The 70181-nt window shown below is 40.0% G+C and overlaps 2 protein-coding genes across 2 annotated transcripts; one reads left to right on the top strand and one right to left on the bottom strand.

Annotated features, from left to right (window-relative positions):
- Positions 1-13330: 13330 nt before the first annotated feature.
- On the bottom strand, positions 13331-14957 carry LOC141613310 (uncharacterized). Its single transcript, XM_074432043.1, has 3 exons — positions 14304-14957; positions 13551-14124; positions 13331-13443 (listed from the first exon to the last, which is right to left on the bottom strand). The coding sequence occupies exons 1-3, from the start codon at positions 14955-14957 to the stop codon at positions 13331-13333; spliced, it is 1341 nt and encodes a 446-aa protein (XP_074288144.1).
- Positions 14958-48361: 33404 nt separating this feature from the next.
- On the top strand, positions 48362-50013 carry LOC141614826 (putative acetyltransferase At3g50280). The gene has a single exon (XM_074433552.1). It carries the CDS (start codon positions 48449-48451, stop codon positions 49838-49840), a length of 1392 nt encoding a protein of 463 aa, XP_074289653.1. The 5' UTR covers positions 48362-48448; the 3' UTR covers positions 49841-50013.
- The last annotated feature ends 20168 nt before the right edge of the window (positions 50014-70181 follow it).

A 70181-nucleotide genomic window follows, 5' to 3' on the forward strand; every position in this document is an offset into this window, starting at 1 on the left:
GTAATTAACTTAACAATAGAAAATATTAGTTATTAACATAAAAATCAATCGCTAATAACTAAACACGGATAAATTCTCAGCACATAAAAATAACTAAACAAATTAATAACAGTTAGCAAGTAATTCATACAACCTCGAATAATAATAGAATTATTAGGATCGGTAGAATCGTGTTACCTTAAAAATAGCGGAAACAACCTCGAGTAATGCAAAAACGTACTCCAGAGTAAAAAGACAGATTAATTAATGGTGGATAGACACAAGATTAACATGATGATAATGATGGTACGACAACCTTAACATAAGTTGGAGAGTATCTATCTTATGAATAAAGACGATGATGCATGGTATATTGATAAATTGGTGACATGGAAGAATCTGGTGCTTTGTAATTTTGCAGGATCTCAAAGATGACAAAGGAAAAATTGGCTTAGGCGGCAGACCTAATCATGAAATAAGAAGGGAAAGCTAGGGTGATACACACATCGGCTTTATGGTATACATACAATACTGATGGACTTAAATAGTTAGTATTATTATGAACTCTAAGAATTTTAATGTAATATGAGATTTAGATAAAAATAGGCTTATAATTCCAAAATCATAAAGTTTGGTCCAATAAAAGATAAGTACTCATAGAAAGGTAGTTATTAATCAAAACATATACTATTAAAATAAGGTGAATATAAGCTTAAAAAGACTAGAAAGTATTTTAAGACCAAAATATTTAGGGTATTACAAGTGGGCTCCGTGGGAGGTTACCGATATCCTGCTAGGGAATTTCGGTGTTTATATTGGATGTTTGGGGCGCGAAAAGAGATAGGCATGAGACTGACTCCTCCGGTCGGCGATGATTACGAATTGCGAAGAGAGGTAACGGTTTTTACTGCCATTGTTCGGTGTTTGTAGAAATAGCGGATGTGAATTCCGCCATTCGATGTTTGTTTGAGAGATAACGATTTTAATTCCGTCTCCTTATGATTTGAAATTTGTGAGAAGTAGTGAATTTGAATTTCACTATTTTGTTCGAAGGGGGTGACGGTTTTTAATGCCGTCGTTTGAAATTGTGGGAAAATAACGAATTTTGAATTTCGCTATTCTGTTTGTTTTTTGGTTTTTTTTAAAAGTGATGGTTTTTAATTCCGTCGCTTGAAATTTGTGAAAATAGCGAATTTGAATTTCACTATTTTGTTTTTTTGATTTGAAAATCACGGTTTTTAATTCTGTCGTAGAAAATTTGTGAAAATAGCGAATTTGAAGTTCACTATTTTGTATTTGTTTGAAAAATGACGATTTTTAATTTCGTCGTTTGAATAGGGAATTTGTGTGGAAATTGGGCCAAAACCCAAAATTTCAATCAACAAGGAGGGAACACCCCCAAAGAGGCGCGAGCTATCCTGCGATACAAGGGGCCTCCCCTTTTTTCTGTAAAAAGACGCGAGGGGGCTTTGCTTCTCATTATCTTCATCTTCCCGACAAAACTCGCAAAAAATCCAACAAAATCGTCATTTTCGACCTTGTTTTCTCGCTTGCATTTGTGCCATATTCATCTTGTCGTCTCAAGGTATGTATATCTTATTGATTTCACTTGAATTTATTTGCCTTTTTGTTGATTGAATTAGGGCGAAACCCCTAACCTCTTGAAAACCGATTTGGGCGTTTTTGCTTGGCCCACTTTCGAGTGAAATTGATGCTTGCATTAGGTTAGAAACCAGTTTAGGAGTATATGGGTGCTATTAGTTTGCATTTTGGTCCCCATTCCCGCTCTCTAGGAGCAAAAAACGAGAGTCGATAAGAGATCATCACATTTTACAATGTTGTGTTTGTTTGCTTGAGTTGTGTGCCCCACTAGGTTGCATTGTAGTCGGGGAAGACCGTCTTTGCCATGTTGGACCTTCGTTGGGTGTTAGAGGCAAAATTTTGAATTTTTACCTTTGTCAGACGGTCTTATGCTGACGAAATAAGCGCCTGTTTGGGTTCAAACTAAGCCGTTTTGCTTTGAAATGGACCTTAACGGTAGTTTAGGTCACTCTAGGACGTGATTAAATCACGTTGTTTTGTTGTGGTCGCAATTTGAATTTTTGGCCTGTTCGTGCCCGGATTGGCGCAAAATTGCCTTTTTTGAGCTTTGTAAATTGCCCAATTGTGTCGAGAATTTTGCTGCATATTTTGATGGACCTTGTGTGGGTCCGAGGTGTTGGCTGGTTTTGTAATTTGTCGTTGTTTTGACACGTCTTTTGCTTGAGAAGGGTGAGTCGTTTTTTTTTTGTGCGTTCTTTTTTCTGAAATGTTTTGCTTGATGGGTTTGGGCGGGTTTACCCTTGTTTTCTTTTGCATTTACAGGTGATTTTGTTGTTTTTGGATTTTGTCCATTTTGTGCCGTCGTAATGCCGAAATTTCGGTTGACGTTGTTTTTGTTTTGTCTGGACTGCAGGTGAGTATTCTGGGACTTCTGGGCCCACTGGGTCCGTGGCCGAGGCCATAGAGGAGGAGGATGATCCAGGGGGAGGAGAGATGATTGTTGTCTTGTCCTTGTCGAGTTATGTTTCTCCCTGGTGGCCTTTGTCCAGCCTTTGATCACGTGTTGATCATTGGTTGTTGTCTGCATAAATTTGGTTGTCTGATGGTTGGGGGATAATATCAGTGCGTCGTTCTATGTTGCCGTCTTCGATCGTCGTTGAATTCTGATGATTGGGGGTCAACATCGGGGTGGCACCCTATGTCGTGGCTCCTTCTTGTCGCCGAATTTCGATGATTGGGGGTTAACGTCAGGGCGATGCACTGTGTCACAATTTCAGGCATCTTTTCCTTTTTTTGTCATGGAGTAGGAAAGAGGGATTACCGTCATGGTAACCACCTCTGCTTACGTTGTTGCTCCTTTCTTTTCCATGTTGTTCCCTTTCTTTTCTGGTTAGAAGGATAAGGAGTGCTCAGTTCGGTAGGTGGCGGATAGGTCCCAGTTCATTGTTTTAGGCCAGTGTCTGTATGATAAAGGCTTGTACCGGATCCTGTTTGTACGGTCAGTTGTTTGTATCAAACGTGTGTTGATGTATTTTCCGTGAGGCGGTTTGTATACATGTGTTTTTGGTTTGTAGTTCATTTGTGTTTTGCTTTTTTTGTGTTGTGTTTCGGAGAAGCACGGTCAGCAGTTGACTCCCCATTTGCTTCGACATTTGTTCCTGCATCGTTAGTGTAGAAAATGGGCAACAGGTAGCACATACGAATACACATAAACACGCAAAACTATTTGATGAAAACAAAAATAACCACGATGACTCGAAGTTAAAATTGAAATTATTTGTTGAATTTTTTTTTTTGAAAATTCCGCGACAAGTCGTTATGTTTAATTCGTGTTTGAATTAATTTGCATCGAATTTTGCCGAAATTGATTTGCAACTCGAAAACTAAAACTCAAACAGTCATGGATGACTTTCAAAAGACATTTTGCGAGTTGTTGATTTTGATTTCTTGCGAGGTCAAAAACTCGGGTTTGCGAGAGTTTGAATTTTTGAAGAAAAATTGACATTATGTTATCTGGAAAATGTGAAAAATCGAAAATTTTTCGAAATTTTCGACTGACATGGGAACGATCCGTCGCGGATTGGGGCGATTAGCCCTTCCCCCTAAAAAAAGAAGAGAAAAATTTGTATGTTTAAAGCTACGTCATGGAAACCGTATCGGATTTCGTAAAACGTGAAAACAAGGAGATGTGAATGTGAAAAACACAAAAATTTCCGGATAGGCCTGAAGAAGCGCGGGCCATAAGGCGAGAAAATCTATGTGTCAGGAAGAAACACAACTTGATAGGGACAAATCAAGGTGCGTATCATGAGAATCAGCACAAAGAGGCGCGAGCCCCTGGGCGATGCAAGGGAGCTTCCCCTTTTTTCGTAAAAAAAAGCGCTGATTAGTTTGTATAAATAGGGACGTTTGTGCTTCATTGTTTCATCATCCGAAACACGAAAAACAACTCTACGAAAATCTTTCTTCTTCTTCCACAAAAGTACTTCATTGATACTTTTGAAAATAGGTTGCGACATTGGTGTCGGGATTTGTCGCCTCCCGAGAAGTATCAACTCGTTGTAATGGGACTTGGTCATTTTTGGTGCTTCATCAAGTTAAGTTGCAATCCTCGTTCCTTGAAGCATGCTCTCGGTTTTGGGATTCGAAACATCATGTTTTCGTTTTCCCGAAAGGTAATATTTGCCTTCTTGCCGAAGAAGTGGGCGCCATTGGAGGGTGGCCGGGTTGTACTCCGTTGCTTCCTCCAACTCGGTTGTGCTACAAAGAGAAGTTTCGTTCAATATTGGGCTTGTTGATGAGCCAACTGAACTTTCTACTTGCTCCCCATGATGTGGATATGTTGGCTCTTATCAATATCTTCTCAAACCGGTTGGATGTTAATGCCTCAGAGGTGGCTAGGAGAAGGGCTCTTGCCTTTTACCTGGTACGTGCTTACCTCCTTGTCGATGTCTTTAAAAAGGAGGGGTCAAGATGGCGTGGTAGCATGACTCTTGTGCATGTGGTTGGGAAAATGGAGCACGGGTGGGATCCATCGTGGTTGGTGCTTGGCGAGATCATCCAAGCTTTGGACAAGAAGGGCTCCTGTGGAGAAACTCCTTCGTTTGGATCTCCAAGGATCTTCCAAGTGTGGTTCATGGAGAGGCTAAGGTATGTAGAGCCTCCGGTCGATTCTTATTCTTACTCCTTCCGTCACCTTACTATGAGGAAGAAGTTGTATTCGAATAGCTTTGCGTCCACCGAGGCCAATTGGACCTCGAAATTGGTGGCACTTGAGGTCCTTCATGGGGTTGCCCGCTTCAGCCGTTAGTTCTTGCTCCTTGATGGTGGTGGGCTTTGAGGTTGCTTCCTTCATTTGTTCCAAAAGGCTTATGAGGTAAATGGGCCGCCAACAAAAGGTGCCCGCTCAAGATACTCTCGTCCAAGAGAGCGTTTTTCAAAACTTCGAGTTTGTGGAGATTTTCGAGAGGTGGTGGGCCACTCGGCCAATTTGGAAAATACCAATTTTCGTTGCCACGACATGGGTGACTCCCGCTTATGTCAAGTGGTCAAGAGCTCAAACCTTGGAAGAAAGGTCCAAGTCCCGTAAGGTCGAGGTCGTTGACATGAAGTATAGGGAAGTTGGCAAGGCCAACCTTGCCTTCTTTGACGACTTTGCCGATGATGTTAGCCCAGATGTAGTGAGGCCACCGAAGAGGAGGAGCTCGGGTCCCAAAGAGATGGTGGGCTGTGTATGCGCTCGGCTATGATCGAGTATAGGGTCGTGCAAGAGACTGGAGGTCGTCGCCGTTGTAGATCCGTTGAGGATCCATTCCGAAGAGAAAGTCCATGCTAGGCGAGCCAACAAGAAGAATAAGGGTAAGATGTACCCTAAGGGAAAAGGCAAGGGTAGAATGGAAGAATGAAGACCTCCATTACCCGTTTTACTATTATGTTGTAATAGTGTTGTGTGTTTTTATTATGTTGTACTAGCTAGGTATTGTGTATTTTTGTGCTAGTTTTACTATGTGAGATGTCTTAGTCGACACTCTAGTTTGGACAAGTTATAGACTTGCTTAGCTTTATTTGTTGTCAAGTTTGTAATCCTTCTCATTATTAATTAAATAAGAGGTTTGCCTTTGTTAAAAAAGTTGTGAACGCTTTGTTGTTTCTTCCATCCACATTGTAAAGGTAATTTGGTTTGGATTATCCTAAATATTGCACTTGTGAAAGGGATTTTTGTGGGAAGGGAGAAAGACTTCTTTTTTTTGTGGAAAAGGGGATGTTTCCCTCCCTCTTTTTGTTTTAAAGTTGGTATGGGTGATTATTTTTTTTTTGTGCGGGGATGGTTGTATTCTTCTTGTGTATGAAAGGATTACCTAATAAGTATCCAACTGAAGAGGTGAAATCAAACCATGATCGTAGTTCGGATGTTTTGTTTATTTTGTTTGCGTGTTGTGGTTGTATCCTTCTTGTGTAAGAGAAGACTGCCTCGTATCCACCTAAAGAGGTGAAATCAAACCATGCTCGTAGTTCAGGTGTTTTAGTTAAGTGCAAATGGATGTTTCCTTTGACAGATCAAATGTTATTTGAAACATGGCAAGGTGACATAACTTAGACTCGATAAAACATACAATTTCCAATCAGAACTCTTTGAGGAATTGACTTGAAAGGCATAATGTGGTCACTAGTTGTTAAACTAGGGTAAGGTTTGTGGTTACTAGGTTTTAAGGGTAGTACTTCTTGAGTTGGTCTAGGTTGGTCAGATTTGTGAAATCCTCCCCGTCTAGGTCACTCAATCTCACTGCGCCCCCGAAAGTATTTTCTTGACCTGGTATGGCCTGACCCAATTAGGTTTGAATTTTCCCCTCGGATCGACTGGTAATGGTGCTCGAACCGACTTGAGGACCAAGTCGCCTTCTTTGATGTTTCTGGGTTTGACTTTTTGTTAAATGCCCGTTGTATACGTTGTTGGTATAGTTGGACGTTATGCAACGCGTTGAGTCGCCACTCGTCAAGGAGTGTGAGTTGTTCGAACCTTCGACGGGTCCATTCCGCCTTAGGAACTTGACTCTCCAGTAGGATGCGTAGATATGGAACCTCCAACTATATTGGTTGAACTGCCTCCAAACCGTATGCTTGGTAGAAGGGTGTTGCTCCTGTTGGTGTTCGAATGGAGGTTCGGTATCCCCAAAGTGCGAATGGGAGTTTGCTCGGAATTGTCTTACATCGTTTTGATGATGGTGACAAGAGTTTTGTTTGCTGCCTCTACCGCTCCGTTGGTTTGGGGACGATAAGGGGATGATCGATGCCGTTTGATTTTCTATTTGTCAAGCAAGGCTAGTGTTTCCGCCCGGAAGTGAGAGCCTTGGTCGCTGATGATTTCATGAGGTACCCCATATGTGCAGATGATGTCGTCCTGGATGAATTTAGCCACTTGTTTGGCCGTCAAGGCTGTATAGGACTGTGTTTCCATCCATTTGGTGAAGTCGTCGATTGCGTCAAGTACGAAGCAGTGCTATTTGGTGCCTATCAGGTTGACTTTTTCGATGATGTCGATGCCCCGGGTCGAGAAAGGCCAGGGTGATGTCATGGTGTATAAAAGGTATGGTGGTATGTGTTGTATATTAAGATTCGGCAATTATGGCAATGTTTGACGTAGTTTCTGCAATCGGCTTCCATGGTGGTCCAATAAGAGCCTAACCGCATGATTTTTCGGGTTAGCATCATTGCGCTCATATGAGGGTTTCATTCTCCGTCATTGACCTCTCCCATGACTTTTTTGGATTTGTGGTGATCAATGCAAAAGGAGAAGGATCTCCTGGTGTGTTCTTTTGTATAGTTGTTCTTGGTTTATCACGAATTGTGATGCTAGTAAGTGGATGGCTCTTTGTCCTCTTGTATCAGATTTAGGAGGGAATTCGTTTTTGGTTTTGTAGTTGAAGATGGCTGGGTACCAAGGTTCGACATGGCTCTCCTCGTCGTTGTTGATGGCGTAGATGTGATTTGGCTCGCTCCTTCTCTCGACACGTAGGGGCATCGATGTCATGTCGTCAGGTATGTTGACGAGCGCGGCAAGTTTTGCCAGGGCATCAGCAAATTGATTTTCTTCTCGTGGCACGTGGAAGTGGTCAATTTGGTCGAAGAATTCGGCCTCTTGATTACTTTTTGCTTGGTAGGGTTCTAAGCTGTCGCTTCGGATTTTCGATGATCCGGACACCTGATTGATGATGAGTGAGGAATCGTCGTGGATCCTCAATTTCTTGATGGAAAGTGTTATGGCTGCTTGTAGGTCGATGTGGCATGCTTCGTATTCGGCGGCATTGTTGGTGACGGCGAAGTCTAGCTTGACTGAGATCGGAACATGTTCTCCCTCTGGTGATATTAGAAGGACTCCTACCCCAAAGCCTCTCAGGTTTGATGCACCGTCGAAGTATAGGTCCCATGCGTCGGAGTTGGCACAAAGGATGTCTTCGTCAGGAAGCGACCATGTATCGGTCGTTGGATCCTCGTTGACAGGGTTTTCTAATAGGAAATCGGCGACTGCTCTTCCCTTAATAACCTTGAGGGGTATGAATTTGAGGTCAAATTCGGATAGCATGAGTGTCCACGTAGACAACCTTCCGTTTAGCATGGGCTTTCGAAGATGTATTTGACCGGGTCAATTTTGGAGTAGACGTGAACCGTGTAGCTGAGTATGTAATGTCGCGGCTTCTTTGTTGACCAAACCAGGGCAAGGTATGTCTTTTATAGTTAGGTGTATCTCGTTTCGTATTCGATGAACTTTTTGCTGATGTAGTAGATGGCTCGTTCTTCGCTGTCGACTGTTTGTGCTAGCATTGCTCCCATGGCTATGTCGGTGACAGTCAGGTATAGGGATAAGGGAATTCCCTGCTGAGGTAGCATGAGGACCGATGTGACTTTTAATTGCGCACATTTAGTCCCCTAATTGAACCTATTTTGCATACTATTATAGCATTTTATGGCCATTTTATCCGTCAAATCCTATCTATTTTGCTTTTCTAGTGCATTTTATATGTCTTATAGGAAATGAGATAATGAGGCGGAATTCTTGTCTCCCGCGCATATTCGGAAGCTTGTTGACGAACTTGGATGGACTAGTATGAATAGGAGACAAGAATGACGACCAATAGAAATAAAGAGTATAAAGAAAGGCCTAGAAGCAAGGAAATTGAACACTGCTCCAGGATCTGTGCATCCTTGGCACGGGACGAGCGGATTGCATAGCTATGATGCGAGCGGCTCCTGCACGGGACGAGCGGATCTCCTTATAGACCAGCCGTGCACCAGTTGAGATCGAGCAGATCGTCTCGGGACTTGCAAGGCTCTACTCAACACTTAAGCATTGTTATTTACTAACCTATCCTTGCCTAACCTAATGAGGCACTACTATAAATACTCTATTTGGAATAATCAAGAAAAGAGAGACCTCTTAGTGGAGGCAAACCTTGCTTATATTAGAGTAGGAGTAGATTAGAATGGATTCATCTCAATCATTACATATTAATCTTTCCTTAATTATTGTTCAAAGTTTATTATTGGGTAATTAAAAATTATTGGGTTGTTATTGGAGAATTGACAACTCTTCATCAATCAATCAAGTTTTCTTCTATTATTCTTTCTTTTCCAATTATTCATCCTAACTTTGGTACAATCTCTTTACCCTTTACTCTTTATTGTTTATGTCCTCACTCTCTTATCATGTTTATACTTGTTGTGATGATTGACATCATTGATAACATGTTTCCCATGATAATAAGTGAGTAGTTACTTAACTAGGATTAATGGGGGATTAGGGGAGTTAATCATGGGATAAATCTATCCTTAATGAGTTCATATGAATGCTTGCTTGTTGTTCTTCAACTTATGCACATGTTATGTTTGACGAAATGCTAGACTATGAAACCTTGCATTTTTTGACCATCTCTTATCTTTTCAATGAGGCTTGTAAGACATAAACCAACTCGAGCCTCATTAGACCATGCATACAGTTCAATAGGGAAAACCCAAGTCGACTTGTAGGTGTTGTAAAGTCTTAACCGACTCGGCTCCGAGATGTAAGTTTTCCTAGAATTTGGTTCATCATGTATGTAGTTTAATAGGAAAAATTAAGTCGACTTGTAGGTGTTGTACAATCACAAATGACTCGGCTCTGGGACCCAAACCTTCTTATGAACTATATGACATGAACTAACTCAATTCCAACAATAATAAATTGCTTGCATCTATATAACTCATTTATGCTACTCTACCATGATTCCCTTATGATCCCATGACATCCTAGTATCCTCTATTACTTGTTTACATCTTTTTTTGCTTTATTGCTTGTTTTACTTTATTGCTTTCATTAGTTTAGAACACAACTACAAACCCAAATCAATTGTGACACTAGCATAAATTGAGATAGATAGACTTAGAACCCAAAGCACACCATCCCGTCGATCGACCTCGACTTAACCACTAACTAGTTGTTTGTTGAGAAATATAAATGTGTTTGATTGGGCGTGTGACGACCGCGACCACATCAAAATGGCGCCGTTGCCGGGGACGGTGTTATGTGATTAAGTTCTTGTTTGCTTGTCTATTTTAATTGTGCTTTAACCTTGAGGGACTTGTTCCTCAAGGTTCGTTCTTATCGTTTTATTGTAGTTTCCATGCTTGTAGTTGTTTCCTTGTCTTAGCTATGATGGCTCAAGACTTGACTTATGGAGTATGTGGTGGATCATTTGAGTATGAATACAATGGGTATGAGGAGTTTGAGGAGCAAGTCAACAGAAACCTACGTTACTACTCATACAATGAAAATCATAACTACTACCCCAAATTTTCCCACCAAAATCCTCACATCCAATATCCACAACAACCACCCACCCAAGACCCATACTACAACCAATGCTAAAGGCCACAATACAACCACTTTCACAACCGCCCACAACAAGAAGATGAGCATGCATTTGCCATTCAAAATGTGGTTCTCCAAATGATGGGAGACCAACAAAATTTCTTCAAACAAGTGCTAGAGGAGAGCCAAAATAGGGACAATGTTCTTCAAAGCATTGTTACCCATGGTGAGTAGTTGGAAATTCAAATTGCCCAAATGTAGGAAGCCCAAGTAACCACTCCCCACCATTCCTTAGACATTGATCATGAATGCGAGTTTGAAGGAGTTACCTTTGATGAGAAGTGGAAAGAGCCAATCTCCTTGAGCTCTTGTGAGTATGAAAGTATGCTATTTGATGAAGCAGATATGAGGTTGAGTAAGACAAATACTCTTAACCTTTGTGAGTATGAGGGTGTGACTTTTGATGTGAACATTGAGATGGTGGAGGAAGAATTAGTGAAGAGAAGTGAAGGCTCCATTTTTTATTCATATGAAGATAGCCATGATGACAAGACTATGGAAGTAGCTTATGAGGAACATGTGTCTTGCAAAGACTTATGTAATGAAGAGGAGGAAAAGAGTTGTGAGATTGCCTCACTTGAAGACCCTATCCTTGAGAAGTTTGATGTATGCTTCCATGAGGAAGATGAATGTCTCTTTCCTATTGCCTATGAAGACCATTTCTTACCCACCATAGAACCTATGATTATTGAAGATGATATGGTGGACCTTCTCCAAAAAGTCAAATCATCATATAAAAAATACTTGGTGGAGAAGATCAAAAGTAGAGTTATGAATGAACCTACTTGTGGAGATTTGGCACCCACAATCTCAACCCCCAAGGTATTCGGTCATCAATGTTACGAGAATTCTCCTTCTACTTTGGAAGGATTGACAAATCCAAATGCTATCATCATCCCAGAAATTGGAGGAGAAGGTGGTAAGTGGAAATCTCCGGATGAAAATAAACCATACTTCATTCCTTGTGTTGACAAGAATCATGGGCTTATTGATTGGAAGCATTAGAAAGACTCAAGTGCCAAGGGCAAGGTGAAAAAGAGAGTGAATGACAAGCTCCCTTGGCCAAGCTTCATATTGAATTAGAACAAACCGCATTCATGCTTGTTTGAGTCTTGTTCACAAGCCTTTGACCTTCTACTAAGAGCCTTGAGTTCTATGGACAAAATTTTTTGACAATTTGAACTAGTTTGGTGGAGTCCTATCTCAAACCACCATTTGTAATATATTCCTTTCCCACAATTTTTCATTGTATAATATTGTTTATACTTTTAGATTACTTGCATTTTCTTACATGAGAGTTGTGAGGGAGGGTTACTTACCCATTCTTTAGGCATATTTTCAGAAATAGATAAGAAGAAATCACAAAAAGGGTGAAAGGGAAAGAATTTAAATGAAATAAATGAAGGGGAGACGAGAAGCAGCTGAGGACGCTCGTCCTGGCAACAAGCCACTCGTCCTGAGCCCTGCTGCAGGCAAGAAAGCGCTCTGTCACAAAATCCGCTCGGATTGCCTTAAGGACGCTCGTCCCGACTATAATCTGCTCGTACTCGCAACAGGACGCTCGTGTCCTGGAGATGGTACTCAACGGTATTCTACAGTGGAAGAGAATCTGAGCAGACTCTCAAGAGGACGCTTGTACCAGAAAAAAATCCGCTCGTCCTGGCAACAAATCGCTCGTCCCCACCGTGGACGCGGACCACGGGGGCGCTTGGGACAAGCGTTTGCATTTGTGGAGTCGCCACCAATTTATTGTGGAAAATTGGAAACCGTTCGAATACCTCGCGCCATGTCAAGACACAAAGTAATGGCATGAACACTAAGCACTCGTTACCCTTAGAATTCTATGTCTAGAATGACTCTCGTGGATGCCAATGAACACGGATGTTCACAGAGATCTGGAGTAAGGGTGAGGGTACGTATTAGGAAGCTCTTTTGATTGAACACTTAATCCCGCCCGTCTCGATAGCGGCCTCTACTAATGATTAGGGAAAGTTTTCTATACTCCATATATTGTCAATTTATATGCATGGAATGCAACATCCAACGTTTTAATCCTAACATGTGAGAATTAGACTAAGTCGGTTAAAAAAAATTTAGCATACAATTAGGTCGAATTGAGATTTAAATTGATTACATGTGAAGGCATACAAGCAATGCGATCAAAGAAATACAATAAAAAATACAATAAAGAAAATTACAATGATTACGTCGGATTAAATTGATTTATGTCGAAAATACTTTTAAAACGGATAATTTGAGAAAGAATAAACAAATAAATTAACGAACTGAAATTAGGGCGATAATACGAATAATAGTTAATTAATACGTATTTAATAAACTAGGTCAAGGCAAAACGGGAGTTCAGAGGCAGAACTCAACCAGGAACAGGCGCAGCAGAGCTGCGCCCTCTAGAAGAGGCGCAGCAGCTGATGCGTCTGTTCCTTGGCTCAGTTCTGGCTGTGAAGCCGGAATTGCAAATCGTTAATATTCGTTGGTAAACTAATGCTTGATTATTGATAATTAACTGGGAAAAAAGTGATTAACATGTTATTCACATATGAATGGGGTCATAAAACAATAAAACATGAACAAAATTGATTAAAACTAATTATTTACAAGATTAATGAGTAAATTACAAATTTTTTTTGGTAGAATGTGAAAATTCTCATTAAGCTCATCAAAACAAGTACATGTTTACAATCATAGTAGGACCAAATAACTTAAGGCCCTAATACAAACTCTACTAGCTCATTACAAATCTAACATTAGGAAGCAAGCAATCCTCTATCACTTAACCAAACTCGGTTTCTCATAGTAACCGGAGTCTCCAAAGCATGCAATCTGAATTTAATCATACTCTAAAGTTGCAGAAGAATCCTGGCAGGACGTGGGATCATACTGTCATGCTTAGCAGTGTTCCTGCTCATCCAAATTAGGTACACCAAGCATGCAAAACTGGCCATTAAGACCTGTTTCTGCAGTAAGCTCTGAAAGCGTTTTCGCAGAATGCAATCCAATGACTGAAAAGACCAAGTCACACCCAGCCAATGTCTAACCAGACTCAAACATTGGGCACTGAAATGACAATCAAAGAAAAGATGTTGTTAGGACTCCTGAGCATTCGCACAGAGGCAACAGACACCATCAGAAATTACTCCAAACTTCAGTAATCTAACCTTAGTGAGAAGTCTATTCTGAGCATAAAGCCAATTAATAAAATTGACCTTAGGGAGACATACACGGTTCCAAACAAAGGGTATCCATCTAGCCTTTTCTCTGGTACCCATTAAACAATCATAGGTTTTCTGAGTGGAGTAAGGTGAAAGGAGCCAATTCTGATAATCCAAACAAGCCTTCAGTTTGTCTTTCACTTTGCAAATTTGGCGCCAAACCCAGCTAGAATTGATATTAGGAGAGTAATTCCACCAGTCTTGTTGCTTGATATATAAATGGTGAATCCATTTCACCCATAGACTGTCCATCTTATTAGCAACCCACCAAGAGTATTTACCAATGCTAGCAATATTCCAAACATGACTATTATTTATCCCCAGGCCTCCATATAGTTTTGACTGACAGCACCTTTCCCAGGAGACTGCAGGGACCCTGTGATACCCATCTTTGCCAGACCACAAGTAATTCCTGCAAATGCTGTCAACTTTCTGGATGATACCTTTAGGAAGGAGATAAATTCTAGCCCACTAACAATGAAGTTGAGTCAAAACAGCCTTTACTAAGGTTAACCTACCAGCATAACTCAATTGTTTTGCACCCCAACTGTGGATCCTTAGCACCATTTTGTCCACCAGCTTATTGCACTGATGGTTAGTTAGCCTCTTGTAAGAAATGTCCACACCCAAATATCTAAAAGGGAAGCTACCTTTTTGAAACCAGAAATGGCTAAAATTTGAGCTTGATGATCGTAATTCAAACCATTCATGTAAATATCAGATTTCAACTTGTTGATGGTAAGCCCAGAAGCAATTGAGAAGGTGTGTAGAGCTCGCATTAGAACCATGACTGAATTAGTGTCACCTCTGCTGAAGAGCAATAAATCATCAGCAAATGCAAGTTGACACAGCCCAAGCCCTCTACACATAGGGTGGAAACGAAAATCATGTCTAAGAGTCACCACATTAAGTATCCTTGTGAGGTACTCAAGACAAATTGTGAATAAAAGAGGGGACAAGGGGTCCCCTTGCCTGAGCCCCCTGCCTCCTTTAAAATACCCAAAATGGGAGCCATTAAGAGCCAAGGTATAAGATGGAGTGGTCACACACTGCATGATCCAGGTGACCATCTTATCAGGGACCTTCAAAGCCACAAGCATATCCTCCACAAAACTCCATTCAATGGAGTCATATGCCTTCTTAAGGTCTATCTTCATCATAATCCGTGGAGAACAAATCCTTCTATTGTAAAGTCTCATCAAATCCTGGCAAATGAGGATATTGTCCATTATTTCCCTCCCATGAATGAAAGCACTTTGGTTAGGGCTTATGATGTCAGGGAGAACCAGAGCATATGACTCCATTGAAGGGAGAACCAGAGCAAGTCTAGAGTAAATTACAAATACAAATTAATTACGTTAAACAAGTTGTTAATGACGAATTAATGACGAGAATGATAACAAACAGATGGGAATATATCAAAGATCGAATTCCCGGATTGGCTTTAATGACGAAAACCCGCAAATATGAATTATTTGGGATTTAAGTCGGGATTTAATGACGAATACTAATAATGATGAATAATATGTTAAATTTTTATGTTAAAGAATCAAGGAACGAACGAAAACAAATGAAAAACAAACAAATTAACAAAAGACGAAGGAAGAAGAAAGGAAGCAGGAACTGCGGCAGCCTCACGAAGAGGCCCAGCAGGTGCCGCGTCCCTTCGAAGAGGCGCAACAGTTGTTGCGTCCTTTCTCGACGTCTGTCTCCTGATAATTCGTGAAAAAGGTTTGAAAATAAGGTTTTACAAATCGGTTTTGAAAGTGCTTTCGACATAAATCTTACATTATGATTACAATAATAAAGAACAATAAATAAAATAGGGATTTACACCCTCAGACTTACATGTTTGACGAAACGAGCTGAACTAAGTTAACGTTTAATGATGCTCGACTCGAATGTAGACGAAAGTGCCCTCTAGGAGGAATCAAACAAAGTTGATTAAAGTTGATTCATGTGGAGTTGGTCAAATTAGTCGGTCATACAAAACGAGGCTGGTACTAAGAAAGATCCGAGCTTACGTGGTCGAATGTTCAAGCACATGGACGCCAAAAAGTAAGAAGGTGGTATTAGAATGCAAAGGGAGAAGAGAAGGGCGGACACTCGCGTGAGAAATATGTGAGACCGAAGGTCTCTATTTATACTAATCACACGGAGAAGTAGGGTTTTCGGAGAAACTTTGGAAGTAAATCTCTAAAAGATATGAAAAGATACGAAAATACGCAGAAAAGGACTTGGGAAGAGGCGCAGCAGGCACTGCATCTCTTGGAAGAGGCGCAGAACTTGCTGCGTCCTTTCCCAAGTGGTTTCCTCCTGCGGAAGAAAGATTTCCGTGTTTTGTTTATGGAATAACGGATTAATCTTGTTTTCCTTAATATTTTGTGTGAATATTACGGGAAATACTTTACCAAAGATTAAAATATTGCAAAAATATGAATTAGAAATATCCGGAACATTCCAGAACATTCTGACTCGGCATTTTAACGGTTATTAGAAAAGGAAGACGGTTTTAGACCCGGACTCCAAATGTACTCTAATTACTGCCAAAACGACCGTATCGGCGCATAGATGACAATTAAGAGGTAGACACAAGTATTTGAGCGATCACTTGACGATAAACTTACGAACTGTCACAAATCGTTCCGCATACCAAACATGCGACCCAATCATCACCGGGTGGTTTGCGGGAGGTGCATAAATGAGGTATCTACAGAGCCCCCACTTTGACTGAGGCTTGGACAAGGCGAAAGTCAAAGTATAGCCATCAGGTCAATCGAAGATTACAACCTGACGACTATGGCGACGCGAGGCGGGTCAAGGGGTCTGATCCAAGGACCTGTCGTCGGGAATATTTTAATGTTTGTCGACTATCGGGGAGGGTCGTTTAAAGTCCATTAGACTACGTAAGGAAGCTCGCCAGCCATAAGAAGAGACCATACCTGAGACTTCTTTCTCGAGATGCTTCCGGAGTTGCGTAGGAGCTAAGGGTAAGCGTAGGAGCTAAGGGTAAGACCTAAAAGATATATAAGGATTGTACTAAGCATCGACGGGTAGGAGGTCAAATATATGTTCAACCTAAGGGGTAACCAAGGTTTGAGTGTTGGAACTCTAAGGGAGGTGATTCTAAAGGATTATGATCCTAAAGGGATATGATCCTAAAAGGAAAAGGTGATCCTAAAGGAATATGATCCTTAAAGGAAAAGTGTATGAACTCTAGGGAGTTTGGGAACTTAAAACAAGCTAGGTGTATGATCCTGGGTATACGAACCTAAAAGGACGGCTGGTATGGGAACCTAAAGGTTTGTGAACCTAAGAGGATTTGGGATCCTAGGGTTAAGTTTAGGAACTTACTGGGTGAAATATCGATGACTCTGGGGAATCTGCCTGTCTCTGTCCTCAAGCAAACTCTCACTGGGGAATAAAACGATGATTTTGGGGAATCTGCCTATCTGTGTCCTCAAGCAAACTCTCACTGGGGAATCTCCATGTCTCGAGAAGAACAGTGAACTCTCGCTGGGGGATTGTTCTGGTTGAATCTACATGTCTCGAGAAGAACAATCGGTTGACATGAACTCTCGCTGAGGGATTATTGTGGTGTGTCAAAACACCGTCAGATAAAATCCGCTCGTTGTTGCAAGCGAAGTCTTGATAAAGTACTGCTTCTGATACTTACCTGCATGGTTACTAGCCACACAAGAATGCAATCTAATATATGCACGTAAGCAATTATCACATGGACCTCGAATGAGGAAGCACATAGGTTTTTCAAAAGTTGTTTCTTTATAAAAGTTGTTTAAAACTTGTTCAAAGAAATTTGTCATTTGTAATGCGATATGCATATTCAAATGGGCTCTAGACACGTGACTGACGTGGCGTAGACCTTATACGGACGCAAAAATATAAACTTAGCTTTGACTGACGCGATACTAACTTAGGTTTGATGCGAGACAGGGATGACTTTGACAGACTTTGTTTAAGTATGCACAACCCTTAGCCAAGTGTGAGTGACAATGCGCATCAGTTCCAAAGGTATGAGAATTGCAAGAATGATGAAGGCATATAAAGGCAAGGCATGAGGCATAGACCATCTGTCTAATAGGACTTCTTTCGCCACCGTTTGCTGTAAAAGAGAACCCCCTTGAGGCACGATAACTTGGAGAATCGATCTAAGACCTTTGTCATTGTCCGGACCGAGCACTAGCTTGGCTTAAAATAAGAGAGGAATAAAGGAAGGGTGGCATTTTGGAAGAGAAGCCCCCAGGATGAGAAGATGACTCTGGAATTTGGTAAAAAAGAGACTGGGCGACAAAAGGAGCCCCCAGTAAAGAGGTGTTGGTTATGGAAGGGATGTTAATTGAGGTTGGAAGGTTGAAAATTGGGATGGTTGATAATTGAGGTGGTTGAAAGTTGTTAATTAGGATGGTTGATAATTGAGGTTGAAAGTTCAGATGGTTGTGTCCTTGAGGACTGCCTACGTATTCACGCAAAGTGAAATCAAACCAGATCGTAGTTCTGAGGTTTGGTTAATTTATTTGGGTGTTGTGGTTGTATCCTTCTTGTGTAAGAAAGGACTGCCTACGTATCCACCTGAATAGGTGAAATCAAACCATGCTCGTAGTTCAAGTGTGTGCCTAAGCTATGTTGTTAGGACCTTAAAGTGCATGGGTCATAAGGGTGTATTCCTTTGGGGACTCGAAGAATCGATTTGAGATAACTCCCTTTGATCATAGACCAAAGAGGTATAATTAAGTTTGTAAAAATTTCCTTGTCGTGTGAGCACACTCAAAAGTAGACCTTAAGGATGAATTGGGTATGTCCCGTTCTGAGTAGCAAAGTATTTGAAGACTCCGTGTCTGGGTCAAGGTGAAACTGGATTGGATATTTGGAATGTGGAGCTCGGTAATAAGAGGCTTTGATGAAATAAATCTCTAGAGCTTGATTTTGTGGAGTTAAGACTTGATGGCGTTATGGCTTGTAATATGGCTTGGAAATGGAGTCTCTTGGCTTGATGTAGCCTGAGCACATAAAGGTGGGTTAAAATGATATGGGTTCAAATTTCCATGTCTTGGCCCTAAAGGATGGGTATACTTAATGAGCTTGAGATTCTCAAAATTCCTAACTATCTCCCTGTAACGGTCTCGAGAAGGACTTAGGGTGTGTGATGTGTGAAAGGCTAAGTGAGTTGCTAGATAACCATTTTCATCAATATCTTGAGTCTATAGACTTCAGCAGTATTTCGTATTTGATTTCATACTCGTTTCTTGATTTAGACTCAGATTCTCGGTCTGGAATATATCTCGGCTTTTTGCTCAGATTTTTGATGTTTGATTTTGGATATTGACTTGATTGATTGATTGATTGAGCCTTGTTTTTTTTCTACTCTTTTGTCTTGGATATTGATCTTGGGTCATTTCTCTTGATTGAGCCTTTGTCTTTGATCATGCCTTTTATCGTCTTGGATTTTCTTGCTACCATGGATTTGAGTCAGACTAGCACCTTTGAGTGTGAAATGGGTTGGTTTTTAGTAATAGGTTGTTTATTATGGGGAATAGGCTTACCGTCCGTCATGGATTGTTAACAAGGAGATGGTCTGGATTCGTCCTAGAATCTCTAGAGATATGCTCGTCCTAAACTAAGGTTATAACAAGGTTTATATTGCCAGACATGGAATAGGTAAGAAAAGAACGTGGAGTTTCGGATCCTCTACAACTTGGAATGGGAACATCATCTAAGTGCACCCATATCGACTTAGAACGTGTTGTTGTTGTTCGTTTTAAAATGTCTCAAATCGATTCTTGTTGTCACAGGAAAAGGATAAAGGATAAGATATGATAGAATACGTAGATTGAAAAGTGTGCTTTTATTGAAATGTATTTAACATAGACATGAGAAGACACGTGACTCGTGGGACAGCCCCTAGATTGCCACTAGAAATAGAAATGAAGAAAGACGCTAGAATAATTTTATGGGATAGAAAGCCTAAGACTCGGACTCGGACCCGGACTTTGACTCGATCTTAGATCCAGACTCGTGATCATCGGCCCATGCTTGAACATTTTCTTTTCCAGCGATTGGCTTCGTCATCTGGCTTTGAGCATTCATCCATTTGAGCACCTCATCCTCGTCATGGGAACACTGAAAGGATAATAGTCAAGAAAAGTTTCTTGATAAGTGGTATATCCATGAGGATTGCCTAAGTTGCCTTGTGGGCTAAAGTTTGAGAGGGACAACTTCCCGCCTTCGATCATATCCTGAATGACATGTTTTAATTTGTAACATTTCTCTGTATCATGCCCTTTGCCTCTATTGTATTTGCAGTAGGCATTCTCATCCCATAACTTGGATTTCTTTTCTGGATCAGGTGTAGGACCGATAGGTGTCAACATTCGTCGTTCTATGAGTCTATGAAGGACATCGGTGTATGTAATACCAATGTTGGTAAATTTCCTAGGGGGTGTATCCTTCTTGTTGAAAGCCTTTGTGAATGACTTTGAAGAGTTGTTAGGTTTCTTTGACGAAGGCTCCATGAGGTTGCCTTTGTTAATTTTGATTCTTGGATGAGAAGAACTAGGAATGGATTTTCCACTTGTTGCTTTCTCCTTAGGACTGTCAAGTTGAGGGTTTTTCTGGACACTTTTCATTTTGAGAGGTTGGGCATCAAGCTTCTTACCCATTTCAGCAAACTGGTTCTCCATCTTGGAAAGTCGAGAGTTTAGATTATCAATGGCTCCTTCTATTTTGGCAAATTTATTATTGAAGGCAATGGAAAGCATGAGCATTCCACTTTGGATATCGTCGTCTTCGAGCACGTTGATATCTCCGTCGTCATAAGCATCGAGGAGATGAGAACAGTCTAGAGATGATTCTTCGTCATGTTTAATGATATTAGACCCAATAGGGTCGATTTTCTTGGATTGCCCGACAGAAGGTGGTTTAGGAAGCTTGCTCTCTTCGATCATATCTTGGATGGTGTATTTCAAGATAAAATACTCTTCCATATCATGGCCTCTACCTTGGTGATATAAGCAGTATTTGTTGCCCTTCCAGAGGTTCACCTGTTTCTCTAAAGGTGGATCCCGAGTCGGCCCTAATGGATGTAGCTTGCCTTGGGCAGAGAGTCTCTTCAAAGCATCGGGATAAGACATGCCTAAATCGGTAAGCACCCTTTGATGCCTCCCAGGTTTCCTTTCAGCTGTTTTCGGCTTTCTAGGACGATGCTTATTGCAAGAGGTAAGCTTTGGACGACCTAGACTAGAGGTTTCTCAAGGTGGTGTGTTCTTTTCCACCATGCCATTCTCGAGGGCGCGAATGCTCAAATTTTCCACTGTATCTTGAACTCCTAGGACCATGGAATAAACGTTTTGGAGAGACACGGTGATTGTGGCTTGATCTGCTTCGTGACTTTGCTGACTAACAGAACATGATGGATTCCTACTCGACAGAAATGACGTGCATTACAACTCGATTCGACATGGGATCACGCATATTAAGGCAACAAACAAAGGAAGGGGCAAGATGATAAATCTAGACTTGACTTTTGAACTCGTGAAATGTCGTGAGCGACTTCTCGTGTTTGAATTCACGGTGCTTGACTTTAATTTTAGACTCGAGTGTTGACTTTGACAGAGTGACATTTATGTGGTTGACTTGATTGACGGGATTGGTGACACGTGTTAATTCTAATTCGTGTGTTTAAGATATACTTAACTCGAGGTTCGGGTATGTGTGTCCCGAACGTGTCATTAGGAGAATTTAAGAGACAGATTTTGGAATGACTCGATGTGTTAGCCTCGAGTGCGTGAGTCGAGGTGTGGAATGTTTAGATCCTAACTAAAATGAGGTATGGGGTCCAAAATGACGGTGTGACGCCTTAGGACTTGACTTGAATTTGAAAAGATCCAAAATGTAAAGGAAGACGGGTTCATGACTCGACAGAGTTCCGACTAAGACATAGTCGGTTTGAATTTTGACTCTAACTTAGCCCAATTGAATTTACATATTTACATTTACATGGTTAGAAAAATATTTTGATCAAAATCTTTTTGTTTTTTGTTTTTTTTACACGGATTTTGAAATGGGTATTAGGCTCGAAGTTTGACTCGACATTTGGATAGAGTTTCGGTTTAGGCTATTTTGAAAATGCTTAAATTTTGAAATGGATTTTACTTTACAAAATTTCATCATAGTTTTGTTTACAAAGTGGTGATCACATATGATACAAACATTTATACATGCATTATAACGGTATGTTGAGTGCATTTATAGGGTTTTGGTTTAAAGGCTGGGTTGCCATACCGAACAATCAAACCCGGGGTCTGTGGAGAGGCTCGTACCAAACAAGAGTAAGTCCGATTCCTAGTCCATTTCCTCGAGTAGTGAAAGTCCTTGATACAAACAAGCGTAAGTACCATGGTATGGATGACGTCAATCGCTATCCATCCTTAGGCCCAAATAAGAATTTGGACCGTCTAGACGGGACGATTGGTCGAGTGGGTTGGGTTGGGCATAGAAAGGCCGAATAAACGATCTAGGAAGACCGAGTTATGAAAACCGACAACTATCTTGTACAAACTATTCCCTAACCTTGTTTAAGTTTCACCCTTGGCTACACGTAAGTGTATTACTCCCCAGCGGATTCGCCAAACTGTGGACGCGGGCCACGGGGGCGCTTGGGACAAGCGTTTGCATTTGTGGAGTCGCCACCAATTTATTGTGGAAAATTTGAAACCGTTCGAATACCTCGTGCCATTTCAAGACACAAAGTAATGACATGAACACTAAGCACTCATTACCCTTAGCATTCTATGTCTAGAATGACTCTCGTGGATGACAATGAACACGGATGTTCACAGAGATCTGGAGTAAGGGGTGATGGTACGTATTAGGAAGCTCTTTTGATCGAACACCTAATCCCGCCCGCCTCGATAGCGTCCTCTACTAATGATTAGGGTAAATCGTCTATACTAGATATATTGTCAATTTATATGCATGCACTGCAACATCCAACGTTTTAATCCTAACATGTGAGAATTAGACTAAGTCGGTTAACAATTAATTTAGCATACAATTAGGTCGAATTGGGATTTAAATTGATTACATGTGAAGGCATAGAAGCGATGCGATAAAAGAAATACAATAAAAAATATAATAAAGAAAATTACAATTATTACATCGGGTTAAATTCATTTATGTCGAAAATACTTTTAAAACGGATAAACAAATAAATTAACGAACTGAAATTAGGGTGATAATACGAATAATAGTTAATTAATACGTATTTAATAAACTAGGTCAAGGCAAAACGGGAGTTCAGAGGCAGAACTCAACCAGGAACAGGCGCAGCCCTCTGGAAGAGGCGCAGCAGCTGCTGCGTTTGTTCCTTGGCTCAAATCTGGTTGTGAAGCCGGAATTGCAAATTGTTAATATTCGTTGGTAAATTAATGCTTGATTATTGATAATTAACTCGGATGAAAGTGATTAACATGTTATTCACATCTGAATGGGGACATAAAACAATAAAACATGAACAAAATTGATTAAAACTAATTATTTACAAGATTAATGAGTAAATTACAAATACAAATTAATTAGGTTAAACAAGTTGTTAATGATGAATTAATGATGAGAATGATAACAAACAGATGGGAATATATCAAAGATCGAATTCCAGAGACTCAATATTAATGAATCGAACCTCTAAAACCCAGATTGACTTTAATGACGAAAACCCGCAAATATGAATTATTTGGGATTTAAGTCGGGATTTAAGGAAGAACACTAATGATGATGAATAATATGTTAAATTATTATGTTAAAGAATCAAGGAACGAACGAAAACAAAAGAAAAACAAACAAATTAACAAAAGACGAAGGTAGAAGAAAGGAAGCAGGAACTGCGGCAGCCTCACAAAGAGGCGCAGCAGGTGCTGCGTCCCTTCGAAGAGGCGCAGCAGTTGCTGCGTCCTTTCTCGACGTCTGTCTCCTGATAATTCGAGGTTTGAAAATAAGGTTTTACAAATCGGTTTTGAAAGTACTTTCGACATAAATCTTACATTATGATTACAATAATAAAGAACAATAAATAAAATAGGGATTTACACCCTCAGACTTACATGTTTGACGAAACGAGATGAACTAAGTTAACGTTTAGTGATGCTCGACTCGAATGTAGACGAAAGTGCCCTCTAGGAGGAATTAAACAAAGTTAATTAAAGTTGATTAATGTGGAGTTGGTCAAATTGGTCGGTCATGCAAAACGAGGCTGGTACTCAGAAAGATCCGAGCTTACGTGGTCGAATGTTCTGTATATGCCTCATTTCTGCACCTCCCGCAAACCACCCGGTGATGATTGGGCTGCATGTTTGGTACGCGGAACGATTTGTGACAGTTCGTAAGTTTATCGTCAGGTGATTGTTCAAAAATTTATGTCCACCTCTTAATTGTTATCTACGCGCCGATACGGTCGTTTTGACAGTAATTAGAGTACATTTGGAGTCCGGGCCTAAAACCGTCTTCATTTTCTGATAACCGCTAAAATCCCGAGTCATAATGTTCTGGAATGTTTCGGATATTTCTATTCCATATTTCATAATCTTTTATTCTTTGGTAAAGAATTTCCCGTAATATTCATACAAAATATTAAGGAAAATAAGATTATTCCGTTATTCCATAAATTAAACACGGAAATCTTTCTTCCGCAGGAGGAAACCACTTGGGAACAGACGCAGCAGCTGCTGCGCCTCTTCCTAAGGCCTTTTCTGCGTATTTTTCGTATCTTTTCATATCTTTTCGAAATTCACTTCCAAAGTTTCTCCGAAAACCATAATTCCTCCACGTGATTAGTATAAATAGGAGCCTTCGCTCCTCATATTTCTCACGCGAGTGTCCGCCCTTCTCTTCTCCCTTTGCATTCTAGACCACGTTCTTACTTTTTGGCGTCTACGTGCTTGAACTTTCAACCACGTAAGCTCAGATCTTTCTGAGTACCAGCCTCGTTTTGCATGAACGACCAATTTGACCAACTCCACCATAATCAACTTTAATTAATCTTAATCGTTTTCCTCTTACGAGGGCACTTTCGTTACATTCGAGTTGAGCATCACTAAAACATAAGCTTAGTTCATCTCGTTTCATCAAACATGTAAGTCTGAGGGTGTAAATCCTTCTTTGTTTATTGTTATTTACTTTTTGTAATCTTCATGTAAGATTTATGTCGAAAGTACTTCTAAAACCGATTTGTAAAAACCATGTTTAAAATCCTTTTTACGGATTATCAGGAGACAGACGTCGAGAAAGGATGCAGCAACTGCTGCGCCTCTTTGAAGGGACGCAGCACCTGCTGCGCCTCTTCGTGAGGGTGCCGCAGTTCCTGCTTCCTTTCTTCTTCCTTCGTCTTTTGATAATTCGATTGTTTTGTTTCGTTATCAATTGTTCATTGTTTCTTTAACACGATAATTTTAAGTATAACAATTTTAACATGTAAGTAATTCATTATTATTTAATTCATCGTTAAATCCCGACTTTAATCCCTTATAATCCAATATTTGCGGGTTTTCGTCATTAAAATCAATCCAGGTTGTAGAGATTCGATTCATTCATATTGAGTTTCTGGAATTCGATCTTTGATATATTCCCATCTGTCTATTATCATATCCGTCATTAGTTCTTCATTAATTCGTCATATTTACCCTAATTAGTTCACCCATATCCCTAATCAATCTTTCATTCATGTAATTAATTCGTTCACATTCGTTTCATCCCTGTTTTATCATTTTTATGACTCATTCACATGTAATTAATGTATTAAATCACTTTTATCCGAGTCGAATATCATAATCAGTCATTAAATTCACCCACGAATATTAACGATTTTCGGTTCCGGCTTCACAGCCCGAACTCAACCTTGGAACAGATGCAGCAACTGTTGCGCCTCTTCCAAAGGGCGCAGTCCTACTGCGCCTGTTCCAGGTTGATTTCTGTCTCTGAACTTCCGTTCTGCTTTGACCTAGTTTAATTAGTTTACGTATGTAATTAACTATTATTCGTATTATCGCCTAATTCCTGTTCGTTAATTCGTTTATTTATTCTTTTTCCCAAATTATCCGTTTTAAAAGTATTTTCGACATAAATCAATGAATCTGATGTAATTATTGTAATTTTCATTATTGTAATTATTGTATTTCTTTTATTGTACCATTTGTATGCCTTCATATGTAATTGAATCTAAACCTCTACTTCGACATTAATTGTATGATAAATTAATTGATAACCGACTTAGCTAATTCTCACATGTTAGGATTAAAACTTGGATGTTACATCGCATGCATATAATCGACAATATATCGAGTATAGATAATTTCCCTAATCATTAGTAGAGGCCGCTATCGAGGCGGGCGGGATTAGGTGTTCGATCAAAAGAGCTTCTTAATACGTACCCTCACCCCTTACTCCAGATCTCTGTGAACATCCGTGTTCATTGGCATCCACGAGAGTCATTCTAGACATAGAATGCTAAGGGTAACGAGTTCTTGGTGTTCATGTCACTACTTTGTGTCTTGACATGGCACGAGGTATTCGAACAGTTTCCAATTTTCCACAAAAAATTGTTGGCGACTCCACAAATGCAAACGCTTGTTTCCCAAGCGCCCCCGTGGGCTCGCGTCCACAGTTTGGCGACTCCGCTGGGGATAATACACTTACGTGTAGCCAAAAGGGTGAAACTTGAACAAGGTTAGGGAATAGTTTGTACAAGACAATTGTCGGTTTTCATAACTCGGTCTTCCTAGATCGTTTATTCGGCCTTCCTAGGCCCAACCCAACCCATTCGACCAATCGTCCCGTCTAAACGGTCCTAATTCTTATTTGGGCCTAAGGATGGATAGCGATTGACGTCATCCATGGTACTTACTCTTGTTTGTATCAAGGACTTTCACTACTTGAGGAAATGGACTAGAAATCGGCTTTACTCTTGTTTGGTACGAGCCTCTCCACAGACTTCGGGTTTGATTGTTCGGTATGGCAACCCACCTTTTAAACCAAAACCCTTTTAAATGCACTCAGCATCCCGTTATAATGCTTGTATAAATGTTTGTACCTTACGTGATCACCATTTCTAAAAGAAACCATGACGATTTTTGTAAAATCAAAATCCCTTTAAGATGTAAATTTCGAAAAAGCCAATGATTAGCGCAAAACCGAGTCAAAACTCTGTCCATTTGTCGAGTCAAAATTCCGGGCCCAAGCCCATTTCAAAACCTCACTTCGAGTCCACTCCTACAACTACACTATAGTTGACTAGGACATACATTTTCAAATTTTGTCATCTTTTCAAAACTCACTCGACACAAGTGGCACACACCCACTTCCCAAGTCAAAACATTTCTTTCTTGAGTAAGTGTGCTAGAGTGGTCGATCGTGTTTGGATTCGTTGTCGATCTCTTATCCAGTTTCCAAGATGCCTGAAACAAGCGACACAAACTTCAACCAACTCCAGGATGGTAATGATCAAATCCTAACCGCGCTAGCTCACCTCCAAGTTACTCAAGATCAAGTGTATGATCGCCTCGATACAATTGAAGGCCGAATTTATACCGTAGAAACGAGGTTGCCTCCTCGGGAAAGTGAAGTAGATGATGGCTTTGTGAACAACTTCGAGGAAGAAAACCCTCCCATGGGTATAACTGCAGCTGAGAAATGACTCCAATATTTGGAGGAACAATTGATGTATCTCAAAGGGGATGACATTTATAGGGAAAATAATCGTAAGTATGAGGCCGTGAATTCCAAGTTGCCAACCAACTTCAACATGACGGATATCCCTAGATTTAAGGGGCACGAAAACCCTTTGAATCACATCCGTGCTTTCAAGGACTACATGTCTATCAAAGGCATCAAACCCGAGATGTTCTTAAGGATCTTTCCTTCATCTCTTGACACCATCCCAAAGCAATGGTTCTACTCTCTAGAACACAAGAAGATCGCTACTTGGGAAGATGCCGTGATTGAATTTGCTAAGCAATACGCGGATAATGCTGAGATCCAAGTTAACATGCGCACTTTAGAGGTTCTTACCCAAAATGACAAAGAAGGTTTCACCGACTTCCTAAGTAGGTGGAGGAAGACTAGTACCCAACTAGTTGAACGCCCAGACGAAGCTACCCTTATGGAGAAGTTCGTGGACAACGTAAAACCCATCTATGCGAGTCATTTGAGGTACCAAAACATCAAGACTTTCAAAGATTTGACCGTACTAGGAACGAGGATCGAAGATGACATCCGTAAAGGGCTCTTGTCCAAAACAGTAGGTCGAGGATATCAAGGCTTAACAAGTCGTTCTTACGGCTCCACTAGCAAGACCGATGAAGTTAACCTCCTCGAGACATCCAAGAAGAGTACCCCACCGAGGAAATTTATAAATTTTGGGGACACTTACTCCAATGCTCTAAAAAGGTTGATGAAACAAGGCAAACTCCAATCCATAGGCCCTACGCCTGAACCAGAAAAGAAATCCAAGTTCTGGGACGAGAATTCATACTGCGAATATCATAGGGGTAAGGGACATGACACAAAAAAATGCTACAAATTGAAAAATGTGCTTCAAGACATGATTGAGGATGGTCGACTACCAATATTGCCGGGAGGTAAGCCCAACAACACTAAGAATCCTCTTGGAATTCTAGTGATCACAAGTGAAGAATCTACCTTAGATTGTTCACACCTCATTTCTCCAGTCGAAGATGAGATCCACGCGATCGAGAATGAAGGGTTCTACTCTACCATTTCCCCTACCATTACCGACTTCATCGCATGGGCAAGGAATGTGGATAGGCAAGTTTCGGAATTGGAAAATGTGGTGACAACTTTACATGACCCCAATGCAACACCTAAAGAACATGTGCCACTAACTTTCTCCCAAAATGCTACTATGCAAGAAGTAGTCGCCGTGGTTGATAAACTAATCGACCAAGTTACACAATTAGAGGACGAGATCATGAGAATGAGGGAACTAGCTACGGTTAATGGAGTATGGGCCGATGATGATGAAGACGAGTATCTTATTGAACACTTCCTAGTCAAGGAAATAGTCCAAAATGGTAAAGACCAAGATGTAGACCACCTAACTCGTTCGGGGCGTCCATATCAAAGTACTACTCAAAATGGTCCAACCAACGTTATCACACCAAATGATAATGAAGAGGACTCTACTGATCATTTGCTCAAGCAATTACAGAAGACAAAAGCTGATCTTTCAGTCTGGCAACTAGTAGCAAGCTCATTCCCACATCGCCAAGCTTTACTGCAAGCTTTGGCCAAACTAAACGTAGCACATAACTCCACACCCGACGATGTAGTCAACTTGGTCTTCCAAGAATCACCGAAGCTAAGTAATCCTATTACTTTCTCAGATGAAGATTTGCCACCCTTTGGCGCTAGTCACAACTTGGCTCTTTACATCACTGTCATTTGCTTAAAGAAGAACGTGCCAATGACCTTAGTGGATGATGGCTCCGCGGTCAACGTCATACCCTTGAAAACGGCATACAAACTAGGCATGAAAGAGTCGGATTGGACCCCTACCAATCAAGGTGTTCGCGCATATGATGGTACACGACAAAAGGTAGTAGGACACGTTAACTTAACCGTAGCCACAGGACCAATTAAGCGAAAGGTTAACTTCCAAATAGTGGACATTGAAGCTTCCTTCAATATACTTCTGGGAAGACCTTGGATTCACGCTTCCAAAGCGGTAACATCCACCTTTCACCAAAAGATCAAAATCCCAGAAAATGGCAAAGTGGTGACGATCACTTTGTCGCCCATCAAAGCAATAATCGAAAAGAAGTCAAATAATCAAGTCCTTGCGGATCCAGTATATGAACTTGGGGGCTTTCAAAGCATAAGTGTCATAGAAAGTGAGTTGGCACCCCTATACTACGATCCCTACTCCAACTTGGTGGTCAACCACATACTCAAATCTCAGGGATACTTCCTAGGAATGCCTTTGAACCCTACCCGAAGAAACACATTCGCACCCTACAAGGAAGGCAACTCAAAAAGAACACCGCTTGGACTAGGATACAAACCCACTAAAGAGGAAGTTCTCGAGATGCTCGCTCAAGTTCAAAGCCGTAAGCACGTAGGAGTCCAAATGCGACCATATCTCCCTACCCTAAATGGATACTTTGTTAGGGAAGGAAGTCAAGAACTCTTTCACGGATTTCCTGAACCTTGGCACTACCTCGGAAGGAAGCTAGCCGGAATCGAGATCTTTCACGATTGCTACTTCATCCCTCTAGAACCGGTTCCTACCGTCAAAGCTCATCAAGCACCTTGCTTAGACGAACAAGCTGTTAGTCTACTATTTGGAGAAGATCGATTTGTTAGAGCCGCGCAGGATGAGATCATTACCATGATACTTCAAGACGATCACTTCAACCCTACCGCGTTAATCACATAAACAAACGCGAACCAGCAGAAAGGATGGAGAAAATCAATCAAGTGGACCAACAATCAAGGAAGACTCTTCAAGCTGTTAGAGTAGTGTCCTCCACAATGAGTGCGTTTACATATTAAATCTCGTATAAGGAATATCAGGGATTTATTTATTTATTTGTCAGCTGGTCATCGTTAATCGGTAATGATTGGCTGACTAGAGTTTGACATTACTGTCGTGTGACGACGATGATCAGCTGATCCCTTTAGGTCACACCTATAGGATGATGCCCAAATGGAAAAAAACTAATTATTTGTATGAGATACAAATTAATTAAATCCTTGTATTAATTGACTTTTAACAAGTCATGTGAATATATTATTTGATGACGAGTTACGGACTCGGGCCAAGGGGATTTATTATTTAATTATTTGATAATTAATTAATAAATTTATTAATTAATAGTTAATTAATACGAGTTGTGTATATAAGTTTTGAGGTAAAGGTTATTAGCTATTTAATTTACAAGAGGTTGTAAAATTAGCTAAATGGGATAATATTAACACATTGTATGTTGATCAAATGGTCTTATGATTACTTAATGGTTAAGTAGTCATTGGTAGTTAATTGGTATTATTTAAGTGTTAAATAATTAAATTAATATTTAATTATGTAAGATAATTAAATATAGGACTTATAAGCATTTGTGGGACAAATGTCCAAAATTGGAATGGACTAAATAAATCCACTAGTGCCGTTTTTTTTCATGTGATTATAGTCATCACATGGTTAGACAAAATCCACTAGTTTTTGTCCTCCAATTGTTTACATTTGATGTAGTCTATAAATAGTCTCATATACACACATCAAAGGAGAATTTTTAAGACAAAAAATTCTTCATGAACAATCACTTGGTCGGTTGGAATAAGAAAGGAAAAAGAGGCTAAAATCTTCATCCTTTTCATCATATATCTTGATCAAAAGGTTGATCAAATCATCATCAAACTAATTCACATATAATAATATACATGATATAATATTATTAGTGTAATAATATTACATAATACAAGGTTACTACTAAAAATTACCTAGTTAGTATTTTAGTAGTTATTTGGGTTAATCTTGGGTGTTAATCTAAGGAGGTACTCTACTTTGGGTACTATAGTTTGGAGGATCTTCCTTAACATTTTATAGCTCAAGAACTACAAAGGTAGGAGACCTTTGTAGTGCCCATATTTTTGCCTTATAACAATGTAAGGAATTTTTGTCTTAAGATGGTTTTAGACCATCTCTTTTATACATTCTTTTGCATGCATGTAGATTTAGACCATTTTTAATTAACTTGTAATTTTAATATCATAATATGAGTATTAATATGGTCTAAATGACTAACAAGTGGTATCAGAGCATTGTTAAATACATGCATGTTGTCTTAAGACGATTTTAGCAATTTATGAGATAAATTAATAAAATTGATATTATGTTACTAAAATTCGTTTTATCACATAATATAGTCTTGCATGTAAATAATATGGTCTTAGGATGATATGGGACGAAAATTTGATTTTTGTTAAATTTTTCCACATTTTATAACTTAAATTGGCATAAAATTGAGTAAAAATGCATTAAAATTAATTAAGAGTTAATTAAATTGTGTTGCATGTTAATTTTATGCATGTTTATTTAGAAATAACCACATGAATGTTCTATTTATGAGATAAGTAGATACTATAAATTAATGTGATTAATTTAGGTTGTTTATTAATTTTTATTTGATAAAAATGGGTAAATAATGGTTATTTTGTAAATAAATATTGATTTAATTTTAGGGCTCGAAATTTCTGAATTTTTAGCTCCTGGAAATTGTTCCAAAATGTATAAAATTTTATTTTAAGTCATTTCAATTTTTATGGTTTGATTTAGAATTAAATCGTAAAAATTATCGCTTAACCGATTAAATTGTGAAATCTTTTTAAATAAATTTTAAAAACAAAAATTTTCACTTGCATGGAATTTTTGGTGTAAGACCAGAATGTTCATGGTTTTGAAATTTATTTTTCCAAGAATTTTTATATTAAATGAATTTTTTGTATGATAATTGTGAATTATTATATCATTTTTTGTCACAATTGTATTTTAATTCCCATATAAATTCAAGATAATTGTTGAGAATAATTATTTTGATATTAGACCAGATTAATATGATGAGTAAGTCTTAAAATTGTTTCAAGAATTGATTATGAATTTTTATTGGTAAAAATTCCGTCAAGGCAAGCTCAAATGATCATTGTTGGTAAGTTAGACGATTTGGCATGTCATTTTCCATAATGCATTTTATTATTCATTTAGATGAATGGTTTTTAGAATTATAATTATGTAATTTTTCCTAATATGGCCATAGGTAGAATTTGGTATTTCCCGAAATGTAAGGGAATATCGACTTGTTTTGTAATTAATTGCGATTTCGTATCGCCTAATTTGTAATTAATTAATAGTTTTTATTTTAATTTTATTACAAATTGTATAATAGGTTATTGTTATGTAATTTAATTATTAGTAATTAGATGAAGCATCTAAAGACGGAGTTTTCATGAAGACGGTGTTTTCGGAAAGGCGTTCCGAAATCCTAAAGAAGGAGGCTTATTTATGAAGACTCAAGGGACCAAGGAGTTTGTTTCCGAAGTGTAATAATTTTAGTTAATTAGATTAACTTGGTGGCCATATTAGGACTTGTTTGTTTTAATTCTTTTATGCATTCATGCCAAATCGTCACTACATGTTTTATTTTTTTGTTATCGATGTAATTGTCTAGCATTCACCAATTTAGTTCACTTAAAAGTGATAGACAATTAAATTGACAGGATCTCTCACATTTGTTTAAAATTGAGATTAAGCCTTACCAAATAATAGCACCTATGAATCCCTTCTTCATTAGAGGTAGGTTCGGATCACCGAGGTACACTTTTTTTACGTTGGGTAAGTAGGGTAATAAAAGTTATTACGCGTGAAAATTGGTTGGACTCAACGGGATAAATATGGGTTGAATCGGTCCACCGTGCCCATATTTATTCTGGGGCTAAAAGATAGATTTTAAGAAAATCCGTCAACCAAGAGTTCTAGTAGTAGAATCAGTCAAAGTTGTTGACTCACCAAATTTATATAAATATGGGTTGAATCGGTCCACCGTGCCCGTGTTTATATAAAATTGGATCTTGGAATCATTTATATAATTCAGTGGGAGATCATTATATAAATGGGAACTTGTTAAATAGTTTCACAAGTTAAATATTTCTAGACGATAAATATTAATCTTTCCTTTATTTCCTTTGTAGTAATCACGATGGCTTCTACTAGTGAAACCGCCACCATAGCTAGAGATTCATGGCTACGTTCTTTTATGGACAAATATGTATTAAAAGCCGACGGTAGTAATTTTAAAGATTGGGAAGAACAACTTCGATTAGGCGCCGCAGTGATGGCAAATTACGCTACCTTGTCGATCCCTCTCCCCCTTCGCCTAGTACTAGGGCCACTGCCGATGTAAGGGAGGCTTTTTCAAATTATCAAAAGGAATCCGCTGCAATAAAAAATGTTTTGATTTTTTCAATGGATCCTGCTTTACAAAGGCAATGTGTCAAGTTTCGTTATGCACATGAAGTATTCTCGAGGCTTTCAACTATGTTTTCTCAAGCCCCGAGAATAATTCAGTATGACACCGCTGTTCGTTTCTTTGAGGCTAACCTCAAAGATGGTCAACCTGTAAGTTCACACGTACTTAAAATGATTGAGTACGTGGAAACTTTAGAGGGGTTGGGATGCAAGATCCCCGATGAACTTGTGGTGGACCGAGTGCTCCACTCTCTCTCGCACGTCAAGGGATTTACCCAATTTAGGGTAAATTACAATATGACGAACATGAAAAAGAGTTTACATGAGCTCCATTCTATGCTTGTGCAAGCAGAGAAGGACATGGGATTGAGTGGGAGTACAAGGAAAGATGTGCTTGCGATTAACGTGAAGGGGAAGAAGCAGTTTAAGAGGAACGCAGGTAAGAAGCCCGTTCAGGTGGAGGGCAAAGGTAAAGCAATTGTGAATTGCTCTACCAAGCCTAAATCCATAAAGGGTAATCCTCTTAAAGATACTTGTAATTATTGTAATAACAAGGGACATTGGAGACGTAATTGTACAAAGTACCTGGATGACATAAAAGCTGGCATTGTGAAGCCGACATGTAATTTCTCAACTGAATCTTTTATGATAGACATAAATTATGCTTCAAATACAACTTGGGTATTAGATACTGGTTGTGGTTCTCACTTGTGCAATCATTTGCAGGGCCTAAAAAGCATAAGAAAGCTAAACAAAGGTGATGTCGATCTCCGAATGGGAAACGGGTCTAAAGTAGCTGCCGTCTCAGTAGGAACTTATGTACTTAGTTTAGCTTCGGGTTTGGAGTTGCATCTTAATAATTTTTATTTTGTACCAACGCTATCTAGGAATATAATATCCGTATCTGTGTTAGACACAGAAGGGTTTTCTTTTGTAATTAAAGACAAGTGTTGTACTTTTTCCCTTAATGGGATTGTATATAGTCAAGCTATTTCAATCAATGGTATTTATATTCTAGATACTTGCAACGATGTTTATCATTTAGATAATAAAAGACTCAAAACAGGTGATCTTGATCTATCTTATTTATGGCATTGTCGATTAGGACACATCAACGAGAAGCGCATTAAAAGACTAGTGTCGACTGGTGTAATTAAACCTTTTGATTTCGAATCATTTGGTACATGCGAATCTTGTCTTCTTGGCAAGATGACTCGTTCACCTTTTCTAGGAAAAGGATCTCGAGCTAGTGAGTTATTGGGTTTAATACACACCGATGTGTGTGGCCCAATGACAGTCACTGCTAGAGGTAATTATGACTATTTCAGTACTTTTACCGATGACATGAGTAGATATGGGTATATCTACTTAATGAGGTATAAAAGTGAAGCTTTTGATAAGTTCAAAGAGTTTCAGAATGAAGTAGAAAACCAATTAAATAAGAAAATTAAAGCATTATGATCAGATCGTGGTGGGGAATACTTAAGCAATGAATTTAAAGATCACCTTATAAACTTCGGTATCGTATCTCAGTTAACTCCTCCTGGCACACCACAATTAAATGGTGTGGCTGAAAGGAGGAATCGAACTTTATTAGATATGGTTCGATCGATGATGAGTCAAACATAATTACCTAATTCATTCTGGGGTTTTGCCATTTTATCTGCTGTACAATCACTTAATAAAAGTCCCACTAAAGCAACTGACAAAACTCCATATGAGATATGGAAAGGGAAATTCCTGAATCTGCGATACATGAAAGTATGGGGTTGTGATGCTTATGTCAAGAGTAAATCTGACGATAAGCTTGCACCTCGTTCTGAAAAGTGTATTTTTGTAGGCTACCCTAAGGAAACTTGTGGATATTACTTCTACAATAGTAACGAGAACAAAGTGTTTGTGGCTCGTGAAGTCGTCTTTTCTAGAAAAAGAGTTTATTTCTAGAAGACAGAGTGGGAGGAAATTTGAACTTGATGAAGTTCAAGAGCCACAAACCGATCGACACTGCAGAAGATGTTCCTTCTACGTCTGAATCGATTATTGTTCCTTCTGAACCTAGGAGGTCAGAAAGGGTTAGTCGCCAGCCTGATAGATACCTTGGTATTATCGAGGAAGATGGTGACTATGAGGTTTTACTTTTAGAAAGTGATGAACCCAAGACCTATAAAGCGGCTATTATGAGTTCTGACTCTAAGCTATGGCTCGAGGCCATGCAATCCGAAATGGATTCCATGTACGATAATCGGTATGGGACTGGTTGACTTACCTAAAGATGTTCGACCTCTTAAGTGTAAGTGGATATTCAAGATTAAAATCGGCATGGATGGACATAAAGATGTCTACAAAGCTAGATTGGTTGCAAAAGGTTTCACTCAGGTTCATGGTTTACACTATGATGAAACTTTTGCACCAGTTTCTATGCTTAGATCTGTTCGGATAATGTTAGCGATTGTTGCATTTCATGATTATGAGATATGGCAAATGGATGTCAAAACCGCTTTCCGAACGGGTTTTACGGAAGAGGAAGTGTTCATGACACAACCTGAGGGTTTTGTGGATCCTAAGAATCCTAACAAAGTATGCAAACTTAAGAGATCCATTTATGGTCTTAAGCAAGCGTCAAGGAGTTGGAATCATCGTTTTGATCATGTTATTAAACAGAATGGTTTTTCTCGAAGTGTTGAGGAACCATGTTTATACATGAAGTTTAGTGGGAGTAAAGTTGTTTTCTTACTTCTTTATGTGGACGACATATTACTCATTGGGAATGATGTTGATATGCTTGCTTCTGTTAAGAAGTGGTTGGGAGATCACTTCCAAATGAAAGATTTGGGAGAAGCTCAGCGCATCTTGGGTATCCGGATCTATAGGGATAGACCCAAAAGGATATTAGCATTGAGTCAAGAAGCATATATCGATAAGATTCTTGACCGATTTAATATGAAAAACTCCAAGAGAGGTTTTCTACCTATGGGCAGTGGGATCACTTTGAGTAAGTCACAGTGTCCTACTGAGCCTAAGGATATTGAACGCATGAAATCGATTCCTTATGCTTCCGCTGTTGGATCGATCATGTATGCTATGATGTGTTCTCGTCCTGACGTCTCGTATGCTTTGAGTATGACAAGTCGTTTTCAGAAAACTCCAGGTGAGAGTCACTGGATAGCCGTCAAGAATATTCTAAAGTACTTGAGAAGGACTAAAGATTCATTCTTAGTGTTTGGAGGAGAATCTGAATTACGTATAAGAGGTTATACGGATGCCAGTTTCCAAACCGATAGGGATGATTTGAAATCCCAGGCTGGTTTTGTCTTTTTATTGAACGAAGGGGCGGTTTTCTGGAGAAGTTTCAAAGAGTCTGTGACTGCTGATTCTACAACGGAAGCTGAGTACATTGCAGCCTTTGAAGCTGCAAAAGAAGTTGTTTGGATTAGGCAATTTTTAGAGGGACTGAAAGTAGTTCCAACCGCCGAGGATCCTATCACTTTGTATTGTGATAACAGTGGGGCTATTTTTCAAGCAAAATAGCCCAAGTCTAGTAAAAAGTTTAGACATGTACTTAGGAAATTTCATGTAATTAGAGATTTAATTGAAAGGAAAGAAATTACAGTTTGTAAGGTTGGGACAGCTGACAACATCGCTGATCCTTTAACTAAGTTATTGTCTCAAGCTAAACATGATAGTCATGAAGTTTCGATGGGGTTGAGACGAATGCCAGAACTGTTGTAAATTATTTGATATGTAATAATCAAATATTGTATTTATTATTTCATATGTGATAAGTTACATTTATCGTTATATTCAATTTTATGTCTGAATTTATATACTTTGTTTTCTCCAAATAGGTTGTAAAGACAATGTCGAACCTTATTAAGTGAACTGGATTAACATTGTATTTTGTCCCTAGTTACTTAATGAGGTGACGTCTCGGAGTGACTAGATTATAAGGCGATAGATGACAGGTTCGACTGTCATATGGTCATAGTGATGACTGGTCGATTACATAGGCATATTGTGAGACAATTTGTCGGACAGTGACCGTTTATAGAGTTCTTTTGTTGCTAGGTCGTGGCGAGGACTTCTATTTATTCCTTCGAGTCAATTCTTTAGACTGGTGACTATTTGTCTGAGTTGGTACGGTTTTCCGGTGGCTTTGGTTTTTGTTCTAGGTCGCACCGTAAAAGGAGGCCGATGAGCATTTATCTTGGGTCATTGTGATCTCAGATCGAATGAAGAAAATAGGTCAACGGGATTGTCCTTTTAAGTCATAATTTATCTCAAGGCCACTCGAGGAGTGATGATCGTGAATGCGTGGCCACGCTCGGATGAGATCTATAGTAGATTATCCGGTCGGGCGGTCATTCTCCGATCGAGGAAACCACTTTATGATATGATCACGTGCAAGAACGACCTGAAAGACATCTTGCATTGAGTGGGAGATATTATTGGACAAGAGAATTGGTAACGCACACTTGTGTCAGACAAGTGGGAGATTGTTGTAGTAGTGTCCTCCACAATGAGTGCGTTTACATATTAAATCTCGTATAAGGAATATCAGGGATTTATTTATTTATTTGTCAGCTGGTCATCGTTAATCGGTAATGATTGGCTGACTAGAGTTTGACATTACTGTCGTGTGACGACGATGATCAGCTGATCCCTTTAGGTCACACCTATGGGATGATGCCCAAATGGAAAAAAACTAATTATTTGTATGAGATACCAATTAATTAAATCCTTGTATTAATTGACTTTTAACAAGTCATGTGAATATATTATTTGATGACGAGTTACGGACTCGGGCCAAGGGGATTTATTATTTAATTATTTGATAATTAATTAATAAATTTATTAATTAATAGTTAATTAATACGAGTTGTGTATATAAGTTTTGAGGTAAAGGTTATTAGCTATTTAATTTACAAGAGGTTGTAAAATTAGCTAAATGGGATAATATTAACACATTGTATGTTGATCAAATGGTCTTATGATTACTTAATGGTTAAGTAGTCATTGGTAGTTAATTGGTATTATTTAAGTGTTAAATAATTAAATTAATATTTAATTATGTAAGATAATTAAATATAGGACTTATAAGCATTTGTGGGACAAATGTCCAAAATTGGAATGGACTAAATAAATCCACTAGTGCCGTTTTTTTTCATGTGATTATAGTCATCACATGGTTAGACAACATCCACTAGTTTTTGTCCTCCAATTGTTTACATTTGATGTAGTCTATAAATAGTCTCATATACACACATCAAAGGAGAATTTTTAAGACAAAAAATTCTTCATGAACAATCACTTGGTCGGTTGGAATAAGAAAGGAAAAAGAGGCTAAAATCTTCATCCTTTTCATCATATATCTTGATCAAAAGGTTGATCAAATCATCATCAAACTAATTCACATATAATAATATACATGATATAATATTATTAGTGTAATAATATTACATAATACAAGGTTACTACTAAAAATTACCTAGTTAGTATTTTAGTAGTTATTTGGGTTAATCTTGGGTGTTAATCTAAGGAGGTACTCTACTTTGGGTACTATAGTTTGGAGGATCTTCCTTAACATTTTATAGCTCAAGAACTACAAAGGTAGGAGACCTTTGTAGTGCCCATATTTTTGCCTTATAACAATGTAAGGAATTTTTGTCTTAAGATGGTTTTAGACCATCTCTTTTATACATTCTTTTGCATGCATGTAGATTTAGACCATTTTTAATTAACTTGTAATTTTAATATCATAATATGAGTATTAATATGGTCTAAATGACTAACACAAGCTCACCATTGGAGAAGGAGAGATGTTCAAAGAAGAACCAGAAGACGATGAATTCGAGTCAGAGTCAGAGTCGGAGCCTAGAAAAGTCACTAGGGAGTCTCCTCCTATCGTCATTCCCACTCTCCTTGTTTCTCCTAGCTTAGCCTCAAGTAGTAATGGTAGTTCGGGAAATGTCCCAACAACTGTCCCTTTACCGCCGCTGACAACAGATCAAATGGCTTCTTTGTTTCAACTTTTCTCAAACTTTAATATGAATAAATCAGGTTCTGCTTACTCTTTGTGTTATCTTGAATACAATTCTGTTTACGATGATACTGAGGATGACCCAGACCCAGACTCAATTGAGATGCCTCCCTACATAGCCAAGGAAATACTACAAGAGGGGGAAGGGGGACCAGTAATACAGAACACCGAACCCATCAATGTAGGAACTGAACTAGAACCCCAAGAACTTAGGATAGGGACTACCTTGAGCCCTACCGAGAGGGCCAGTTTCATAGACCTCCTACATGAGTTCAAAGACATTTTCGCTTGGTCCTACAAAGACATGCCAGGGATCGACAGGGATATCGCCGAACATAGAATCCCAATTAAGCCAAGTTTCAAGCCCGTGAAACAGAAGCTTCGTCGAATGAGGACAGAATGGGCTCTCAAGATTAAGTAAGAGGTCGATAAGCAATTCAAAGTCGGGTTCATCAAAGTTTCCGAGTACTCTGACTAGGTAGCCAACATAGTATCCGTACCCAAAAAAGATGGGAGAATCCGTGTTTGTGTTGATTTTAGAGACTTAAACAAAGCAAGTCCTAAAGATGACTTTCCTCTACCACATATCGACATATTGGTGGACAATACCGCAGATCACGCGTTACTATCCTTCGTGGATGGGTACGCGGGTTACAACCAAATTAAGATGGCCATAGAAGACATGCATAAGACCGCCTTTGTCACTCAATGGGGAACCTATTGCTATACGGTCATGCTGTTTGGGTTAATCAACGCTGGAGCTACATATCAACGCACCGCAACTACACTCTTACATGACATGATGCATAAAGAAGTTGAGGTATACATAGACGACATGATTGTCAAGTCCAAGGATAGAGAGGGGCATATTGCGAACCTTCACAAATTCTTCTCAAGGCTACGAAAGTACAACATGAGGCTCAATCCTCAGAAGTGCGCATTCGGAGTAACATCTGGCAAACTCCTGGGATAAGTCGTTCGCCAACGAGGTATAGAAATAGACCCTTCCAAGATCAAAGCTTTGATCGAAATGCCACAACCCCAAACGGAAAAAGAAGTCAGAGGATTTCTGGGCAAAGTGCAATATATAAGTCGATTCATATCGAAACTCACCATGATCTGTGAACCTATCTTCAAAAAGCTCAAGAAAACAGATCTTACCATGTGGGATGATGACTGTCAAAAGGCATTCGACCGAATCAAGGAGATATTAGCTAAACCACCAGTGCTCATGCCACCTCAACGAGATCAACCTCTTAATTTATATCTCACAGTAACCGAAACAGCCGTGGGCGCCATGCTAGCTCAAACCGTAGGAAAGGAAGAAAGGACTATCTACTACCTTAGTAAGAAGTTCCTACAGTACGAGTGCAAATATTCACAACTCGAAAAGACATGCCTCGCTCTTGTGTGGGCAACGAAGAAGCTACGTCATTACATGCTTAGCTACTCCGTCAAAATATACTCCAAAATGGACCCTGTCAAATACCTCTTCGAGAAACTCGTCCTCAACGGACGCCTAGCAAGATGGACCTTGATGCTCTCAGAGTTCGATCTCAAATACGTACCTCTGAAAGTTATAAAAGGGCGCGCCGTTGCCGAATTCTTTGCAGAAAATCCCATCAATGATGCACAAACAATAGATACTTGGTCATTTCCAGACGAGGATATACTCCAAACCGATGTTGACTCCTGGGACCTCTACTTTGATGGAGCATCAAACTTAAGAGGATTTGGAATAGGAGTGTTTCTCATTTCTCCTGAAGGCGAGCATACATCGATCTCTGTCAAACTCGACTTCGAGGTGACAAATAATGCTGCAGAATACGAAGCTTGTCTCATTGGACTACAAGCGACAGTAAGCTTAGGCATTAAAAACCTCCGAGTGCATGGGGATTCGTCCCTGATCATCAATCAAATTACAGGATCTTGGAAAATCCGAAGCGAAATCCTAGCACCTTCTCAAGCCAGAATAGACCAGGTTGCCCAATTCTTTGATCACATGACCTATCTACACCTACCTCGGGAAGAAAATCAATTTGCAGATGCTCTTGTAAAACTTGCATCTTTGATTAATATGCCAGATAAAATGGTGAAAATGCCTTTATGTATCGAACGACGATCAGAGCCAGCTTATGTCCACCAAATAACCAATGAAGAGGAAATCACAGAGGAACCTTGGTTCCAAGCAATCTTAAACTTCAAGCTTAACGGTACCTGTCCACCGGATATGGACAAAAGGGGACAGCGTGCTATACGCCTACTAGCTTCCCAATACGTTCTCATGCAAGGAGAGTTATATATATACAAAAGAACACCTCTTGGTGTAATCCTACGTTGCCTTGATCATTCACAAGCGCGGAAAGTGATGGAAAAAGTCCATGATGGAGAATGCGGTCCTCACATGAGTGGGCCCATGATGGCAAAGAAAATCACACGTTTGGGGTACTATTGGACCACAATGGAATCCGATTGCATCAAATACGTAAGACATTGCCACAACTGCCAAATTTTCGGGAACGTACAGCATGTCCCTCCTTCATTGCTCTATACGATGACATCTCCTTGGCCATTTTCTGCCTGAGGAATCGATATAATCGGGAAGATAACTCCAGCCGGAACAGGAGGTCACTGTTTCATCCTAGTGGCAATTGACTATTTCACCAAATGGGTAGAAGCGGCTTCCCACACTAGTCTCACGGCTAAAAACGTAGCAAAGTTCATACAAAACAACATCATCTGTCGATACGGTTGCCCACATGAGATCATTAGTGATAATGGATCACATTTCCAAGCTGAGACTGAGCAATTTCTAGCCAAGTACAAAATTAGGCATCACCACTCTTCGCTATATAGACCACAAACTAATGGCGCGATAGAGGCGGCAAACAAGAACGTTGTCACAATTCTCAAGAAAATGATTGACAACTATCGAGATTGGCCAAGCAAGATACCCTTTGCTTTGTGGGGATATCGTACATCTTTCAGGACGCCCGCTGGGGCCACCCCTTTCTATTTGACCTACGGCATGGAAGCTGTACATCCAGTCGAGTTAGAAATAACATCCTTGCGTATCTTACTCGAAAGTCAAATCCCGGAAGCCGATTGGAAGAGGGATAGATATGAAGAACTCATCCTCCTGGATCAACGTAGGCTACGCGCATTACATAATGTCCAAACATATCAAGCACGTATCAAACGAGCCTTCAATAAAAGGGTCAAGCCAAGGAACATCAAGGAAGGAGACTTAGTACTCAAGTCAATTAGAGCTCTTTTACCTGTCGATCCACGAGGAAAATTCAAACCTAATTGGGCCAGGCCACTTCTAGTCAAGTCCATACTTCCAGGGGTGCGGTTAGAATCACAGACCTAGATGGGAATGAATTTGCCAACCCAACGAACCTTGACCAACTAAAGCAGTATTATGCCTAGAATAGGAACAAAAACGCGCCTCGCGTAACCTCACGTGTCGCTCTTGTGGCACTAAATAAACGGCCCCTGACCAAGCTGAAATAAGCTAATGTCACCATGCTCTTGCATTTTGACAATTTGTCATCCTCATATCATCAAATAAACTAAATTGCACCTTAAGAGTAAGTAAAAAGCTCATGCTTATTTTTCTAAGTTCATTACAAGCTGTTGCTTAGAACAATTGTTCTTTTACATTTACTCGAACTACGCGCAAGGGTTTGATTTCATTTTTTAATGAATACGTAGGCAATCCTTCGCAGGATACAACCGATTAATTTTAAAATGTAAATAGAATGACATTTGCAGTTGCATTTGGAATTCGACAAGAATAATAAATAGAAAATCACAACGGTTTCATAACCAATTAACCTCCTTTATTTCATTCATTTTCTAATAATAATAATAGTACGCTACATAATAATAATGCTAAAAGATAAAAAAAAAATAAAGTAGGCTAGGATTCTAAAAACCCCACCTTCTTATTACAATAATAATAATAAAGACTTGGGCTATTCCTCCATTTTCCCTTTGCCCTTATCATTTTTGTCATATTTCTTGTCACGGCCTCGAGCCGGACGCTCTTGCGCCACCTCGGACCTAATCACCAACGGTCTTTCTCGAGGTCTAGCCTTCCCATTCTTGTCAATCACTTTGTCCACGGCAGGAGAGGTCTTCGGTTTCTTCGAAGGATGAACAACTCGAAACCCAGCTTCTTCCTCTCCCTCATTCAGATGCTTCTCTTTCTCCTTTTCCACCTCGCGCACCTTGTAGTCAACAGGCTCGCGCTTCCTCAATCTCTCACGCTCCTCCGGAGTAGTAGCTTTCCTCCACCGCATATAGGAGTCCGACACCCATAAGGCACTAACAGAAGAGTTCAAGAACCATACGTTTCTTTGAGCCCATTTAATGGCCCACTCCCTTCGACTCTCAGTAGTAAGCGCCATGACAGTCTGCGGTACAGTGTCAAGCTTCGAGATTGTCTACTTCAGTCCAACCTGTCTCATCAACCTCTCCGGGAAGATGCATACCATGAATTTCAAGCCAGGAATGCGCACAGATCGGGTAGGATCCAAGGAAGATACTCCAGTGACAGATTTGAGATGCCACCATAGTTCGATCCATCTAATCATGGGACCATCATTACTCTTCAATTTGTTTTCCCAATAATTGCAGACTCGAGTGAAGTCCACCATGTAGAGCCTAGTCCTCAAAGAAATTGAGCGAGCATGATAGGCAGGAACATTAACTGGGGGGCTCGATCAATCGAAGACGCTCCATAAGCCAAACCTACCAAAAAGCAGGTATTAAAGAAAAAAACGACGAAAAAAGAAAAAAAAAAAAAAAAAAAAAGAAGCAAACGAAAAAAAAAAGAAAAAGAAGAGAAGAAATTCTTTACCTGCAAAATAATGGGACTTCCCAAATAAGGTAGGTCACGATTGGCTTTCCTGTTATCCAAACCCAATAGGATATCTCCTAAACATAAACAAGTTGGGTTCCTGCGCAGTTCCATTTGCTCAACTAGGCCCAGGAAACGGGGATCACCTCTCAAATCCTCATCAACGTGCCCTTGAAGGACATATAAATGTAACAAGCAAAATCCGAATGCCCTTCGCCTAGCAACAAAAGAGATGGTGGGGTCGGCCTTGTTAATGAATCGGTCAATAAAGTCCAACATTTGCACTCCTTTCGAGGTCACTAGACGGTCCACCACAATTCTTGTCAACCCAAGCAAGTCTCTAAATTTGTTCTTATACCCTTGTGAAGTAGAAGAAATAGCGGGCAAGTGTTGTGGGTCCCACCCACCAATCGCAGCAATTTCTTCAGAAAATGGGCAAATGTCACCTCCAGGGAAGGTAAAAACGTGATAATTCGGGTCCCAATAATCAAGACAAGCATCTAGGAGTGGTTTGATCACCTTGATAGGCTTCAAACTCAACAACGATCCAAGATTATAGCCACCCCTGTCATACTTCTCCACACTAGAGAACTCATTGGTCCACTCTTTTAGACGAATTTCAAGAGTATTCATGATGAAGGATTGTTTTGAGAATTTTATGTAATAAGACGAAGGAAGAGACGGAAGAATTGTGTGAATAAAACCTCTATCGACGTTTCTATTTATACTAAAATCTGTTTCCTAAAATCCGCCAGGACGGATACACCGGGGAACAGGCGCAGCACCTGCTATGCCTCTTCAAAGAGACGCAGCTCCTGCCGCGCCTCTTCCTCAACAACGTTTCTGTGATTTTCCGCGTTGGATCTTTCCTAAATTCCTTAACGAATAATTTTTCTATTCAAACGGGATATTATTTTGGTAAATACGTCAAAGTTACCATATTTCGTGTTTCCTAATTTCGCAAACGCGCATCTCGAGACGATATCGACATTTTCGCCATTTTAGCACACCTGTACATTTCTTTTTGATTTTTTTTTTGGGGAATCATTTCACAAATTTAATTCAATTTATCTCTTTTAAACCTATACATTTTTGTATTTAATTTCATTATATCTTTTTTTAAACTTATACATTTCTTTTTTACTTTTTCTTTTCAGGGAATCATTTCACTCTCCATTTCAAACTTATACGTTTTTTTTTTAGGGGGTAACCCTCCCTACCGTCCGGTCATTTCCGACCAAATTTTTGCATTACATTTTTGCATTTTCGAGTCAAACCCTCTCTACCGTCCGGTCATTTCCGACCAAATTTTTTGCTGTTTTGCATTTTCAAGTCATTGTTTTGCGCTAATTTAGGCCATATGTATGCATACATGTTCTATGTGATTTCTATGTAAATTTCGGCAGCATGACGGCGTAAACCATCATCTACCAAACCTGTTCAAAGCTAACCTACAGGAACAAACAACGCAACCCAGCAGCAAAGGCAGTCATGCCGTCGTATATACAACCAAAAGAGGGATATGTACAACAAACTGGGGGATCGAGCCCCAAGCAAAATCCAAAATGTCCAAAATATAGGTCCTAAAATGTACAAATATGCAAGATACAGCCAAAAACAAACAACAACGAAAACTACTGTCGGGCGCCGCCTAACTCCGCAACTCTCGCCTCGAGAGCAGCAACCTCGGCGTCACGAACCTCGAGCTCCTCAAGAAACAAGTCGTGTCTCCCCGAGATCGGGCCGCTCTCGCTCCGGCTCGCGCTCCCTCTGCAAACAACAAATTGGCTCATGTCAATCATTTCAAGCAATCATAAGAAAATTAGAAAATTCAAAAATGAAGTAGACGAAAGGTTCATACCTGACGACCTCGACGGCAGTAGCTCGCAGCCGGTTGGCTACCCTCCATAACGCCACAAAGCGAGACGGCGCAACCTGCATTTTCAAACAAGAAGTTCTCAATAATTGGATAAGTTCAATTAAATGTGTTCTTACACAAAAAATCATACATATTAGAGGCTCACCCTTCGAATCAGATGCTGCCACTCGTCCAAGCCAGCATCCGTTACAGCCACGTCAAAGTCACGCAGCTCGGAGATCGTCGTCCTCCCGGTCGCGTCAGTGTACTCGAGGGTCTCGGGGTACTCTGGCGGCTCGATGCCCGCCGCCTCAACCTCCTGCGAAGACAAAGGATTGCCTTTAAATCGATGATCATTCATCATACTTTCGAAATGGTCATAAGGAGAGTAAATGCTCACCAAAACCGGCCAGTACGCTAACCTTCCGTAGAGGAACGCCGAGTAGTCCTCACCAAGAAGCAGAAGGGCGTCACCACCAACGCCAGCCAAGTCAGCCTCCCTCTCAGCCTCAGAAGGCTCCCTGAACATTGTCCTGGGAGGTTCGATGGGAACCGTCAAGACATCCTGAGAGCACTGACGAGCCAAGCGCTCGCCCAAATACCACACAGGACCCATCGGCGTCCTCAACAGCAACCGGCTCGAGCTCCTAGGTCGAAGGACCTCAGCCACGAAAGGAGGAGCGCCAGCGTACTCCGCCCAAGGTCTGAGCACCCACTGGGAAAAGACAAGCAAGAAATCATTCTTATGATCGGTTAAAATGGTAATAAAGGAGTAAAACGAATATAAGTGAGAAGCTCACGCTATCCAGCTGAAGAGTGTTCACGTCCCGCCGGTAGACACTATACCGAATGTTTTTTTCTTCTAATTTAATAATACGTGTAAAAATATTAATGAATATTTTTCTATAGTAATAAATTGTAAATTATTTCCCATTTCTAATAATTAATTATTTTCGATTTCTAATAGAAAACTTGTATTCCTATTTCTAATAGACAATTTTAAATAATTAGTTATTTTCTATTTCTAATAGGAAAATGTGTCGCGAAAAAAAAAGCCTCTTTTAGTTTATTTTCTATTTTAATAGGAAAGTGTGTCTCGAAAAAAAGCCTCTTTTAGTTATATATATTGATTGATTGATTTACCTAATGCGTCAGCAACGATTTTAGTAGTACAACGAGGCTCAAAAATGATCTTCAAAAATTGTGAGTCCTTTAATAATTCCCTCCAATACAAGATGATAGTAACGAAGTTTCCGAAACCGTTAGCTAGGCCGCCAGACCCCAAGACCGCGTTAATAGCGACTACCTTTTCGGCGAGTTTGTCAAATTTTTTTATATAATCAGTTAGCTTATCAATTCCTAATTTTAATTTATCTTATCAGTTAGATTCTCAAGTTTCGGCTTCCTTTTTTAAACTAATTTTATCAAAAAGAGCCTAAATATGTCATTGAGAAGATACTTAAACTACAACTCTACCACTATTACTATAACCCTAATTTAGGCCATATTTTTTTGGATTTAATTTCAATTCAGTTCAGCACTATTCAATTCAGTTGAGCTTCATTCAGTTCAATTCGGTTAATCTTTTCACATATTAAGATTCTGTTCTTTTGGACTTAATTTCAGCTCATTTAAGTTCAGTTCGGCTTTATTTAGTTCTATTCAATTTAAATTATCTCTTCATAAATTAACTCTCACTTCTAAAGTTCAGTTCAATTGAGCTCTATAAAATTTAGTTCACTTCAATTTAACTCTTTTCACCCCGAAAAGAAGAGGGTCTTAAATATGTTACCTTGAATTTATCTTGTCAGTTGATTGCTTGAAAATGGGCCTTAATATCCAACATCACAAAATGGCTCTAAACTTATGTCGTCATTAGTGTCAATATATAAGTGTGGTCATCGTTAGATCTAGCCATCATCAAACAACGATATACACTAAAAGTGCCCCATACGGCTTACAATAAAATTTCTCCAATCCAACTCAAAAATGGGAAGCCGTTCTCAAGGAAGCCATACACTCACGCTCTTATCCGAGTGTTTCGTGAAACCCCCGAACCTAGACAACAAAGAAGCACCTAAAAAGCTAACTTACTTGGGCGGAACTGATCTATTCATGTTAGCACTTGACACAATGCAAAAGGGTCTCCTTTTCGATACCAAATTACAACCCGATTTCCTAGCGAAACTCAAAAAATCGTTATACATCTCCCTCATTCACTTCTACCCTTTAGCTGGCCAACTCGGGATCCAAAAATTCGATAATGAGCAAACTTGTTGCTTCTACGTCGATTGTGAGGCGGGCCCCGGAGCCCGCCTCCTCCATGCGAGTGTAAACAACTCTGTTTCTGACATAGTCTCCTCAGTCGACGTTCACCCAATTGTGGAATTTTTCTTTGATCTAGGAGAAAAATCTATTAACTATGAAGGTCATACTAGACCGCTTTTGTCGGTTCAAGTAACGGAGCTCGTCGATGGATTTTTTATCGGGTTCACCATGAACCATTGTATTGCGGATGGTACTTCGTTATGGCATTTTATTTCTACATTGTCCGAGATTTTTTGTCAAGTCAAGGATAATGACAAAAATGAGTACCGTGAGGTGCACGAGGTTTCCATATCTAGGAAACCAATAATTGAAACATTATTTCCTAGTGGTGGGTACGGTCCAACATTCCGGTTGCCTTATCTCAAACCGGATGAGTTTGTAAACCGGTACAAATACGATCCAGGCCCATTAAGAGTACGGATATTTCACTTCTCGCCCAAGTCGATATCAATGCTCAAGTCCAAGGCAAACGAAGAATGTGGGCTTCAGAATAACATATCATCCTTTCAGGCCTTGTGTGCGTTTATGTGGCAATCCATCACACGGGCTAGAAATTTACGAACAGAAGACGAGACCCGATTGTCTATACCCATGAATGCTCGAACCCGATTCAACCCGCCTTTCCCGGACGAATATTTTCGTAATTCTATCACGGTGGCCAAAGGCGAGACTAAGGTGGGTGATCTAATGAGCAATAGTTTAGGTCACGCCGCGTTAATAGTTAATCAATGTATCAAAATGCAAGATGGAACATACTACCGCAAATTGGCGAAGTACTTTGAGGAGAACGCTTGTGTTGTCCCTCGCGGTTCAGCCTCTGCTAATGTAACCATAGGTGGTTCGCCAAGGTTTGATATGTATGGGCCGAAATTTGGGGTTGGTAAAGCGGTGGCTGTTTTAGCGGGCTATGCTAGTAAGGATGATGGAAAGGTGACGGCGAATCCAGGATGTGAAGGAAGTGGAAGTGTGGATTTGGAGGTTTGTCTTAGGCCTGAGAACATGAATGCTCTTGAGTTAGACGAAGAGTTTATGAGTTTTGTGTCAACAATTTAATTGACGGACCCAAACTATCTTGGGACAATCTGTGCTGTTTCGGTTTTTTGTTGTTTTTCTTCTTCTTCTTCTTCTTCTTCTTCTTGTTAGTCTATGAGTTGCTATATCTTCATTGTTCGTGTTGTAAGCCTGTGTTATCATTCCGGCTATCCAATTTACTGCTATGATTTGAATGTTATTGTGTTGAAAATAAACATAATGAGACTCAAACCAAAGACCACGAACATACATGAAACTGACAAAACAAGGAGTCGTTTAATTTGGTTACATACGAGAACTTACAATGCAATCAACTCTCAAACAATCAGAAGTTATGCATATTAAACTAGTGCCACAAAACTCATAAAATCTTCGTCTAATTCAAGAGCCATCATTGTTTGAGGTACAAGAAAAACTTCTAAATCTACGCTTCCACCGCCTTCACGTCCTGGGCTCGCAGTAACTTTCCCATCTTCCTTATTACAATATCCAGCTAACATTGCCTCCGCTTTACCAAGCCCAAATTCAGGCCCGTACGTGTCAAACCTGGCCGACCCACCTATTAATACCAAGTTCGGACAATAAAATGGAGAGGCCGTCCCCATATCAGGTGGACCCTCACATAGGCACTTGACAAGCATTTCATAGAATTCACGAAGGTTTTTGTTAAGAGACAATGAGAGGGAAGTTGTGTGTATTATTGAGTCGGAATCATGTTTAAATAGATTACAATGTGGGCTATATGGGGCCGAACATAAGACTATCAATAATAACATCGTATAATCCTTAACACCCCCCTTAAGCTGGAGCATGGAGATCAAGAAAGCCCAACTTGGAGAGAAGATAAGAAAACTGCTGCACTCCCAAAGCTTTGGTGAACATATCAGCGAGTTGCTCATTCGTCGATACATGAAACGGAGAAATCATACCCTCGGTAATCGCATCACGGACAAAATGGCAGTCAATCTCAATATGCTTCGTCCTTTCGTAAAAAACCGGATTTTGAGCAAGATGAATTGCAGATTGACTGTCACAAAATAGCTTCATAGGCAAAGGAAAGGGGACCTCCAAACAAGATAACAAACCTTTCAACCATTTCAAATCACAAACAACCGCTGCCATGGACCGATATTCTGCCTCGGCCGAAGATAACGAGACGGTTGATTCTTTCTTCGTCTTCCAGGAGATAGGGGAGCCCCCAAGAGAAACGAACCATCTGGTGGGGGAATTGCGGGACAAAGGGCATCCTGCATAATCGGAATCACACCACCCGGAGATAGAAAAATCACTATCAGAACGCAACAAGATACCTTGGCCTGGGCTACCCTTCAAGTACCGTACCACGCGCAAAACGGCCTCATGATGCTCTTGCCGTGGCTCCTTAAGGAAACGAGAAAGGATCTGTACAGCATAAGACAAGTCGGGACGAGTAACTGCAAGATAAACGAGCCGACCCACAAGACGGCGATAGGACTCAATGTTTTCGAGAACCGGACCACCCGCTAAACCCAGCTGATGATTTTGCTCCAATGGCGTGGCGGCTGGCTTAGAACCATGTAGACCCGTTTCAGAGATAATGTCCAAGGAATATTTCCGTTGACTCAAATAAATTCCTTCTGCACTGCGGGCCACTTCAAGTCCAAGAAAATACTTGAGAGTGCCCAAATCTTTCATGTGAAAACAGATCCCCAAATAGGCTTTAAAAGGAGAGATAGCGGAAGCATCATTTCCCGCAATAACAAGGTCATCACCATAGACAAGAACAAATAATCGTACCTTATCTTGCGAGAAAGAAAATAAAGAATAATCGGAATAAGATTGTCGAAATACATAGTTTCGAAGAGCCGTGGCTAATTTGGCAAACCAGGAACGCGGAGCCTGTTTTAGGCCGTATAATGATTTCTTCAAGCGACAAACCATGCCCACTCGACCACGACCGAAACCTGGGGGTAGGCCCATGTATACTTCCTCATCCAAATCACCATGCAAAAAAGCGTTGTGAACATCCATCTGATGCAATTCCCAGTTATTTACGGCTGCAACTGAAAGAAAAACATGAATAATAACCATCTTAACAACCGGTGCAAAAGTTTCACCATAGTCCAATCCTTCAGTCTGATGATTGCCAAACACAACCAAACGAGCTTTATATCGCTCAATGGATCCATCAAAATTATATTTAATTTTATACACACAACGGCATCCAATGGCCTTTTTGTCAGCTGGAAGAGTCGTGAGCTCCCACGTTTCATTGCGTTCAAGAGCATCAATTTCATCTTTCATGGCGACACACCATTTTTCATCCTGTATCGCTTCCTTAAAGGAGGGAGGTTTAGTATTCTCAGTAATTGCTGCAAGAAAAACTTGATGTTTCGCCGAAAAAGAATGAGAATCAATGTAATTTGCTAAGGAATAAGGTGTACCTTAAGACGACGAATCCGGACTTGGTGAGCGCGAGGAATTAGGATTTCGTGCTGTGCTAAGAACATAACCACTTAAACGGGAATTTGGGAACTTCTGTCGTCGACCCCTACCCATTTCAGCGGTACCCGAATCAACCGTATCAGCAGCAAGAATCGTGGGCTCTGTCTCACCCGTGGGCTCCCCTGCTCCGTAGCTCCAGCTGTAGCGCTGGACGCACCCATGTCCGGGTACTCGCCCAGTCCCGTGGGCCCCCGACCCGTAGGACCCCCACTACACCCGAACCAGGTGCATCATTCGTGCCATTAAATGGAGTATCCAAGTCAACTACATCATCAGGGGGATGGGCAGTCAATGCAGTATAAGGGAATACGTCCTCGTGAAAAACGTCACGAGAAAAAAAAATAGGAACCGGTATCAACATTGTATAATTTCCAACCCTTTTTGTTATGAGGATAACCAACAAAAACACACTTCTGTCCCCTTTTTTCAAACTTGTCTCCACGGGTATTTTGATTATAGGCAAAACATAGGCAGCCAAACACACGCAAATTCGTATATAACGGAGCCTTACCATAAAGACACTCATAGGGAGTTTTATTGTCAAGCAAGGAAGAAGGATTTCGATTTATCAAATGAACTGCAGCAAGAATACACTCTCCCCAAAACGTCTTAGGTAAGTTGGCCTGAAAAAGAAGAGCCCGACCAACATTTAAAATATGCCAGTGCTTGCGCTCGACACGGCCATTTTGTTGAGGCGTGCCGACACAAGAGGTTTGAAAGTGTATCCCATTTTGAAAAAAATAGCCAGCCATACAATTAAATTCATTTCCATTGTCACTTTGAACCGATTTGACGGATTTGGAAAACTTCTTATCAACCATAGCCAAAAAATTCATAAACATATTTGTAACCTCTGTCTTATCAACCAATAAATACACCCAAGTTGCCCGGGAAAAATCATCAACAATCGTAAGGAAATATTTTGCACCACAAGAAGAGACAATACGATAGGGTCCCCAAAGATCAAAATGAATTAATCCAAACATTTTAGAAGCGTGTTTATCATTCAAAGTAAAACTATTACGATACTCTTTTGCTAACTGACAAGTCTCACAAACGAAAGGCTTACTAAAATTAAGACTATTAGCAAAAGAAATAGCTTTAAAAGCTTTATTCGACGGATGACCCAACCGTTGATGCCATAGAGAAACAGAGCCCGTACTCACAGAATTCACCACTGGTTCCCTAGTACTCGCACTTATCCAATAGAGATCATCTCGCAGCTCACCCACTCCAATCGTCGTCCTCGTAGAAGGGGCCTGAATAATACAAGATTCCTTAGTAAAAACAAATAAAAAATCAGCAGTAGCCGTAAGCTGTGAGACGGAAATAAGGTTGCAAGTCAAACTGCGAACATATAAAACATCATGGAGAGTCAACGACTCATTTATGTAGACCGAGCCTATAAGCGTCGAGGCAACCTGTTGGCCATTAGGAAGACCAACCGGTCAAGAAGCAATGGTACGTGGTGCTGCTAAACACGACAAATTTCCCGTGACGTGATTAGAGGCACCCGTATCTAAAATCCAGAAAAACATACCACTTAATCGATCTGAGACACAGGTGGTGTTAGTCGAGACACCCGAATGAACAAAATGAGCCTGCACCGATGGAGTGGCACCAGACACACTCCCACCAGAAGACCGAGCAGACCCCGAGCCCTGTCCAATACCCGAACCAGCCGCCCCAGACCCGTGAGCCGTACCAGAACCAGAACCGCGAGCAGAACCTCTTGCCTTACCGCGAGCACGACGAAGTTCAGCTAAAGTACGCGGCCTATCGCCCCACCAATCAGGAAACTTTTGAGACTTGATATAGCAGTTATTTGCGTCATGACCTCGGGTTTCACAAAAAATACAGTAAAACCTGCTACGCTCGCCCCTCTCTTGATCACGCAGAACCCTCCAATCGATATTCGAACCCGGGGTGGCAAAAGCAACCACATCCGAGACATCAACAGCGGGAGAAGGGGAAGTGCGTAATCGCTCCTCTTGAAGTACAACCTGATAGGCACGACTAAGGGAGGGAAGAGGGTCAAGTTGTAGCTGTTGCGAGTGCACACTGGAATACAAAGACGGATCGAGACCCATTAAAAACTGATGTAAGCGCTCGTTATCTAATCACTTTATAGCATCGGCGCAATTTTCGCACTTACAAGCAAAAGGAGGTTCATGAACGACAAGGGCATCCCACAACGATTTCAAATTACCAAAATATGTTGTAACGTCCGTACCTTTGCCTTGTCGACAGTCACGTAATTGAGTCTTGAGGCCGTGTATTTTCGACCCATCAACAACAGAAAATTACGCCGCCAATTCTGCCCAAAGGACCGACGCATCTTCAACGTAGGAGATCGTATGGAGCAAGGAGGGATCAATGGTATTTCGAATCCATTGAATAATCGTGCATTGAACGACCTCCCAATTATGAAGATCAAATCTATAAGTCGGCTTTTTAATTGAGCCATCAACAAATCCAAACTTCCGACGAGACTTCAAGGACATTTTCATGGAGTTTCGCCCATTGTCGTAATTGACGCGACGAAGAGTGATGTGAGAAATTTTAGCGCCCGTAACGTCATGGGATCCGAGGTAGTAGGGATTAGAGAAATCGAGCTTTGGTGGGTCTTTGTCGTCACCGGCCATAGTGGCGGCTTTGATGATCTTCGTGTTAGGGTTTTAGTTTTTTTTTTTAGGGTTGTGAGAGAACCTGAGAACCTGATATCATGTTAAGAGACAATGAAATGGAAGTTGTGTGTATTATTGAGTCGGAATCATGTTTAAATAGATTACAATATGGGCTATATGTGCCGAACATAAGACTATCAATAATAATGTCGTATAATCCTTAACCGTTTTTATCATTTTGGCTAACCGCAATTTGATGGACTAACATAGCTGCGCATCCAAGACCCTTGTCTAAAAGCTCACCCACTTTACATGTACTATGTTGTCTGACGATTAAATTTCCAAGCTAGTCATTAGAGAGCGGTGGGCTAAACCTTGGTCGTGCGTCCATCACTAACCCACAACATGTCTTAAGCTCGGGACGTAGTTTCCTAGCACAAGTTATGGACCGCCACATTAACCCGGACAAGGCTTGGAAGGAGGAGATGTTATGGACCCCACATTCTTCATTAGCCTTAGCTTTGAGCTTACTGGTTGAATCGGATGAGAAGTGGAATAGTCGCTCACGTAATACAACCTGATTTTTGTTTTGGCTTATGGATTCGATAACTTTATCGGTTTTAGGCACCTTAAGGACTGGACCGCACCCGTTAGGGAAGTAAGGTTTGAAAACCGGATTTCGAGATATTGTTTGCTCGGTAACGTTATCTTTATTGTTATTACTCAATTGAATGAATATTTCAGACAACGAATTGATGAAATGCCATTGAGAGTTACCGTCCACTAAAGAGTGATTCATGGTAAACCCAATGAAAATCCCGTCGATAAGCTCAGTTACTTGAACCGACAAAAGTGGTCTAGTATGTCCATCATAATTAATCGATTTTTCACCTAGATCAAAGAAGGATCGAACGATAGGAAGGACAATGATTGACGAAGAATATTAGACACTGTCTCATCCACGGTCGCATGGATGAGCAGGGCACCGGGGCCCTTGGTGCAATCAAGGTATACCCATGTCCCATTTTCATCGGGTAATGCTTCAACCGAAAATCGATCGGCTAAAGGGTAGAAGTGGACGAGGGCGATCTCTAAAAAGTCTTTTAACGTCTCTAGAAAATGAGATTGTATATTTGTGGGTTTAGTAGAGAAGAGAAGACCCTTTTGAAGTTGATCTAATTGCAAGAATACCAAATCAGAAGAGCCTAAGAAGTAAGGTTGTTTAGAGGCTTCAGTCTCATATTTGGGTTTCACAAAACACTGTGAAATGATTTTAATTTGGTCATTGAAATTGGCCATTTAACTGAGTTTTTCACACTAGATTAGAAGTTTAGCAACTTGTGAATGCAGTTGTATAGAAAAATGGTACGCCTACGTTCAACTATTTATTTCAAAGGTTATTTCGTTTCATATCTCCAATGTGTGGACAGCAGCAAAAAAAAAAAACAGCGGAAAAAAGAAAAAAAACTACCGACAGGCGACGGCTGTCTTTCTTTGAGAAAGGACAACACGAGCTGTCTCTGATAGACACATCACACATTAAGTGTCGGCTAATTCTCATGAATTAATCAGAACTAGGAATAGACCGGCCTAAGACACCTATAGGCTATGAGGCCTATAGCCTATCCCGCCTATGAGTGTTATGACCAAATCATTTCTCAGAAAAAAAGCAAAAGAAAAAAAAAATACCAAGATCATGTAAAATCACTTTTTTTTTACCACTTTTTGGTTGGTGAATTTTCATCTTTTTATTTGCAGTTAATAATTAATATAAGTCCTCAACAGAGTTTAGGCTTTTTTTTGGAAAATGAGATGGCGGCATCGGGTGGTAGTTGGTACTCAAATTAGGCGCCACCGAGGGTATTAAGGTAAATTAAATAGATATTTTCATTTCCCACCTCTAAATTTTGAATTTCAAATTAATTTGTAGAAAAGGGCAATTTAGGAACTTAAATTGTATAACTAATTATAATTAATTGTAAACAGATGAAAAACCAGTATAATTTTCCTAGGTTTTGCCAGCTTTTGTGGAGGAATTACAAGCACCATGAGTGCAGGGTTTGTTTACAAACTAGAGTTCCTTTGAGTATACTCGTAGTAAATTAGTAATTACGGGTGTTCTATGATGGGCACCACTCCTTAGATCAAAACTAAACATGGAATTCCGAGACTCCCCGAATGCGTCATTATCGTCCGCTGCTTCACTGGGTACTAGAGTTCGTATTTGATTCATGAGCAAGGTGGGTTAAATTAAGAGAAAACATTTGTTACTTATCACAATTTCAGAATTCATACCGACATATCATATTGTATTTCTCTTTTATTGGCTTATAAATGAAAAAACGAACCCCAATGATGAAAAATAATTACAACGAAATTAATTTAGAGTAAATTAGGTTACTATCAATTTAATTTATTTAGAGTTTTGTTAATTTAGATATTGAATAATAAAATTACATATCTACCCTTAAACCTTTGGCGCAAACACAAAAAAAAATTATTTTATTTTCTTATTTTTATTTTTCTTTTATTATGGTGGAGCCGAGATTAAGTGCTATCGGGTGGCGCCCTATCGCTATCCTTTTTTTTTGTTAAATATAATTTGAATTGTTGGATGTAAACTTGTTAAATGGGTTGAAGAGACGAACTAGGATTTACGAGTCTTTAGTTCGAGATTCAAATAAAATACGGGTGGCCTGCAAGCCTGGGGTATGTCTTGGATTTGGTAAAATAGGAGCCAAGTCTATACAAGTTTGCGGTTGAGTTTGGGTAAAATACATGTCCATTAACGAGTTTTTATGGCGTTTTTTTTTTAAAAAAAATACATGATATGGTACCTGTAGAAATGTCAGCAACAAAAAAAAAATTATGACTCAAATAACAAAGCTATAGTACAAGAAAGGACATCACATAATCTAAAGAAGAGGAAAAAGCAACTGGCAACAGCAAAGCATCAAGCATATAGAGTCAGCTAGTTGTACTAGGATCTCTGTTTTATCTGCGTCAGTGTTTTATCCTCAGTGTATTGTCCAATTCATTAGCTGTACATGTTTATATACTCATCAGCATTTACTTGTAAGGCGTCTCATTCAATACATTTAATATATCATCAAATTCTCTCAAATTCACATCATTTCTTGTTAATGTCTTCCAATTCCTGCAGAATGCATAAATGCAATATGGTATCAGAGCCTCGGGAATGAGGAGACTGATAACCATACAAGAAGTGCATTTATCCATCTCAAGAGCATTTACTCATCTTCAACCACCTGTACGAGTATTTGCCTATTTATTCAGTGGTTTCTGCCCTTCAAACTCAGAAACAACTTCACTGCATAACCTCAACAACACAATCTCAACAAAATGGTGAACACAACAAGCAGAACAATTTCTGAAAATCCTCCTCACAACAATGAAATTTCCAACAACATTGTTGTTGAAAACTCTTCCACCTCCTCCACTGCTCCATTAACTATGGACCCAACAGATCCTTTCTACCTACATCCAGCTGAAAGTACTCACCCTGTCATGGTGGATACTAAGCTTTCAGGCATTGAGAATTATCTGGAATGGTAGTGGCAAATGAAGATTTCCATATGCTCCAAAAGAAAACTAGGTTTTTTTACTGATGTGATCAAAAGGCCCACCAATGATGCTTTCAAAGAGTCTGGTTGGGACACCCGCAACTGCTTGCTCAAAGCCAGGATCATGCACAATGTTGAGTTGCCAATCAAAAGATCTGTCATGTACACTAAGACAGCAAAAGGAGATATAGGACTATCTTCAAGGTCAGTTCTCTGTAAGAAATGGAGGAAGAAAATTCAAGCTCAACAAGGAACTTGATGAGCTTTCTCAAGGTGAGAAGACTGTCAATAAATACTTCACTGAACTCAGGATTTTGTGGCAGAGTCTTGAGATCATGAGTGACTGGACACCAATCACACAAGTCACTCCTGAAGTAAATGCTTGGTTGAATTCTCAACTGAAGGAACAAGAGGAGAGAAAACTATTCCAGTTCCTGAATGGCTTGAACTCATCCTATGCCACCATGAGAAGCCATGTGCTTATGATGTCCCCACTGTCAACAGTGGAAGAAACAGTTGCAATTTTTCAGCATAAAGAAGCTCAGAGAAAGAACTACAAAGGTAGTGAAAAATGTGAAGCTGAAACCACAGCATTCTATGCTGGCCAGAGTCAGAGGGAACCTGATGCTCCTTCTGATTAGTTACCACCTGCACCAACCTTCCCTCTGTGCAAAAGGAAGGGTCACACTAGGGACAAATGTTGGAAGGTGATTGGATATATATCCATCTGATCACCCTGTCTCCAAGAGATTTCCAGAGAACTCTCAGGCATACAATCAGAGAGGTGGTCATCAAGGTTCAGGATCTAGAGGATTCAGGCCTGGAATGCACAAGGGAAAGTACAACTCTAGTGTTCAGTATGGGAAGAGGTCAGCTAATGTTGCTATATGAGCTGATCAGGGAGATGCTAGTGGTGACACAATTACTCTAACAACACAATAATTTGAACAACTAATGAACAAAGGAAAGGGCACTGGTTACCCTGACTCGGATGATGAAATGGAGGTGAACTTTGTAGGTATGGTCTCACTGAACTGTAATTATGCCTCCAACTCTTTACATGAATAGATCATAGACTCTGAAGCTTCAGATCACATGGTGTCTGATCTAAGCATACTGGACAAAGTGTTTAAATTAAAACACAAACCAAAAATCAACCAACCTAATGGGAAAACAACTACTGTTTCTCATACTAGTACATATAAATTCACTAATGGCATTACTCTGAAGTCAGTGTTCTTTGTTCTTGACTTTAAACATAATCTTATGTTTGTAAAAAAATAACAAGAGATGAACAATGCTTTGTTGTGTTTTATGCAAACCTATGTGTCATACAGAACTCTGATTCCAGGAGGATTAAGGCACTTGGAAGAGAAAGGAAGGGTGTCTACTATCTATTAAATAATGAAAGGACATCACACCCAAACCTAGCTAATGTGTCCATCAGGTTGAATGAACCGGAATTATGTAATGATAAATTAAGTAGTTTTCTTCTAATTAAGGGAATGAGTCAGGGGGCATAATTTTCAGTCCTTGTAATGCACCTGACAAACTATGTACTTGCAACACCCCCTTCTTACCCAGCCAAGGTAATTGGGAAATGTTACCATCTCGGTTACCCTAGGCAGTACATCGGAGATACAATCAAGAAACATTTATTATAAATAAAAAAGTTTAGTTATTACAAACATAAACTAATAAATAAAATACAACTCATGACCACTATAATCTTCTAACCAACTATACTCGTCTTGTGACTCATCGAGCTCGTCCCGTCTCCCGCGTGCTATCCAAACAACCATTACTTAACCTGTTCCTCATATGATCGGAAATATCATATGGATCGACACAGGCCACCCCGGAAATAGGTGACAATTACACGGACACACAAACGTCAGTTTCAAAAAATAAAGTGTCACAGACTCGAGTGTGTAAATATGCAACATGACTATGATATGGATGACATACTATCAAATGACCACCATCACGGTACCGGGACACGCCCAGACATACTGACAACCACACTGGTACTAGGACACGCCCAGACATACTGACAACCACACTGGTACTAGGACACGCCCCGACATACCAACATCAACAAACAGGTACCGGGACACGCCCAAACGTACCGAGTCCGGAAGCCAACCGGATTCCCTGCCAGACGTCGTGTCTCAACCAGACGAGTCCCTCTGTAACCTAAGTCATTAATGTGCACATTCCTCTTGGAGTGGGAAGCTCTAAGAGGCGACCCGAGCGTGAGACGGCCTCCCAACCGTCTCACGTCTCCATAACAACAAGTAATACACCAATTCCTCCGACATATAAGACAATACAATAATTGCAAAACACCGTACAACATACCAATTACCGACTTATTCAATGCTAACCAATATCATGTTATAATGCAACGACCATAAAATATATTAAAATTAAGTAGGATTAACCTACCTTTTAGCAAATCTCCATAAGCAATCCGAATAAATAATCTTCCATAAAAACCGTCACCTAAATATAATAATTAAATAAAATAAATTACTAAGTAATCTAATCTAATTAAATACGAATTAAATTAATTAAACAAAACTCGTCTTAAGCTATTTAAATCTCGTCTCAATTACCCACACTCGAACTCCCCCTAGCCTCGACGACAACCGCCTCCCCTGCCACCGTGGACCACCACCACCGACCATGGTGGCCCACGGCCAGCAGCCCACAACCACGGCATCACGACCCCGACACACGACCAACGACACCCTCAACAACAAGACACCCGACTCCACACTTAAACACTCTCTTATCCACCACCACCACACCACCACTGCCCCACCTGGCCACGGTGGTCACGGCCTCCTGCCGACCACCACATGCCCCCCCAGTCAGCAGCCACAACGACCATCAACAACAACATACAACAACAACAATTAACACAACTCGACATCCACCCGTACACCCTCCTTTAAGACTCGATTTGCGACCACTACAACCACCCTACCCACCACCCAAAACCACCACTAGCTTCTCCTCACTACCCTCAACACAACCATCCCAAAACCAACCCCGGTCAATCATGGTAAGAGGGTTAAAAATCTGTCTTAAAACCGTCGCACAAAACAGCTATAATCCATTATATATACTCGGTCAAACCACTATTTAGGCGGTCAACGGTGGTCCTATGGTGGTCACGGTGGGTCACGGTGTGGGTCTAAGTAGCGGGTGAGTCAACGGTATAAATTAAATAATACGGAGTATATAAATAAGTTTAAGATGGTTTTACCTTACGATCTCGAGGCGGAGGGCAAAATCTTCACTTTCTCTTCCTTTCTCTCTTTCTCTCTTTTCTCTCTAAAATTTGGTGGGTGGGGATTGTGTTGAGATTTTTAGTGGATAAGGGTGGAGTACATAAGGTAGGTCGGTGGAAGTTTTTAACAACCGTCACAATTACTACCGTCTCGAGCTAATTATAATTATTATTATTATTATTATTATTATTATTATTATTATTATTATTATTATTATTATTATTATTATTATTATTATAAATGCGCGCAGCTTTCATTATAATAAAAATAAAAGGTTTACATGAAATTGGTGGGGAGCCGAGAGACATCTAATAATAATAATTATTGTTTTATTATTCCGTCTCAAACATAACTCGTATAAATACAATAAAATATTATTATTATATAATTATTAAATACGGAGTGTATTACAATCCTTCACCCCTTAAAAATATACTTCATCCCCGAACTTTCTCCTCACTCTTCCCTTTCCGACTATTCCCTCAAATCTCATGTGTACACTCTTCCCAAAGTTCGGTGTTCAACTCTCACTACTTCCTCACATTCCGTACTTCCTTTTTCCTAAACTTCCGAATTGTTTCATTCACTCCCCCTAAATGAGAGCTTCGTCCCGAAGTTCAACTATCAACCTCAAAGTACTATCTCATACACTCATTCCTAAGTTCCACAAATGACTATGTTCGAGGTTCAACACTCTTTCCTACTTATTGCAAATCCATAGATAAATCAGATATGGTCCTAATGCCATTGATATACCCCTACTCTACGAGCCTCCCAAAGGTAAAGTGTCAGGTCAAACCCACGGTACCGATCTATAATCCCATAATTAAATCCCAACTCATGTTTGTTATGTATACTTATTTATCGCGGGGTATAACTTGATTATTACTATGTATCTATATCACATCAAATCTCATACATTAACATGTATGCACATCAATCACGAATATGCAGACTTCATGAAGCAATCAATTAATACAAAAATTAAACGTAATGTGACTCAATAATGATCAACATTCCTGTTTCTGGACATCATGCCATGCATATACCGCGCCAAATCCACCACATGATCACACATGTGTTTTCCATATCCGTTCTCATCCACTATCAACCCTTCCGCTCTACGGAAGGCCATAATACATAATCATGCAAATGATCACTATGTGACACATAACGTCAATATTTCATCTTACTTTTACACAACCAAATCAATCATGTCGATTAACACACATCAAACAAGATTATCATATCATTTCTATCATTAATCCACTCATGTGGAATCAACAATGTCCATTTACTTGTAAAATACCACGCCATGTAATCAAACGTAAACAATTCACAGATATCCCCCATGTAAGGTCAACATGCTCATCCAAGCACAAGTCAACCAATATAACCGCGAAATGGGGCTACACGCTCAATATTTGGTCAAATATCAACAAAACAAGGATCAAAGCAGTCCACTTGGTCGAGTGTAGGAGGCCACTCGGCCGAATAGGCGACCACTCGCTCGAGTGCATGGTGCACTCGGTCGAGTGTCACCTGGGGCAGAATGTTTTCATTTTCACTCGGTTCCAAACTTCCTATTTGATCACATAAATGCTAATAGACTCCGATGGTGACTAACATACCCTTAAATAACCGAATTTAAGCATAACTCTTGGCCCTATGGCCATCATCACTACACAACTAAGATAAAACATATGTGACATACTACCGACACAAACATACTATTTCATAGTTCTTTTCGCAACCGTTCTGTTTTCTCCCCATACCCAGCGACGGTATCACCATACCGTCATCAACAATCACAATAGTCACGTCGGTAGTCACAACACTTATACTATATCGTAGACACGACCCTAACCACTCATTACTCTCAAGGAATAATGAAAACATCATCACCCAAATGGACACTACAAAACGATCACGATGTATACCATAGTCGCTTTACCCGGCCATTGGGAGGCAACTATACAACATCTACACCAACACTCATAGGGTCGGATTCCCACATAACCACTTTCACACTTCATGCGTATACACTTAAATTAAACGATTACACTCTATAACACGAATGATCAACTACTTCAACAATATGATTGAGTCCTCAAGTATTACACGCCACGCTCTTACTCTCATGGCCGCGAAAATCAAACTTGGTAATACTAAATGTACCATCATACACCTACCTACACAAGACTGAAATCCACATCAAATGAACAGCTCACATCAATCCCAATAAAACACATATTTCACATTCATAACTCTCAAAATGCAACACCACTCATCACACATTATTAGAACTTGCCCATACCCTAACAAGCTTGCTGAGTCACTCTCGTTTCACATTTTCTCAATCACAATCACGGTTGCCTACACGTCTTCACTCATCAAAAATATACAATCCACAAGGTAAATCAAGCAAGGTAGCACATTATTAACAAGGATCATGACACCACAAAACACGGAAACCATAATTTAAGTATAGAATTTAGAAGTTATTCATGTATACAACGATGCAAACTTAAGGCAAGATTTTCGATTTAAAACAATATATGAAATTATTAACAAAATTGAAATCTTATTAATTAACTAAATCAAGAAAATTCTGAAACAAGACTTTCAAAATTTGAGACTATACATAACCCCATTAAATAGTATTTGAATCTTTATTACAATATTAGATACGAATGAAGTATAAAAATCAAGACTAGGCCATTTTTCGATACAACTAACATATATGTCAAAATTTGAGAGGCTATTTGTGAGGCAAAACTCCTAGGTTCATGCAACACAAGAAACGATTAGATGGTGTTATGAGTGCAAAAATCATAATCATTCATTTTAGGATGAGATTTCAAATTTTGGACAACATTTTAAGATTAAATTGCGATTCAAAATAATACATGTCGTTATTGACAAAGGAAAGTGAAATCTTAAGCATGACAAGATATTTGGGCCTCATTAGTCAACTAAATTAAGTTTTTACGCACTAGAATAAATCGAAACTCAAATATGAACATCTAAGCTTCAAAACTTTTGTGACAACATTTTCAAAATAAAATTTCAAATGTATGATAAGGGTTAGAAATATCAACCAAACTTTAGTCTTTGTTAAACAACTAACCATGCAACATTCACAAAATCAAATCATTGACTCAAAACACACATTTCGAGTTCATAAAAAAAAATTGGCAAAAATTCGACATGAAAATCTTATACTTGACATCATAAATAATGTAAAAAGGTGATTAATATCATGAGTCAACTAAAACATGGAATTAATTGACAAACTTGGAAGGGAATAGCGCGGATTTAAATGAAACCAAGTTGGAATAAATGAAGACCACTCACATTGTTTAATTAATACGAATTAAGAGGATAAAATGGAGTACAAATCTTAAGTCCAAGCAATACACATCAACAATGAAGTTTTGGAAAGGTTTTAAAGTTATTTTGATATTTTGTTACTAGAAATGACGAGGATATACAAGAAATAAGGTAACAATACAAATCTTGCGAATTTCACAACCCAGAAAATGGCACTCGGTCGAGCGCTGGGTCCACTCGGTCGAGTGCCTTCTCAACTCGGTTGAGTGACTCGCTTCTAAAAATTTTCAAGTTTCTAAAAATTGTTCCACTCGGTCGAGTGGTAGGGTTCACTCGGTCGAGTGACTGGTACTCGGTCGAGTACTAGCTCGCACTCGACTGGGTGCTTCTCTATAGTTTGCAATTTTTTTACTAAGGATTACTTTCTTATACTAGCAACCATTTTACTAACAACCATTACTAATCACATTCTAACTATAACGCTAATGAAATTCAAACCTATACGGTATTAAAACGCCTAAAGACAGGCACATTTTCACATGATAAGATACACCACATCATAAATAACGATATCATGCAAGAAACCGATCGATTGTTATAGTAAACACGTAATCACGCCACATTTTACATATTATCAAGCATCAAATGGACCAAGATATCATGCATGGTGCTTAACCACGATGAAAACTACATGTAATCACACAACATTTCATTTGAGTAAGTGAATCATGCAAGATGCTAAACAAAATTCATATCACGCATATAATCATGCAACATATCACGATACGTTTCCCGACTCGTAACCACCCATGTAATGACCAACCGAAACAAAAGGATCTAGTTTTGAAATGAGGGATCCTTCTCACCCAAAACTGACTTCCCATTGTACTCATGTCGGGTTCATTTTATAAGACACACCTATGTTCATTTTGGTTCATTGGTTTAGGTTCCAAAATCTTCGCTCTCATACCACTTTGTAACACCCCCTTCTTACCCGGCCAAGGTAATTGGGAGATGTTACCATCTCGGTTTCCCGAGGGGGTAAATCGGAGACACAATCAAGAAACATTTATTATAAATAAACAAGTTTAGTTATTACAAACATAAACTAATGATTAAAATACAACTCATGACCACTATACTCTTCTAACCCTGGAAATAGGTGACAATTACACGAACACACAAACGTCAGTTTCAATAAATAAAGTGTGACAGACTCAAGTGTGTGTGAATATGTAACACCATACTGGTACCGGGACACGCCCTGTGACACCCCCATATACCAAGGAGCCTTAGCAAGACCTTCCCTAGCATATAAGGGCATCACCATCTCGGTTGCCTGAGAAAAGTAATCATCAAAGGTCAATAAAAGAACATTTAAAGTTATTTTACAAGTGATACAACCAAACTACTAATACAAAAGATACAACTCGTCCAAGCTGTATAACTACTTCTTAACGTCACTCGTGAAGACTCATCCCTGCCAGAACTCCAGCTACCATCCAAGACAACACCTGCTAAGACTGACTGCTCACCATAAGGGATCACGGCAGACACAACAAAACAAACAAGACAAACCACACAAGGTCAGTAACTGAGACAAGACACAACAATCAACTATCAACATATGACAAACACAACCAAACACACACACCAGTCACAACCACTCCAACCAATCACCGTCACCGACTGTCCACTGGACCAGCCCTGCCAGTGGGGACCGCAGCCGTTCCCACTTAAGCCCCGCTCATCATACCGAGCGATAACCCTGTCCCATTAATGTGCACATCCCCTCCCGTAGCGGGTTCCACGGAGGGCGAAACAAGGGCTTGAAGCCACTCCCGCAAGCGACTCCACTCAGCCGAGGACGCACCTCGAGAACCAAAGACAATCAATCACAGACAGCTGCACTATAACAACAACCAATGAAACAGCACACACCAACCGAATACCATATACAAACAGCCACACGGTCATGACAACGATACAACAACCGACACACTAGACAACAGACAGAAACTGAGTAGGTGAACCTACCTTTAGGCCAACCGCAGCAATTCCTCGATCAACCACAAAACATCAACCAAGCACGTAACCCCTATACAAACAGCATACAAGTCTATTACTACCACTACAACCCTACAAGGAACAACAAAGACAAAGACGATGATGATGACATACCTACGCATCTCACAACAGCGTTAAGACCGCTACCCGACTCAAGCAACTCATCCTCAAGGCACTAGCTGTTGGAGCTTGTGTCCTCCACAAATTAGTGTGATAACATTTGTAAATCTCTTACAGGTTCACAAGGGTATACTTCGTATATTTAATCAGTTGATTAACGTTTACCTAATAACGGTTGACTTGCTAGAAAGTTTGACGTTATTATCATACAGATGGCGGTGATCAACTGGTCCCTAAAGGTCACACCTATAGGATGTGTTTGAGAAATGTGGTTATAGAAATATAATCACATTGATGCCCAAAATGACTAAAAAGTTAGTCGATGTGTTGATGAGATAATTATTTAATGAAAATTAAATAATATTAAGTTGAGACAATTAATCATCAATTCGTAAATTAAATATAATAAGTTATATTTAATTAAATATATATAATGTTAGCTTGGACGAATTAATCTGTTAATTCGTAATTAAATATAATCAGTTGTATTTAATATCAACAAGTTGAATGTGTCATAGTGGTAATAGTGAGGGTACACATACCAAGAGGTCATGGGTTTGATCCTCACTAGATGACAATTCAACACATATTATATATTTTTGGAAAGACCAAAATAAGGAGAATTTTAGTCCTTATTTCGGTCAGCTTGGCCGAATATTAGGAGAGATTTATCTTTCCTAATTGACTCCAAGTTTCGGTCTGTATAAAAAGAAAGGGAGAGAATTATTTCTACCCTAATGCTTTTTCTTGACCTTGCCTCCTCTCTCTCATCACAAAAACACAAAAACAACTAAATTTTACAGAAAATTTTAGATCGATTCTAGCATAATCAAAGGGCATATCTCAGATCGTCTTGGGTGCAACTAATAGGCGAATATCAATTTTGATATTGTTCTTAGGCCATATTTGCTAGGACCGAAGGTTATTTCTGAATCTTTTACTTACTTTTTTTTTTTGACAACAAGCGTTGAATAACTTACAGTATTTCAAATGTTACAAAGTAAGCTATTCGACTAGGTAACACCAGAGACCTACCCACCAAATCTAGCGTTACCAAGCCAAGACTAAAGATTACATAAAAGTGAATAACGAAAACAACAGCTAGAAGAGCAACACGGACATGGTGATGAATGCAAGCGAAAGAGCCATGGGCCGTAGAACGAGCTTCACAAACACGGAAGATCTCCAAAATTCGCCGATACAGACGAGCCGCAGAGTGACAAAAGCAAGGTGTACTTACGATCTTGCGAAAAGATCGTAGAAAGACAATGTGGTAAGCAAGACGACTAAGTCCGCCACCGATGGAGATAAAACTCCTACACCTTAGAGATTGAACCCTTTGATCGTAGGACCAACAGACCAAGAAATCCAACATGCGATGACCAAAACGACTACGAACCCAAGGGGACAGGACACCCATGCTCAACGTCGGGTGCGAAGACACCATAACCCTAGTTGGTAAAAGAGACATGGCACTACGAGCCACCCCAAAGATTAAGGGATAGGACACCCATAACCCACGGGATGCTATTATTAAAACCAAAAGCATAGAATAAAACAACCGCATGAGAAAAAGACAAATACCACCGGAGCCATCCAATCCAACGCCACAACCAACCCACCTGAGACCAACCCGAACTCACCTCAAAACGACTCCAACACCAACACCAACACCAACACTGACCCACACCAGTCAAAACCACAGCAAGACATCACAACACCCAGGGCAGACAAAAGAGCAACCCTCTAACGCCAAAGAGACCCAATCGCCAAAAGATGACCACAAGAAGCCCAAACGAAAACCCGACAACAGCACCAATAAAGACATAAAAACAAACAACCCCACTAAAGGACATAGACCTAGACAGAGGCTTAAACCAAGCAAAAGGGATCAGAAACACTCCAACGAAACCCGTTTCACCAACCAACACCTCCCAGGACCACCGTCAAACAACGAACCAGACCCAAAACAACACACACGCACACCAGAGGAGAAGGAAAAGGGACCGAAAGGTGGGGGGAATGGGGGGATCACCAAACAGACCCAAATCACACCCTCTAGGAGCCACAGACGGATGAGCTATACTCATCAAATCACACGGAAAACCAAACAAAGAGAACCAGCCAAGAGGTGGGGGGAGTGGGGGGATCACCTCAGGGAAGGAGCCAAGACCGACGGTGACAGGACAAGGTGACGGCAGGGCGGGGACGACAGTGAACCCAGACCTAACCCGAAGGGGAAAACACAACCCAACGACCGAAAAGCAATCTAAAGACAAGGAAGCCACCAAACCAGGGGCGGGGGAAAACCCCAGGGGCCGTGAAAAATACCTCACAGCCGCAAGCAAGACCGATTGGAGCAAGAAAAGGAGATCGTTGGGGAAAATGCGGAGCACCGGGCAACCACCACAATCAACACCTACACACGCCCAAAAACAGCCCCGGATAAAGAAACAACCCGATGAAAAGCCGATAAATCCGAAAAAATTGGGTGGCGGATCAGTGAAGGGAAGCCATAGCCGATGAGGTGAGCGTTCGCCGGAGATGGGCCAAAAGAAGACCCCATCTCCGGCGAAAGGGTGGCAGCAGGTGGGATGCCAGGGAGTGGATGGAGGCGGGGGCGGCGGCTGCAAGAAAATTAGGTTTTTGGTTTTAGGGGTTTTTTGAGAGAAAAAGGGCTTATTTTTAGAGAGAGAGTGCGGCTGCAATGCCTTCAAAGGGATAGAATAGTCAATGACTTATAAAGGGAGTTGAAATCTTTTACTTTTGTTTATGTATTTTATTTTATGACCTTAGATCATCTTTGTTAAATCGTTATAATCCTTCTACATTAAGGGAAGTATACAGA

The sequence above is a fragment of the Silene latifolia genome, chromosome 11 (assembly GCF_048544455.1).
Source record: "Silene latifolia isolate original U9 population chromosome 11, ASM4854445v1, whole genome shotgun sequence".
Lineage (NCBI taxonomy): Eukaryota > Viridiplantae > Streptophyta > Magnoliopsida > Caryophyllales > Caryophyllaceae > Silene > Silene latifolia.

Bases quoted from the DNA above. Each gene is read 5' to 3' on its own strand.
- LOC141613310 (XM_074432043.1), bottom strand. From the start codon at position 14,957: ATGGAGTCATATGCTCTGGTTCTCCCTGACATCATAAGCCCTAACCAA. The intron at 14,125-14,303 runs GTAGCTTCCCTT...CTTCATTGTTAG, and splicing joins CCATTTCTGGTTTCAAAAAG to TGGGCTAGAATTTATCTCCT. The intron at 13,444-13,550 runs GTGCGAATGCTC...TGGTCTTTTCAG, and splicing joins TGATGGTGTCTGTTGCCTCT to TCATTGGATTGCATTCTGCG.
- LOC141614826 (XM_074433552.1), top strand. From the start codon at position 48,449: ATGGGAAGCCGTTCTCAAGGAAGCCATACACTCACGCTCTTATCCGAG.